General features: G+C 37.8%; 1 protein-coding gene across 1 annotated transcript in view; it reads right to left on the bottom strand.

Annotated features, from left to right (window-relative positions):
* Positions 1-178, bottom strand: part of LOC127935207 (uncharacterized) — a 12,611-nt gene extending 12,433 nt beyond the window's left edge. Inside the window, exon 1 of the mRNA XM_052532887.1 lies at positions 1-178. This exon is cut by the window's left edge and continues 112 nt beyond it. The gene's annotated coding sequence lies outside the window, so the exon portion shown is untranslated.
* Positions 179-72,089: the final 71,911 nt, after the last annotated feature.

The raw sequence follows: 72,089 nt of genomic DNA, 5'->3' as shown, positions 1-72,089 counted from the left end.
TGGTTCGAAGCATACTCGCCCTCACCCTCCTCCTCTGTACAAGCACATCTGCTGAGCTTAACTGAGCCCTCACAGATTCAGGTCCAATTAGATCATTTTGACCGACAGCATCAATGACCATGCTGTCAAGCTCCTGATCCGTAATCTGTGCATAGCGTCTTGAACGGTTGAGATGAAAGATTCTGTTTAAAGGGAGGATTTGGACAAAGCAGTTACTTAATATTGTTAACCATTTAATTTTGTTCCATTATTTTATTTAACAAATATCTTACAAAGTCTTACCCCAAATTCGGATATTTCTTTAGTTATCTAGGGGATTTACTTTATTTTTTTGCAGTTACAAAAGTGTTTGCCAATAATAGCCGTGGGGATTTACTTCCAAGTCTACAATCCTCTAGGCCAATTCAAACAGAGCGTTCTGATGAGGGGGGTTAAAAACTGGACAGAAAATAGTAAATTACTTCTAAATTATGGTGTTTTTGATGCAAAATTCTTGATAACATTATTAGACCGCAGATAACAGTACAAAATAATAAAAAGGCTATTCATGACTCCTTTAGGCTCCAAAAATATCCATGTGTCCACTCTATAGTTTCCTGACAGCCACTTGTTGTGATGAAAACATGTGACAACTTGACTTTAATTTAAGAAATTTGGAAGCCATGACTTCTGTTTTAACCCCTGTGCTAACATGAACATTTACAGTAATTTTATGCCATGCACAAATGTGTATTAAACATTTGAGATTCGCTAAACCTTGCCTTAGTCGCCGTCTCACAGTGGATTGTGACACACCAAGGATTTCAGCAATTTGCCTTGAAGTAAATCCAGACCCCACCAGAAGTTCTAGTTGTGCCCTGGTTATATCATAGGATGGGGGACCTTTGCCATCATGAATAAATGGTACTTGATACCCACTTACACGTTCTGGAAGTATAGAAAAAACAGATAGCATTTTCTATAAAGTGTTCATAGGAACTCGCACGCATGCTACATGGTCATACCATAAATGGACTGGCAAATAATTTCTGCCCATTAACAATCTGACAGGCTAACTGGAGAAGCTTTTTGATTTCAGGTTCAAAAAATATATATTTCCACATGATGGGCTCTTTTAATAGGGTACAAATTTCACCCATCCCAAGTACATTGCTTTATTTAAACTGAGGTGTGCAAGAAATGTGGTTTTATTACCAAAGTTCGGGAGGAGCACGATTAGATAATCATCCAATTTGGCACAGGTGCATCTTGTTTAGCTAATCATCTTAACTAGCACACAAGCCTGTATATATATCCAGTCTTCCTACCTCCTGTCCCACAACAGTTTTTCGGCATCCCTCCTCCACCCCAACTCCTCACTTCTAATCTATTTATCCCAAATTAGGGATAGAGGGAGTTATTTGGGTTCGGGCTATGCTCCGGGCCCGGACCCCTCCCCCAGGACAGCATGCCAAAATACGCCTACTATTCGCCTTCAGATTAGATGTAAGGGTGAACTCGTGAATGGTAAATATAAATATTATCAATGACATCAAACAACCTTGATTACTGGCCTGGTCTCGCAGGACCTGAATGAATGCTGAGAGAAGGCCGATGAGTTCTTGCAAAGAAGTAGTCCCAAATGGTATCCCGCGTAAACTGAGCAACACCGTTTCCAATCTACAAGCACATAACAAAAGAATGAAAAAATGTTCAAGAGACAAAAATATAGATTAAGTTCACACCTGGTCTGGTCTGGATGGCCGTTGGTCAGGAAAATGCATACAGTATGGGAACGTTAAAACAAACTTTAAATAACTAACATTATATAATGCGGTTCATTAGTTAATATATATATATATATATATATATATATATATATATATATATATATATATATATATATATCTCAAAAGATCATTAATGTAAATTGAAATGCTTACAAATGTCATTAAACTTTCGTACAATTCATAGAAACATGTAATCATGCTTTTTTTAATCTTCAAATAATTTTGACAGATAGTTTACAATGATTAAAAACTTTATTAATAAATCATTAACAAACATATAATGCTTAACGGATCATTAGTTAATGTTTACAAATGTTATTAAATGTTCAATGCATTTTAAAAGTCTACAAATGATTTTAACAAAAAATTATGTTTGTTTGTAATATTGTTGTGTAGACACTATTTGTACATCTTAAATCATTTATTAATTATTTGTTAATGTCTTTGCAGTACCTTATCTAAAGTGGAAACTATTCATCAGTTGTAAAGGTTTATAAACATTTACTCATCATTAGTAGCTACCTTTATGAGCAGCCATTTTGATGGCAAAACCTTCCCAAAATGACTGGAATTCACCCTATTTTCACATATTTACGAAACATGTATTAATCATTTGTTCATGTTTTTGCAGTACCCAATCTTAAATTGAGACTATTCATCATACTAGTTTTTTAGTACCATTTTTGGCACTGGACTTTTAGATACTGTAACTATGTTTGTGTAAGGGTGATTAGTTAAGTTTGGCTAAATGCTTGGCAAAGGCATAACAAATTGTAATTTGGGTGCAAAACATGTTTCAACCCTTATATTAGTATGTTAGTTTGTATTATTAAACAGGATAGTCCTTGAATCATAGCTACATCAAACAGGAGGTAAAAAAATATTTTCAAGAAAATAAATTTATGATTTATTAAAGCAATAAAATATAAACATATTTAATTGTGTTCCCTTATCAAATTGACCTGTACACTGCTGACCCCTTAGCCAACCTTAAACCACCAAACTTGTCCCTAACCTTACCGTATCACTTTTAAACCGCAGAAAAAGTGTTGCACACTAACAAAAGCTTTTAAACATTGAATTAACATCTGTTAAAATCCTTTTTAGATTTTCAACATGTGCATGATCATATGAATTAGAAGTTTAATATCATTTGTAAGCATTTTAAATTACATGAAATGTTAATTATTAGGTAACGTTTAATACAGTTATTAGTAAACATTAACAAGCACATTATCTCATATTTATTGATATATATATATATATATATATATATATATATATATATATATATATATATTACCTAATGATCTGTTAAACATTATATAATGTTTGTTAATGATTTATTAAAGTTATTATAAAGTGTTACCCTGGTGGTGAATGAAAATCAGTGATTAACCTACCTTATAATTGTGGCTTCCATAATATCGAGGTCCGGGTTTAACATTGAAAAAATTTGACGACAGCTGTCGTTAAAAGTTATCCTGCACTGTACAAGAATTCTACGAGCCATTTTGGTCATCTAGGTGCTACATGGTGCTACAGAGGTAGATAGCAGCTAAAATCAACAACATTCATGTAAACTGTACCACAGCACTGATCTATAATAAAGAGTGAATCAGACCCATTTCTTCAATAAAGCTTAACAACATACAATTAAAATGTGTCCCTTAAACGACATAACATCAGTCTATACGACCGAGTGGAAAAAAAGAAAAACATATGTTTGCGGAAGCCATGCCTTACCGTAATAGCCCATATATAGCGGACAAAGCATTACAGACTCCTGCCCTGTGAAGTGAGCACACGTTTTAGACGTGCCATTTTGAAAACACTGTGAGAGCGCACGTTCCTTTCGCCTGTTTGGATACTTCAAAAGACGTTTGCACCGCCAGTTTGGTTGACCTGTTTACACGTTCAAAACGTGCGTTTTGTCCGACTCAAAACGCACGTCTTGGACGCCGATTTATATTATGATAAACGCACGTCAAAAACGCGCGTCTTTGGTGACTCCAAAGCGCACGCAAAGAACGCGCGTTTTTACATCCGATCACACGTCGAGGACGCGCGTTTTGATACCCCCAAACGCGCGTTACTGACGCGCGTTTTCTGCAAACCCAAAGCGCACGCTTAGAACGCGCGTTATCATGGCAAATTGCACGTCGAGGACGCGCGTTTTACTGTAAAATCGCACGCTTTTGACGTGTCTGTGTGCAATCAGACGCTCGAGCAGGCGTTTATGACCACTTTGGCTTTCCATAGACACACACACACACACACACACACACACACACACACGGTGTCCAAACAACATCAAGGTCTTTATAAACTGTTTCAGCACTTACTCAGATTGACAAGATTGCAGTTTGAAGTTTAGGAATTAGTTTTATTAATTTTTTTAAATATTTATGTCAGTTTTAATAATTTTAGCATTTCAACTTTTTTGAAAAAAAAAAAAAGCTTTAATTCAATTACAGAAAACTGTTTTTAGAAGTTTCAGTCTTAGTTAACAACAATGACACATAGTTGGTTGCTTTGGGAATGAATTATTAGTTAGGAATAAAAGTTTAACTGTGTGTGCTTATTTTACATATTTATTTTTTTAAATAAAATGTAAAAATTATATATGTTTTGTACGAGTTTCTGTCTTCTGCTGAATGCTAAAAAGATGATGCTTTAAACACCAAACGGTTGATGGTACCCATTCACTTCCATAGTATTTCTTCCTGTAGCACAGAAGTCAATGGGTGCCGTCAACGGTTCGCTCTCAAAAAATCATCTTCTTTAGTGTTCAACAGAAAAAAAAAACACTTGTTCAGGCTGAGGAAGAGTAAACGATCGCAGGATTTGATTGTTTGATTCCTCTCACACAAACAATACAGTTATATGAGTGTTAATCTAAACTGTGTTTGAATATGAAGCACTTTGTGTGTGAAGACATTTGTCAATCAACCAATCAGCTGTCACTCGATTTCAGAGCCGCTAACTAGAATAAGATCACAGCTACTTTTAATTTCAGTATAAATATGGAGTTGAACACAAGGCTTGATGAACTAATACTTTGATAAAGATAAAGCATATTTATAATCATCAAGGCTCCTGCAGACGTATGTTTTAGGAAGATTGTTCAGGGTTTATTTTTTTACTTTTCTTTTACCTGCCACCTTTCGACTCGGACACAAACACAAGATATTTTAATTTGATGAAGGTCATGGTGTTCTTCTTCAAAATATATTCTCTTAATAGTTCATTCTATTCCTCGCCCCTTTGGCAGATATCTTTGCTTGTGTTAAGAGAATGAATGTTATTCTGCAGTGTCTGGCTCACTCCACTCTCGGATAGTTCTGCCGTCTTTGCTGATCTCCATCCGAACACAGCGTTGACCTTCTTCACCAGCTCCTGACCGCCATCTCTGATCCTGCGTGCGATCTCAGAGATGTGTGTGTGTGTGTGTGTGTGTGCAGACCTGCGGAGACCCGGCTCTGACACACACATCCATCTGCAGATCTATATACGCTCCAGACAGCACCACGTCTCCGCTCTCCTTCACCTAGAGCCAGAACAGATCAGCGCTAAACACACACTGAAGGACTAAACACACACACCGAACGCTTCGTCACCTTGCACTGGATGTGAATCCTGTTCCCTTCCTTCCACATCTCCGTCTGCAGAGATTGTCCCGGATACACCGGCTTCACGAAACGCACATGAAGCACAGATCAGGGTTATTAACAGAAATTCATTAATTAGATGATGTGCAATCAATTTGGACGGAGAATAAACATCACTATTATTGTGATAAATGAGAAAAGCATTGAATAGACATTACAGAAAGAATTTTTACAAATAAATTTTTATATTAACCTTTGCATAAATAATACAAATTATAATATTGAAATGATACTTTAAATATGAAACTGCGCCAGTAGGTGGCCGCGAGTGAGTCATTAAATCACTCAGAAATTATTCCGTAATGAAGGAGTCACTGAATCACTGACTGATTCGTTCAAAGCTGTAGATTAATTCAGTAATGAATCACCGCTGTGTGGTTCTCAGCTGTGAAACAGTGCTGCTGGTGTGAAATTGCTAAACTAAACCATACTTTGGGAGTTCGTAGCGGGTTCGCGAATCATTTGAGTCAGTTCGGGAGTTCAAAGCGGGATCTCGAATCATTTGAGTCAGTTCGTGAGTTCGTAGCGGGATCGCGAATCATTTGAGTCATTTCGAGAGTTCGTAGCGCGTTCGCGAATCATTTTAGTCATTTCGAGAGTTCGTAGGGGGATCGCGAATCATTTGAGTCATTTCGAGAGTTCGTAGCGGGATCGCGAATCATTTGAGTCATTTCGAGAGTTCGTAGCGGGATCGCGAATCATTTGAGTCATTTCGAGAGTTCGTAGCGGGATCGCGAATCATTTGAGTCATTTCGAGAGTTCGTAGCGGGATCGCGAATCATTTGAGTCATTTCGAGAGTTCGTAGCGGTTAGGGAACATCCAGGTGGACACACACACACACACACACACACACACACACACACACACGGTGTCCAAACAACATCAAGGTCTTTATAAACTGTTACAGCACTTATTCAGATTGACAAGATTGCAGTTTGAAGTTTAGGAATTAGTTTTATTAATTTTTTTTAATATTTATGTCAGTTTTAATAATTTTAGCATTTCAACTTTTTTGAAAAAAAAAAGAAGCTTTAATTCAATTACAGAAAACTGTTTTTAGTAGTTTCAGTCTTAGTTAACAACAATGACACATAGTTGGTTGCTTTGGGAATGAATTATTAGTTAGGAATAAAAGTTTAACTGTGTGTGCTTATTTTACATATTTATTTTTTTAAATAAAATGTAAAAATTATATATGTTTTGTACGAGTTTCTGTCTTCTGCTGAATGCTAAAAAGATGATGCTTTAAACACCAAACGGTTGATGGTACCCATTCACTTCCATAGTATTTCTTCCTGTAGCACAGAAGTCAATGGGTGCCGTCAACGGTTCGCTCTCAAAAAAACATCTTCTTTAGTGTTCAACAGAAAAAAAAAAACACTTGTTCAGGCTGAGGAAGAGTAAACGATCGCATGATTGATTGTTTGATTCCTCTCACACAAACAATACAGTTATATGAGTGTTAATCTAAACTGTGTTTGAATATGAAGCACTTTGTGTGTGAAGACATTTGTCAATCAACCAATCAGCTGTCACTCGATTTCAGAGCCGCTAACTAGAATAAGATCACAGCTACTTTTAATTTCAGTATAAATATGGAGTTGAACACAAGGCTTGATGAACTAATACTTTGATAAAGATAAAGCATATTTATAATCATCAAGGCTCCTGCAGACGTATGTTTTAGGAAGATTGTTCAGGGTTTATTTTTTTACTTTTCTTTTACCTGCCACCTTTCGACTCGGACACAAACACAAGATATTTTAATTTGATGAAGGTCATGGTGTTCTTCTTCAAAATATATTCTCTTAATAGTTCATTCTATTCCTCGCCCCTTTGGCAGATATCTTTGCTTGTGTTAAGAGAATGAATGTTATTCTGCAGTGTCTGGCTCACTCCACTCTCGGATAGTTCTGCCGTCTTTGCTGATCTCCATCCGAACACAGCGTTGACCTTCTTCACCAGCTCCTGACCGCCATCTCTGATCCTGCGTGCGATCTCAGAGATGTGTGTGTGTGTGTGTGTGTGTGTGTGCAGACCTGCGGAGACCCAGCTCTGACACACACATCCATCTGCAGATCTATATACGCTCCAGACAGCACCACGTCTCCGCTCTCCTTCACCTAGAGCCAGAACAGATCAGCGCTAAACACACACTGAAGGACTAAACACACACACCGAACGCTTCGTCACCTTGCACTGGATGTGAATCCTGTTCCCTTCCTTCCACATCTCCGTCTGCAGAGATTGTCCCGGATACACCAGCTTCACGAAACGCACATGAAGCACAGATCAGGGTTATTAACAGAAATTCATTAATTAGATGATGTGCAATCAATTTGGACGGAGAATAAACATCACTATTATTGTGATAAATGAGAAAAGCATTGAATAGACATTACAGAAAGAATTTTTACAAATACATTTTTATATTAACCTTTGCATAAATAATACAAATTATAAATAATATTGAAATGATACTTTAAATATGAAACTGCGCCAGTAGGTGGCCGCGAGTGAGTCATTAAATCACTCAGAAATTATTCTGTAATGAAGGAGTCACTGAATCACTGACTGATTCGTTCAAAGCTGTAGATTCATTCAGTAATGAATCACAGCTGTGTGTTTCTCAGCTGTGAAACAGTGCTGCTGGTGTGAAATTGCTAAACTAAACCATACTTTGGGAGTTCGTAGCGGGTTCGCAAATCATTTGAGTCAGTTCGGGAGTTCAAAGCGGGATCGCGAATCATTTGAGTCAGTTCGAGAGTTCGTAGCGGGATCGCGAATCATTTGAGTCATTTCGAGAGTTCGTAGCGGGATCGCGAATCATTTGAGTCATTTCGAGAGTTCGTAGCGGGAGCGCGAATCATTTGAGTCATTTCGAGAGTTCGTAGCGGGATCGCGAATCATTTGAGTCATTTCGAGAGTTCGTAGCGGGATCGCGAATCATTTGAGTCATTTCGAGAGTTCGTAGCGGGATCGCGAATCATTTGAGTCATTTCGAGAGTTCGTAGCGGGATCGCGAATCATTTGAGTCATTTCGAGAGTTCATAGCGGTTAGGGAACATCCAGGTGGACACACACACACACACACACACACACACACGGTGTCCAAACAACATCAAGGTCTTTATAAACTGTTACAGCACTTACTCAGATTGACAAGATTGCAGTTTGAAGTTTAGGAATTAGTTTTATTAATTTTTTTAAATGTTTATGTCAGTTTTAATAATTTTAGCATTTCAACTTTTTTGAAAAAAAAAAGAAGCTTTAATTCAATTACAGAAAACTGTTATTAGTAGTTTCAGTCTTAGTTAACAACAATGACACATAGTTGGTTGCTTTGGGAATGAATTACTAGTTAGGAATAAAAGTTTAACTGTGTGTGCTTATTTTACATATTTATTTTTTTAAATAAAATGTAAAAATTAGATATGTTTTGTACGAGTTTCTGTCTTCTGCTGAATGCTAAAAAGATGATGCTTTAAACACCAAACGGTTGATGGTACCCATTCACTTCCATAGTATTTCTTCCTGTAGCACAGAAGTCAATGGGTGCCGTCAACGGTTCGCTGTCAAAAAAACATCTTCTTTAGTGTTCAACAGAAAAAAAAAACACTTGTTCAGGCTGAGGAAGAGTAAACGATCGCATGATTTAATTGTTTGATTCCTCTCACACAAACAATACAGTTATATGAGTGTTAATCTAAACTGTGTTTGAATATGAAGCACTTTGTGTGTGAAGACATTTGTCAATCAACCAATCAGCTGTCACTCGATTTCAGAGCCGCTAACTAGAATAAGATCACAGCTACTTTTAATTTCAGTATAAATATGGAGTTGAACACAAGGCTTGATGAACTAATACTTTGATAAAGATAAAGCATATTTATAATCATCAAGGCTCCTGCAGACGTATGTTTTAGGAAGATTGTCCAGGGTTTATTTTTTACTCTTTTCTTTTACCTGCCACCGTTCGACTCGGACACAAACACAAGATATTTTAATTTGATGAAGGTCATGCTGTTCTTCTTCAAAATATATTCTCTTAATAGTTCATTCTATTCCTCGCCCCTTTGGCAGATATCTTTGCTTGTGTTAAGAGAATGAATGTTATTCTGCAGTGTCTGGCTCACTCCACTCTCGGATAGTTCTGCCGTCTTTGCTGATCTCCATCCGAACACAGCGTTGACCTTCTTCACCAGCTCCTGACCGCCATCTCTGATCCTGCGTGCGATCTCAGAGATGTGTGTGTGTGTGTGTGTGTGTGTGTGCAGACCTGCGGAGACTCGGCTCTGACACACACATCCATCTGCAGATCTATATACGCTCCAGACAGCACCACGTCTCCGCTCTCCTTCACCTAGAGCCAGAACAGATCAGCGCTAAACACACACTGAAGGACTAAACACACACACCGAACGCTTCGTCACCTTGCACTGGATGTGAATCCTGTTCCCTTCCTTCCACATCTCCGTCTGCAGAGACTGTCCCGGATACACCGGCTTCACGAAACGCACCTGAAGCACAGATCAGGGTTATTAACAGAAATTAATTAATTAGATGATGTGCAATCAATTTGGACGGAGAATAAACATCACTATTATTTTGATAAATGAGAAAAGCATTGAATAGACATTACAGAAAGAATTTTTACAAATACATTTTTATATTAACCTTTGCATAAATAATACAAATTATAAATAATATTGAAATGATACTTTAAATATGAAACTGCGCCAGTAGGTGGCCGCGAGTGAGTCATTAAATCACTCAGAAATTATTCCGTAATGAAGGAGTCACTGAATCACTGACTGATTCGTTCAAAGCTGTAGATTAATTCAGTAATGAATCACCGCTGTGTGTTTCTCAGCTGTGAAACAGTGCTGCTGGTGTGAAATTGCTAAACTAAACCATACTTTGGGAGTTCGTAGCGGGTTCGCAAATCATTTGAGTCAGTTCGGGAGTTCAAAGCGGGATGGCGAATCATTTGAGTCATTTCGAGAGTTCGTAGCGGGATCGCGAATCATTTGAGTCAGTTCGAGAGTTCGTAGCGGGATCGCGAATCATTTGAGTCATTTCGAGAGTTCGTAGCGGGATCGCGAATCATTTGAGTCATTTCGAGAGTTCGTAGCGGGAGCGCGAATCATTTGAGTCATTTCGAGAGTTCGTAGCGGGATCGCGAATCATTTGAGTCATTTCGAGAGTTCGTAGCGGGATCGCGAATCATTTGAGTCATTTCGAGATTTCTTAGCGGGAGCGCGAATCATTTGAGTCATTTCGAGAGTTCGTAGCGGGAGCGCGAATCATTTGAGTCATTTCGAGAGTTCGTAGCGGGATCGCGAATCATTTGAGTCATTTCGAGAGTTCATAGCGGTTAGGGAACATCCAGGTGGACACACACACACACACACACACACACACACACACACGGTGTCCAAACAACATCAAGGTCTTTATAAACTGTTACAGCACTTACTCAGATTGACAAGATTGCGGTTTGAAGTTAAGGAATTAGTTTTATTAATTAAGTTGGCTTGAGAAAGCCAACTTACTGATATTCTATTTAAACTTATTATGTTGGCTTGGCAACAAGCCAACATACTGTTATGCTATTTAAACTTCTTCTTTTTCTTATTATTATTTTTCTGACAGAAATTCTGTACGCTACTCCTCCTAGGGCTTTAAAGCCACAAGCCCCAAACTCGGCAGAAACCTGCGGGATAGAGCGGTGGTGTGTGCTATATCTTTTCAGAGTGATCAGACTTAAAGTTTTTTTTTTATTAATTTTTAAATGTCAAAATTCATTACCCATAGACTTACATTGTCTGAGAAAAATTGCGCCCCTACAGTTGCAATGACATTTAGGGGCGGAGTCGGGTTTCGTTTCACTTTTAAACTGGTTAAAAATACTGCTGCTCAGCCCAGGCTGTCTACACGGAGCCGAGAACTAGCGAATTCATTCTTATTTAAGACCTTTTAAAAACGCGATTACACTCAATCCACACGTTAGAACACACCAAGAGCTAAATTCAGATGTTTCTGAACTGTTTAAAGTAATAACATTATATATTCGCGGCAGCCAACTGCTCGCGAGCTGGCGATGTATTTCTCTGAACACTTGAAGTCCACAGAGAATTTACAGCCTTTCGCATTAAAACACTGCAGCGAAACGGCACAAAACAATTAGAATAATATATTATATGGTTTTAAAGTAGTTTTGGCCACTGTCACGCTGGTCTTAGCTGGTTTCTAACTGAATCATCATGCTGAACGTCACAGATGAGCTCGCGATGTATTTGTCTGAACACTTGAAGTACACATTTACAGCCTTTCACATTAAAACACTGCAGCGAAACGGCACAAAACAATTAGAAGAATATATTACACATATGAAAATGAGTGTTTATATGTGCTTGTGAGATTTCTCTGTCAGGCTTAACGTCGCAGCAATTGCTCAGCGTTGCATAACATGGTAAAGCAGGGAGCTACACTGAGACCAAAAGGGTCGCATGCATCACTGATTATTTTTGTACCTACTTATGTGTTATGCTATGATTTAATATGACCATTTATTAAAACAGAAATGTGTATTTTAAGAATACGTTTTATAACGTGCTCCGAGCATTCAACACATCAAGTTGGCTTCAGCCCCGCGCTGCGGGAAAGCTGAACTGAGCAGCTGATGGCGCGTGTGCACGAGAGAGAGCCGCGCGTATCGCGGACAGGGACAGCAACACTGAACAGAGCTGTCGTTCAGGACGTTCACTTCCTCCTGGACCTGAACGAACAAATTCAAATCGCAGTTTAAATAAACAGAAAAAAGAGCGAAAAGCAAAAGAGCTCAATTCAGCAGCGCGGTGTTGTTCAGGGAGCAAGCAGAGACGCGTCTCAAAGTCTTCTTGCTTTTGTACCGACAACAAATACATACAAAATATGTCGAAATACCCGTGTTGGAAAGTGTGTTCGAATAAGTATGTGGTTATGTCTTAAGTGAAAGTAAAGATTTGCACAAAAAAAATCGGATGTGTATCATCATAATGGATGCGTTTGTCTCTTAAAGGGACCGCGCCTAATTTACTAGCTCTGCTGTCAGAGTCTTTAATGTATGAAAATGAAAGTAAATCACTCACTGCTCTTGACTGAATTACCTTGTAGTACAAGAATTTATCCAAAGTCAATCCAAAAATAAGATAGAATTGTTTTACTAGTGGGTGCAGGCCACTAGTTCATTTATGTAAGTGAGTATGGCAAAATAGTGATCTGTGAAATATTATACCCACTAATTCTTCATACAGTAGGCTACCAGTGAAATTGATTTAAAAAAATAATAATTAAGGACCTGCCCATGTTTTGCTTAAGTGTTTCTTTCTTTAATTGTTAATGCAACCTTTTCACACCACAGACTGAACCAAATTAAGCATTTCTTGCTTGGTAACTGTTCAACAAAGTATTGATAGTTGTGTAAATATTGTCATACTGACAGTCTGAAGTTTTGGTTGATTCCATTACATATCTTTTTATCAAAGTTATCCGAAATTATCAAGATGAATTTGTTCTGAGTTATTGTCATATATTATTACCAGTTTCTAAACTACAGCAAATAAACTGTGATTATGTGAGAAATGTTGAAGGTGTCTGAATACATTTTGGTTTGATTGTGTATTTTATCTTACAGTGAAGACTATGCAGTGCTATTTTACATTAACAAAAACAAACTTAAAAAAAGTAAACATTATGTAAATAGCACAAATAAATAAATAGAATGAACATACAGTACAAATTAAACAATTTTAAACAGTGTGTAACTGCATCATCTATACAAACCATTGTGCTTGGACCCCTTATGATCTCCTTGATTTAAAATGCATTGTTTCAGTAATCTTGTGTGTCGTTGCCCACAACGCAACGGTGGCAGGACTGTGAAATACATACACGAGAAAAATAGGCATGACTTATTTCACATCCAGCTAGACAACCCTGTCATAGCTGTTATCATAGCCCAGGCTTTTTATTAAAAAAAGAAAACAGCAAGGGAGCATGGAAAAAGACTGTTGCAGGTGTATTTTTTTATGGCATTATTATGTGTATTAATTTTGCAGCGGGGCAACTCAATGTTGGGCACACAAGTACTTTGGCTCTTTTGCTCCATGGCCAAGATGGCCAAGCCAACATCAAAGTTAGTTCACTAACTTTTAATTCTAGTTAAGTTGGCTTGAGAGAGCCAACTTACTGATATTCTATTTAAACTTATTATGTTGGCTTGGCAACAAGCCAACATACTGTTATGCTATTTAAACTTATTTTTATTTTTATTATTATTATTCTTCTGAGAAAAAAATTCTGAACGCTACTCCTCCTAGGGCTTTAAAGCCACAAGCCCCAAACTCGGCAGACACCTGCGGGATAGAGGGGTGGTGTGTGCTATATCTTTTCAGAGTGATCAGACTTAAAGTTTTTTTTTTATTAATTTTTAAATGTAAAAAAAAAATAAAAAAATTGCGCCCCTACAGTTGCAATGACATTTAGGGGCGGAGTCGGGTTTCGTTTCACTTTTAAACTGGTTAAAAATACTGCTGCTCAGCCCAGGCTGTCTACACAGAGCCGAGAACTAGCGAATTCATTCTTATTTAAGACCTTTTAAAAACGCGATTACACGCAATCCACACGTTAGAACACACCAAGAGCTAAATTCAGATGTTTCTGAACTGTTTAAAGTAATAACATTATATATTCGCGGCAGCCAACTGCTCGCGAGCTGGCAATGTATTTCTCTGAACACTTGAAGTCCACAGAGAATTTACAGCCTTTCACATTAAAACACTGCAGCGAAACGGCACAAAACAATTAGAATAATATATTAAATGGTTGTTTTAAAGTAGTTTTGGCCACTGTCACGCTGGTCTTAGCTGGTTTCTAACTGAATCATCAGGCTGAACATCACAGCGAGCTCGCCATGTATTTCTCTGAACACTTGAAGTACACATTTACAGCCTTTCACATTAAAACACTGCAGCGAAACGGCACAAAACAATTTGAATAATATATTAAATGGTTTTAAAGTAGTTTTGGCCACTGTCACGCTGGTCTTAGCTGGTTTCTAACTGAATCATCAGGCGGAACGTCACAGTGAGCTCGCGCTTCAGCCCCGCGCTGCGGGAAACAACTGAGCAGCTGATGGCGCGTGTGCACGAGAGAGAGCCGCGCGTATCGCGGACAGGGACAGCAACACTGAACAGAGCTGCCGTTCAGGACGTTCACTTCCTCCTGGACCTGAACGAACAAATTCAAATCGCAGTTTAAATAAACAGAAAAAAGAGCGAAAAGCAAAAGAGCTCAATTCAGCAGCGCGGTGTTCTGGTGTTCAGGGAGCAAGCAGAGACGCGTCTCAAAGTCTTCTTGCTTTTGTACCGACAACAAATACATACAAAATATGTCGAAATACCCGTGTTGGAAAGTGTGTTCGAATAAATATGTGGTTATGTCTTAAGTGAAAGTAAAGATTTGCAAAAAAAAAAATCGGATGTGTATCATCATAATGGATGCGTTTGTCTCTTAAAGGGACCGCGCCTAATTTACTAGCTCTGCTGTCAGAGTCTTTAATGTATGAAAATGAAAGTAAATCACTCACTGCTCTTGACTGAATTACCTTGTAGTACAAGAATTTATCCAAAGTCAATCCAAAAATCAGATAGAATTGTTTTACTAGTGGGTGCAGGCCACTAGTTCATTTATGTAAGTGAGTATGGCAAAATAGTGATCTGTGAAATATTATACCCACTAATTCTTCATACAGTAGGCTACCAGTGAAATTTATTTAAAAAAATAATAATTAAGGACCTGCCCATGTTTTGCTTAAGTGTTTCTTTCTTTAATTGTTAATGCAACCTTTTCACACCACAGACTGAACCAAATGAAGCATTTCTTGCTTGGTAACTGTTCAACAAAGTATTGATAGTTGTGTAAATATTGTCATACTGACAGTCTGAAGTTTTGGTTGATTCCATTACATATCTTTTTATCAAAGTTATCCGAAATTATCAAGATGAATTTGTTCTGAGTTATTGTCATATATTATTACCACTTTCTAAACTACAGCAAATAAACTGTGATTATGTGAGAAATGTTGAAGGTGTCTGAATACATTTTGGTTTGATTGTGTATTTTATCTTACAGTGAAGACTATGCAGTGCTATTTTACATTAACAAAAACAAACTTAAAAAAAGTAAACATTATGTAAATAGCACAAATAAATAAATAGAATGAACACACAGTACAAATTAAACAATTTTAAACAGTGTGTAACTGCATCATCTATACAAACCATTGTGCTTGGACCCCTTATGATCTCCTTGATTTAAAATGCATTGTTTCAGTAATCTTGTGTGTCGTTGCCCACAACGCGACGGTGGCAGGACTGTGAAATACATACACGAGAAAAATAGGCATGACTTATTTCACATCCAGCTAGACAACCCTGTCATAGCTGTTATCATAGCCCAGGCTTTTTATTAAAAAAAGAAAACAGCAAGGGAGCATGGAAAAAGACTGTTGCAGGTGTATTTTTTTATGGCATTATTATGTGTATTAATTTTGCAGCGGGGCAACTCAATTTTGGGCACACAAGTACTTTGGCTCTTTTGCTCCATGGCCAAGATGGCCAAGCCAACATCAAAGTTAGTTCACTAACTTTTAATTCTAGTTATTATTATTATTCTTCTGAGACTAAATTTTCTGACTCTAACTCCTCCTAGAGCTTTAACTCTACAGACTCCAAACTCGGACCAGCTCTTCAGACTAATCTCGCCGGGTGTGCTATATCTTTTCTAACTGATCGGACTTATACTTTTCATAAAACTGAAGATTAAAAATCATAAAAATCCCATAGACTTGCATTGAAAAGCCTCTGCTCATCTGAACATTCCGTGAACTCCAACTGTCAAAAATTCAAATCTAAACACACTGAAGCCCATTAGACTCAATCAGACTAACCTATGTACTATTACTAACCCATTCAAACTCATTCAAACTCATCTATCTATCTATATTCAAACTCTATCTATCTATCTATCTATCTATCTATCTATCAAACTCATCTATCTATATTAAAACTAATCTATCTATCTATCTATCTATCTATCTATCTATCTATCTATCTATCTATCTATCTATCTATCATTTATAAACTCATTCAAACTCATCTATCTATCTATCTATCTTTCTATCTATATTCAAACTCATCTATCTATCTATCTATATTCAAACTCATCTATCTATCTATCTATCTATCTATTCAAACTTATCTATCTATCTATCCTAACAACATGCTAGTCATGCTAAAAATCATGCTAGCAACATGCTAATCATGCTAAAATCATGCTAGCAACATGCTAATCATGCTAAAATCATGCTAGCAACATGCTAGTCGCATGCTAATCATGCTAAAATCATGCTAGCAACATGCTAATCATGCTAAAATCATGCTAGCAACATGCTAATCATGCTAAAATCATGCTAGCAACATGCTAGCAACATGCTAATCATGCTAAAATCATGCTAGCAACATGCTAATCATGCTAAAATCATGCTAGCAACATGCTAATCATGCTAAAATCATGCTAGCAAAATGCTAGTCGCCTGCTAATCATGCTAAAATCATGCTAGCAACATGCTAATCATGCTAAAATCATGCTAGCAACATGATAATCATGCTAAAATCATGCTAGGAACATGCTAGTCGCATGCTAATCATGCTAAAATCATGCTAGCAACATGCTAATCATGCTAAAATCATGCTAGCAACTTGCTAGTCGCATGCTAATCATGCTAGAGACATGCTAGCGACATGCTAATCATGCTAAAAATCATGCTAACAACATGCTAGTCGCATGCTAATCATGCTAAAATCATGCTAGCAACATGCTAATCATGCTAAAATAATGCTAGCAACATGCTAGTCGCATGCTAATCATGTTAAAATCATGTTAGCAACATGCTAGTCGCATGCTAGAAACATGCTAATCATGTTAACATCATGCTAGCGACATGCTAGTAACTTGCTAATCATGCTAGTGACATGCTAGTAACTTGCTAATCATGCTAACGACATGGCTAGTCACTTGCTAATTATGCTAGCGACATGCTAGATACCTTGCTAATCATGCTAAGTACATGCTTGTCACATGATAGTCACTTGCTTGTAATGCTAACAATATGTTAATCACTGTCATTTTTATACTTCTTAAACTTAAATCTTTTTAAACTTTTTAAACTTTTCACATTTTCAAACTATCTATCTATCTATATATCTATCTAACTATCTATCTATCTTCTGACTGTCTATCTATCTATCTATCTATCTATCTATCTATCTATCTCTCTATCTATCTATATATCTATCTAGCTATCTATCTATCTATCTTCTGACTGTGTCTATCTATCTATCTATCTATCTATCTGTCTATCTGTCTATCTATCTATCTATCTCAGACTGAAAACCATCAAACTTAAAACTTTTTAAACTTAAACTTTTCAATCTTTTCAAACTTTTCAAACTTTTTCAGACTTTCTGGTCAGGCTTTCTCAAGCCAACTTAAAGTTTGTCTTGACGAACTTTTTTATCTAGTTATTATTATTCTTCTGAGACAAAATTATCAACTCTAACTCCTCCTAGAGCTTTAACTCTACAGACTCCAAACTCGGACCAGCTCTTCAGACTGATCTCGCCGGGTGTGCTATATCTTTTCTAACTGATCGGACTTACGGTTTTCATAAAAATAACGATTAAATATCATAAAAATCCCATAGACTTACATTGAAAAGCCTCTGCTCAACTGAACATTCCGTCAAACTCCAACTGTCAAAAATTCAAATCTAAACACACTGAAGCCCATTAGACTCAATCAGACTAACCTATGTACTATTACTAACCCATTCAAACTCATCTATCTATCTATCTATCTATCTATCTATCTATCTATCTATCTATCTATCTATCTATATTCAAACTCATCTATCTATCTATCTATCTATCTATCTATCTATCTATCTATAATCATCTAACTCTATCTTTCTTCTGACTCTATCTATCTATCTATCTATCTATCTATCTATCTATCTATCTATCTATCTATCTATCTATCTATCTATCTATCTATCTATCTATAATCAAACTCATCTATCCATAATCAAGCTCATCTATCTATCTATCTATCTATCTATAATCAAACTCATCTATCTATCTATCTATAATCAAACTCATCTATCTATCTATATATCTTTCTATCTATCTATCTATAATCAAACTCATCTATCTATCTATCTATCTATCTATCTATCTATAATCAAACTCATCTATCTATCTATCTATAATCAAACTCATCTATCTATCTATCTATCTATAATCAAACTCATCTATCTATCTATCTATCTATCTATCTATCTATCTATCTATCTATCTATCTATCTATCTATCTATAATCAAACTCATCTATCTATCTATCTATAATCAAACTCATCTATCTATCTATCTATCTATCTATCTATCTATCTATCTATCTATCTATCTATCTATAATCAAACTCATCTATCTATCTATCTATAATCAAACTCATCTATCTATCTATATATCTTTCTATCTATCTATCTTCAAACTCTATCTATCTATCTATCTATCTATCTATCTATCTATCTATCTATCTATCTATCTATCCTAACAACATGCTAATCATGCTAAAATCATGCTAGCAACATGGTAATCATGCTAAAATCATGCTAGCAACATGCTAGTCGCATGCTAGTCATGCTAGAGACATGCTAGCAACATGCTAATCATGCTAAAATCATGCTAGCAACATGCTAGTCACATGCTAATCATGCTAAAATCATGCTAGCAACATGCTAATCATGCTAAAATCATGCTAGCAACATGCTAGTCGCATGCTAATCATGCTAGCAACATGCTAATCATGCTAAAATCATGCTAGCAACATGCTAGTCGCATGCTAATAATGCTAAAATCATGCTAGCAACATGCTAATCATGCTAAAATCATGCTAGCAACATGCTAGTCGCATGCTAATCATGCTAAAATCATGCAAGCAACATGCTAATCATGCTAAAATCATGCTAGCAACATGCTAGTCGCATGCTAGTCATGCTAGAGACATGCTAGTCATGCTAGAGACATGCTAGCAACATGCTAATCATGCTAAAATCATGTTAGCAACATGCTAGTCGCATGCTAATCATGTTAGAATCATGCTAGCAACATGCTAATCATGCTAATCATGCTAAAATCATGCTAGCAACATGCTAGTCGCATGCTAATCATGCTAAAATCATGCTAGCAACATGCTAGTCGCATGCTAATCATGCTAAAATCATGCTAGCAACATGCTAATCATGCTAAAATCATGCTAGCAACATGCTAGTCGCATGCTAATCATGCTAAAATCATGCTAGCAACATGCTAATCATGCTAAAATTATGCTAGCAACATGTTAGTCGTATGCTAATCATGCTAAAATCATGCTAGCAACATGTTAGTCGCATGCTAATCATGCTAAAATCATGCTAGCAACATGCTAGTCGCATGCTAATCATGCTAAAATCATGCTAGCAACATGCTAATCATGCTAAAATCATGCTAGCAACATGCTAGCAACATGCTAGCAACATGCTAATCATGCTAAAATCATGCTAGCAACATGCTAATCATGCTAAAATCATGCTAGCAACATGCTAATCATGCTAAAATCATGCTAGCAACATGCTAGTCGCATGCTAATCATGCTAAAATCATGCTAGCAACATGTTAGTCGCATGCTAATCATGCTAAAATCATGCTAGCAACATGCTAGTCGCTAGTCGCATGCTAATCATGCTAAAATCATGCTAGCAACATGCTAGTCGCTAGTCGCATGCTAATCATGCTAAAATCATGCTAGCAACATGGTAATGTTAGATGTTTATCTCTCTATCCATCTATATTAAAACTAATCTATCTATCTATCTATCTATCTATCTATCTATCTATCTATCTATCTATCTATTTTCAAACACTATCTTCACACTCTATCTATCTACCTATCTATCTTCAAACTTTATCTATCTATGTATCTATATTCAAACTCTATCTATCTATCTATCTATCTATCTTCAAACTCTATCTATCTATCTATCTCAGACTGAAAACCGTCAAACTTAAAACTTTTTAAACTTCTTAAACTTTTCAAACTTTTCAAACTTTTCAGACTTTCTGGTCAGGCTTTCTCAAGCCAACTTAAAGTTTGTCTTGACGAACTTTTTTATCTAGTTTTTTTTAATGTTTATGTCAGTTTTAATAATTTTAGCATTTCAACTTTTTTGAAAAAAAAAAAAAAAGCTTTAATTCAATTACAGAAAACTGTTTTTAGTAGTTTCAGTCTTAGTTAACAACAATGACACATAGTTGGTTGCTTTGGGAATGAATTACTAGTTAGGAATAAAAGTTTAACTGTGTGTGCTTATTTTACATATTTATTTTTTTAAATAAAATGTAAAAATTATATATGTTTTGTACGAGTTTCTGTCTTCTGCTGAATGCTAAAAAGATGATGCTTTAAACACCAAACAGTTGATGGTACCCATTCACTTCCATAGTATTTCTTCCTGTAGCACAGAAGTCAATGGGTGCCGTTCACGAAACGCACATGAAGCACAGATCAGGGTTATTAGCAGAAATTCATTAATTAGATGATGTGCAATCAATTTGGACGGAGAATAAACATCACTATTATTGTGATAAATGAGAAAAGGATTGAATAGACATTACAGAAAGAATTTTTACAAATAAATTTTTATATTAACCTTTGCATAAATAATACAAATGATAAATAATATTGAAATGATACTTTAAATATTAAAGTACGCCAGTAGGTGGCCGCGAGTGAGTCATTAAATCACTCAGAAATTATTCCGTAATGAAGGATTCACTGAATCACTGATTGATTCGTTCAAAGCTGTAGATTCATTCAGTAATGAATCACCGCTGTGTGGTTCTCAGCTGTGAAACAGTGCTGCTGGTGTGAAATTGCTAAACTAAACCATACTTTGGGAGTTCGTAGCGGGTTCGCGAATCATTTGAGTCAGTTCGGGAGTTCAAAGCGGGATCTCGAATCATTTGAGTCAGTTCGTGAGTTCGTAGCGGGATCGCGAATCATTTGAGTCATTTCGAGAGTTCGTAGCGGGTTCGCGAATCATTTGAGTCATTTCGAGAGTTCGTAGCGGGATCGCGAATCATTTGAGACATTTCGAGAGTTCGTAGCGGGATCGCGAATCATTTGAGTCATTTCGAGAGTTCGTAGCGGTTAGGGAACATCCAGGTGGACACACACACACACACACACACACACACGGTGTCCAAACAACATCAAGGTCTTTATAAACTGTTACAGCACTTACTCAGATTGACAAGATTGCAGTTTGAAGTTTAGGAATTAGTTTTATTAATTTTTTTTAATGTTTATGTCAGTTTTAATAATTTTAGCATTTCAACTTTTTTGAAAAAAAAAGAAGCTTTAATTCAATAACAGAAAACTGTTTTTAGTAGTTTCAGTCTTAGTTAACAACAATGACACATAGTTGGTTGCTTTGGGAATGAATTATTAGTTAGGAATAAAAGTTTAACTGTGTGTGCTTATTTTACATATTTATTTTTTTTAAATAAAATGTAAAAATTATATATGTTTTGTACGAGTTTCTGTCTTCTGCTGAACGCTAAAAAGATGATGCTTTAAACACCAAACGGTTGATGGTACCCATTCACTTCCATAGTATTTCTTCCTGTAGCACAGAAGTCAATGGGTGCCGTTCACGAAACGCACCTGAAGCACAGATCAGGGTTATTAACAGAAATTCATTAATTAGATGATGTGCAATCAATTTGGACGGAGAATAAACATCACTATTATTGTGATAAATGAGAAAAGCATTGAATAGATATTACAGAAAGAATTTTTACAAATAAATTTTTATATTAACCTTTGCATAAATAATACAAATTATAATATTGAAATGATACTTTAAATATGAAACTGCGCCAGTAGGTGGCCGCGAGTGAGTCATTAAATCACTCAGAAATTATTCCGTAATGAAGGAGTCACTGAATCACTGACTGATTCGTTCAAAGCTGTAGATTAATTCAGTAATGAATCACCGCTGTGTGGTTCTCAGCTGTGAAACAGTGCTGCTGGTGTGAAATTGCTAAACTAAACCATACTTTGGGAGTTCGTAGCGGGTTCGCGAATCATTTGAGTCAGTTCGGGAGTTCAAAGCGGGATCTCGAATCATTTGAGTTAGTTCGTGAGTTCGTAGCGGGATCGCGAATCATTTGAGTCATTTCGAGAGTTCGTAGCGCGTTCGCAAATCATTTTAGTCATTTCGAGAGTTCGTAGCGGGATCGCGAATCATTTGAGTCATTTCGAGAGTTCGTAGCGGGATCGCGAATCATTTGAGTCATTTCGAGAGTTCGTAGCGGTTAGGGAACATCCAGGTGGACACACACACACACACACACACACACACACACACACACACACACACACGGTGTCCAAACAACATCAAGGTCTTTATAAACTGTTACAGCACTTATTCAGATTGACAAGATTGCAGTTTGAAGTTTAGGAATTAGTTTTATTAATTTTTTTTAATATTTATGTCAGTTTTAATAATTTTAGCATTTCAACTTTTTTGAAAAAAAAAAGAAGCTTTAATTCAATTACAGAAAACTGTTTTTAGTAGTTTCAGTCTTAGTTAACAACAATGACACATAGTTGGTTGCTTTGGGAATGCATTACTAGTTAGGAATAAAAGTTTAACTGTGTGTGCTTATTTTACATATTTATTTTTTTAAATAAAATGTAAAAATTATATATGTTTTGTACGAGTTTCTGTCTTCTGCTGAATGCTAAAAAGATGATGCTTTAAACACCAAACGGTTGATGGTACCCATTCACTTCCATAGTATTTCTTCCTGTAGCACAGAAGTCAATGGGTGCCGTCAACGGTTCGCTCTCAAAAAAACATCTTCTTTAGTGTTCAACAGAAAAAAAAAAACACTTGTTCAGGCTGAGGAAGAGTAAACGATCGCATGATTGATTGTTTGATTCCTCTCACACAAACAATACAGTTATATGAGTGTTAATCTAAACTGTGTTTGAATATGAAGCACTTTGTGTGTGAAGACATTTGTCAATCAACCAATCAGCTGTCACTCGATTTCAGAGCCGCTAACTAGAATAAGATCACAGCTACTTTTAATTTCAGTATAAATATGGAGTTGAACACAAGGCTTGATGAACTAATACTTTGATAAAGATAAAGCATATTTATAATCATCAAGGCTCCTGCAGACGTATGTTTTAGGAAGATTGTTCAGGGTTTATTTTTTTACTTTTCTTTTACCTGCCACCTTTCGACTCGGACACAAACACAAGATATTTTAATTTGATGAAGGTCATGGTGTTCTTCTTCAAAATATATTCTCTTAATAGTTCATTCTATTCCTCGCCCCTTTGGCAGATATCTTTGCTTGTGTTAAGAGAATGAATGTTATTCTGCAGTGTCTGGCTCACTCCACTCTCGGATAGTTCTGCCGTCTTTGCTGATCTCCATCCGAACACAGCGTTGACCTTCTTCACCAGCTCCTGACCGCCATCTCTGATCCTGCGTGCGATCTCAGAGATGTGTGTGTGTGTGTGTGTGTGTGTGTGTGCAGACCTGCGGAGACCCGGCTCTGACACACACATCCATCTGCAGATCTATATACGCTCCAGACAGCACCACGTCTCCGCTCTCCTTCACCTAGAGCCAGAACAGATCAGCGCTAAACACACACTGAAGGACTAAACACACACACCGAACGCTTCGTCACCTTGCACTGGATGTGAATCCTGTTCCCTTCCTTCCACATCTCCGTCTGCAGAGATTGTCCCGGATACACCGGCTTCACGAAACGCACATGAAGCACAGATCAGGGTTATTAACAGAAATTCATTAATTAGATGATGTGCAATCAATTTGGACGGAGAATAAACATCACTATTATTGTGATAAATGAGAAAAGCATTGAATAGACATTACAGAAAGAATTTTTACAAATACATTTTTATATTAACCTTTGCATAAATAATACAAATTATAAATAATATTGAAATGATACTTTAAATATGAAACTGCGCCAGTAGGTGGCCGCGAGTGAGTCATTAAATCACTCAGAAATTATTCCGTAATGAAGGAGTCACTGAATCACTGACTGATTCGTTCAAAGCTGTAGATTCATTCAGTAATGAATCACAGCTGTGTGTTTCTCAGCTGTGAAACAGTGCTGCTGGTGTGAAATTGCTAAACTAAACCATACTTTGGGAGTTCGTAGCGGGTTCGCAAATCATTTGAGTCAGTTCGGGAGTTCAAAGCGGGATCGCGAATCATTTGAGTCAGTTCGAGAGTTCGTAGCGGGTTCGCGAATCATTTGAGTCATTTCGAGAGTTCGTAGCGGGATCGCGAATCATTTGAGTCATTTCGAGAGTTCGTAGCGGGAGCGCGAATCATTTGAGTCATTTCGAGAGTTCGTAGCGGGATCGCGAATCATTTGAGTCATTTCGAGAGTTCGTAGCGGGATCGCGAATCATTTGAGTCATTTCGAGAGTTCGTAGCGGGATCGCGAATCATTTGAGTCATTTCGAGAGTTCGTAGCGGGATCGCGAATCATTTGAGTCATTTCGAGATTTCTTAGCGGGAGCGCGAATCATTTGAGTCATTTCGAGAGTTCGTAGCGGGAGCGCGAATCATTTGAGTCATTTCGAGAGTTCGTAGCGGGATCGCGAATCATTTGAGTCATTTCGAGAGTTCATAGCGGTTAGGGAACATCCAGGTGGACACACACACACACACACACACACACACACACACACACACACACACACACGGTGTCCAAACAACATCAAGGTCTTTATAAACTGTTACAGCACTTACTCAGATTGACAAGATTGCGGTTTGAAGTTAAGGAATTAGTTTTATTAATTTTTTTTAATGTTTATGTCAGTTTTAATAATTTTAGCATTTCAACTTTTTTGAAAAAAAAAAAAAAAGCTTTAATTCAATTACAGAAAACTGTTTTTAGTAGTTTCAGTCTTAGTTAACAACAATGACACATAGTTGGTTGCTTTGGGAATGAATTACTAGTTAGGAATAAAAGTTTAACTGTGTGTGCTTATTTTACATATTTATTTTTTTAAATAAAATGTAAAAATTATATATGTTTTGTACGAGTTTCTGTCTTCTGCTGAATGCTAAAAAGATGATGCTTTAAACACCAAACAGTTGATGGTACCCATTCACTTCCATAGTATTTCTTCCTGTAGCACAGAAGTCAATGGGTGCCGTTCACGAAACGCACATGAAGCACAGATCAGGGTTATTAGCAGAAATTCATTAATTAGATGATGTGCAATCAATTTGGACGGAGAATAAACATCACTATTATTGTGATAAATGAGAAAAGGATTGAATAGACATTACAGAAAGAATTTTTACAAATAAATTTTTATATTAACCTTTGCATAAATAATACAAATTATAAATAATATTGAAATGATACTTTAAATATTAAAGTAAGCCAGTAGGTGGCCGCGAGTGAGTCATTAAATCACTCAGAAATTATTCCGTAATGAAGGAGTCACTGAATCACTGATTGATTCGTTCAAAGCTGTAGATTCATTCAGTAATGAATCACCGCTGTGTGGTTCTCAGCTGTGAAACAGTGCTGCTGGTGTGAAATTGCTAAACTAAACCATACTTTGGGAGTTCGTAGCGGGTTCGCGAATCATTTGAGTCAGTTCGGGAGTTCAAAGCGGGATCTCGAATCATTTGAGTCAGTTCGTGAGTTCGTAGCGGGATCGCGAATCATTTGAGTCATTTCGAGAGTTCGTAGCGGGTTCGCGAATCATTTGAGTCATTTCGAGAGTTCGTAGCGGGATCGCGAATCATTTGAGACATTTCGAGAGTTCGTAGCGGGATCGCGAATCATTTGAGTCATTTCGAGAGTTCGTAGCGGTTAGGGAACATCCAGGTGGACACACACACACACACACACACACACACACGGTGTCCAAACAACATCAAGGTCTTTATAAACTGTTACAGCACTTACTCAGATTGACAAGATTGCAGTTTGAAGTTTAGGAATTAGTTTTATTAATTTTTTTTAATGTTTATGTCAGTTTTAATAATTTTAGCATTTCAACTTTTTTGAAAAAAAAAGAAGCTTTAATTCAATAACAGAAAACTGTTTTTAGTAGTTTCAGTCTTAGTTAACAACAATGACACATAGTTGGTTGCTTTGGGAATGAATTATTAGTTAGGAATAAAAGTTTAACTGTGTGTGCTTATTTTACATATTTATTTTTTTTAAATAAAATGTAAAAATTATATATGTTTTGTACGAGTTTCTGTCTTCTGCTGAACGCTAAAAAGATGATGCTTTAAACACCAAACGGTTGATGGTACCCATTCACTTCCATAGTATTTCTTCCTGTAGCACAGAAGTCAATGGGTGCCGTTCACGAAACGCACCTGAAGCACAGATCAGGGTTATTAACAGAAATTCATTAATTAGATGATGTGCAATCAATTTGGACGGAGAATAAACATCACTATTATTGTGATAAATGAGAAAAGCATTGAATAGATATTACAGAAAGAATTTTTACAAATAAATTTTTATATTAACCTTTGCATAAATAATACAAATTATAATATTGAAATGATACTTTAAATATGAAACTGCGCCAGTAGGTGGCCGCGAGTGAGTCATTAAATCACTCAGAAATTATTCCGTAATGAAGGAGTCACTGAATCACTGACTGATTCGTTCAAAGCTGTAGATTAATTCAGTAATGAATCACCGCTGTGTGGTTCTCAGCTGTGAAACAGTGCTGCTGGTGTGAAATTGCTAAACTAAACCATACTTTGGGAGTTCGTAGCGGGTTCGCGAATCATTTGAGTCAGTTCGGGAGTTCAAAGCGGGATCTCGAATCATTTGAGTCAGTTCGTGAGTTCGTAGCGGGATCGCGAATCATTTGAGTCATTTCAAGAGTTCGTAGCGGGATCGCGAATCATTTGAGTCAGTTCGAGAGTTCGTAGCGGGATCGCGAATCATTTGAGTCATTTCGAGAGTTCGTAGCGGGATCGCGAATCATTTGAGTCATTTCGAGAGTTCGTAGCGGGAGCGCGAATCATTTGAGTCATTTCGAGAGTTCGTAGCGGGATCGCGAATCATTTGAGTCATTTCGAGAGTTCGTAGCGGGATCGCGAATCATTTGAGTCATTTCGAGAGTTCGTAGCGGGATCGCGAATCATTTGAGTCATTTCGAGAGTTCGTAGCGGGATCGCGAATCATTTGAGTCATTTCGAGAGTTCATAGCGGGATCGCGAATCATTTGAGTCATTTCGAGAGTTCATAGCGGTTAGGGAACATCCAGGTGGACACACACACACACACACACACACGGTGTCCAAACAACATCAAGGTCTTTATAAACTGTTACAGCACTTACTCAGATTGACAAGATTGCAGTTTGAAGTTTAGGAATTAGTTTTATTAATTTTTTTAAATGTTTATGTCAGTTTTAATAATTTTAGCATTTCAACTTTTTGAAAAAAAAAAGAAGCTTTAATTCAATTACAGAAAACTGTTATTAGTAGTTTCAGTCTTAGTTAACAACAATGACACATAGTTGGTTGCTTTGGGAATGAATTACTAGTTAGGAATAAAAGTTTAACTGTGTGTGCTTATTTTACATATTTATTTTTTTAAATAAAATGTAAAAATTATATATGTTTTGTACGAGTTTCTGTCTTCTGCTGAATGCTAAAAAGATGATGCTTTAAACACCAAACGGTTGATGGTACCCATTCACTTCCATAGTATTTCTTCCTGTAGCACAGAAGTCAATGGGTGCCGTCAACGGTTCGCTCTCAAAAAAACATCTTCTTTAGTGTTCAACAGAAAAAAAAAACACTTGTTCAGGCTGAGGAAGAGTAAACGATCGCATGATTTGATTGTTTGATTCCTCTCACACAAACAATACAGTTATATGAGTGTTAATCTAAACTGTGTTTGAATATGAAGCACTTTGTGTGTGAAGACATTTGTCAATCAACCAATCAGCTGTCACTCGATTTCAGAGCCGCTAACTAGAATAAGATCACAGCTACTTTTAATTTCAGTATAAATATGGAGTTGAACACAAGGCTTGATGAACTAATACTTTGATAAAGATAAAGCATATTTATAATCATCAAGGCTCCTGCAGACGTATGTTTTAGGAAGATTGTCCAGGGTTTATTTTTTACTCTTTTCTTTTACCTGCCACCGTTCGACTCGGACACAAACACAAGATATTTTAATTTGATGAAGGTCATGCTGTTCTTCTACAAAATATATTCTCTTAATAGTTCATTCTATTCCTCGCCCCTTTGGCAGATATCTTTGCTTGTGTTAAGAGAATGAATGTTATTCTGCAGTGTCTGGCTCACTCCACTCTCGGATAGTTCTGCCGTCTTTGCTGATCTCCATCCGAACACAGCGTTGACCTTCTTCACCAGCTCCTGACCGCCATCTCTGATCCTGCGTGCGATCTCAGAGATGTGTGTGTGTGTGTGTGTGTGTGTGTGTGTGCAGACCTGCGGAGACCCGGCTCTGACACACACATCCATCTGCAGATCTATATACGCTCCAGACAGCACCACGTCTCCGCTCTCCTTCACCTAGAGCCAGAACAGATCAGCGCTAAACACACACTGAAGGACTAAACACACACACCGAACGCTTCGTCACCTTGCACTGGATGTGAATCCTGTTCCCTTCCTTCCACATCTCCGTCTGCAGAGACTGTCCCGGATACACCGGCTTCACGAAACGCACATGAAGCACAGATCAGGGTTATTAACAGAAATTCATTAATTAGATGATGTGCAATCAATTTGGACGGAGAATAAACATCACTATTATTGTGATAAATGAGAAAAGCATTGAATAGACATAACAGAAAGAATTTTTACAAATACATTTTTATATTAACCTTTGCATAAATAATACAAATTATAAATAATATTGAAATGATACTTTAAATATGAAACTGCGCCAGTAGGTGGCCGCGAGTGAGTCATTAAATCACTCAGAAATTATTCCGTAATGAAGGAGTCACTGAATCACTGACTGATTCGTTCAAACCTGTAGATTAATTCAGTAATGAATCACCGCTGTGTGTTTCTCAGCTGTGAAACAGTGCTGCTGGTGTGAAATTGCTAAACTAAACCATACTTTGGGAGTTCGTAGCGGGTTCGCAAATCATTTGAGTCAGTTCGGGAGTTCAAAGCGGGATGGCGAATCATTTGAGTCATTTCGAGAGTTCGTAGCGGGATCGCGAATCATTTGAGTCAGTTCGAGAGTTCGTAGCGGGATCGCGAATCATTTGAGTCATTTCGAGAGTTCATAGCGGTTAGGGAACATCCAGGTGGACACACACACACACACACACACACACACACACACACGGTGTCCAAACAACATCAAGGTCTTTATAAACTGTTACAGCACTTACTCAGATTGACAAGATTGCGGTTTGAAGTTAAGGAATTAGTTTTATTAATTTTTTTTAATGTTTATGTCAGTTTTAATAATTTTAGCATTTCAACTTTTTTGAAAAAAAAAAAAAAGCTTTAATTCAATTACAGAAAACTGTTTTTAGTAGTTTCAGTCTTAGTTAACAACAATGACACATAGTTGGTTGCTTTGGGAATGAATTACTAGTTAGGAATAAAAGTTTAACTGTGTGTGCTTATTTTACATATTTATTTTTTTAAATAAAATGTAAAAATTATATATGTTTTGTACGAGTTTCTGTCTTCTGCTGAATGCTAAAAAGATGATGCTTTAAACACCAAACAGTTGATGGTACCCATTCACTTCCATAGTATTTCTTCCTGTAGCACAGAAGTCAATGGGTGCCGTTCACGAAACGCACCTGAAGCACAGATCAGGGTTATTAGCAGAAATTCATTAATTAGATGATGTGCAATCAATTTGGACGGAGAATAAACATCACTATTATTGTGATAAATGAGAAAAGGATTGAATAGACATTACAGAAAGAATTTTTACAAATAAATTTTTATATTAACCTTTGCATAAATAATACAAATTATAAATAATAATGAAATTATACTTTAAATATTAAAGTACGCCAGTAGGTGGCCGCGAGTGAGTCATTAAATCACTCAGAAATTATTCCGTAATGAAGGAGTCACTGAATCACTGATTGATTCGTTCAAAGCTGTAGATTCATTCAGTAATGAATCACCGCTGTGTGTTTCTCAGCTGTGAAACAGTGCTGCTGGTGTGAAATTGCTAAACTAAACCATACTTTGGGAGTTCGTAGCGGGTTCGCGAATCATTTGAGTCAGTTCGGGAGTTCAAAGCGGGATCTCGAATCATTTGAGTCAGTTCGTGAGTTCGTAGCGGGATCGCGAATCATTTGAGTCATTTCGAGAGTTCGTAGCGGGTTCGCGAATCATTTGAGTCATTTCGAGAGTTCGTAGCGGGATCGCGAATCATTTGAGACATTTCGAGAGTTCGTAGCGGGATCGCGAATCATTTGAGTCATTTCGAGAGTTCGTAGCGGTTAGGGAACATCCAGGTGGACACACACACACACACACACACACACACACACACACACGGTGTCCAAACAACATCAAGGTCTTTATAAACTGTTACAGCACTTACTCAGATTGACAAGATTGCAGTTTGAAGTTTAGGAATTAGTTTTATTAATTTTTTTTAATGTTTATGTCAGTTTTAATAATTTTAGCATTTCAACTTTTTTGAAAAAAAAAAGAAGCTTTAATTCAATTACAGAAAACTGTTTTTAGTAGTTTCAGTCTTAGTTAACAACAATGACACATAGTTGGTTGCTTTGGGAATGAATTATTAGTTAGGAATAAAAGTTTAACTGTGTGTGCTTATTTTACATATTTATTTTTTTTAAATAAAATGTAAAAATTATATATGTTTTGTACGAGTTTCTGTCTTCTGCTGAACGCTAAAAAGATGATGCTTTAAACACCAAACGGTTGATGGTACCCATTCACTTCCATAGTATTTCTTCCTGTAGTACAGAAGTCAATGGGTGCCGTTCACGAAACGCACCTGAAGCACAGATCAGGGTTATTAACAGAAATTCATTAATTAGATGATGTGCAATCAATTTGGACGGAGAACAAACATCACTATTATTGTGATAAATGAGAAAAGCATTGAATAGATATTACAGAAAGAATTTTTACAAATAAATTTTTATATTAACCTTTGCATAAATAATACAAATTATAATATTGAAATGATACTTTAAATATGAAACTGCGCCAGTAGGTGGCCGCGAGTGAGTCATTAAATCACTCAGAAATTATTCCGTAATGAAGGAGTCACTGAATCACTGACTGATTCGTTCAAAGCTGTAGATTAATTCAGTAATGAATCACCGCTGTGTGGTTCTCAGCTGTGAAACAGTGCTGCTGGTGTGAAATTGCTAAACTAAACCATACTTTGGGAGTTCGTAGCGGGTTCGCGAATCATTTGAGTCAGTTCGGGAGTTCAAAGCGGGATCTCGAATCATTTGAGTCAGTTCGTGAGTTCGTAGCGGGATCGCGAATCATTTGAGTCATTTCGAGAGTTCGTAGCGCGTTCGCGAATCATTTTAGTCATTTCGAGAGTTCGTAGCGGGAGCGCGAATCATTTGAGTCATTTCGAGAGTTCGTAGCGGGATCGCGAATCATTTGAGTCATTTCGAGAGTTCGTAGCGGGATCGCGAATCATTTGAGTCATTTCGAGAGTTCGTAGCGGGATCGCGAATCATTTGAGTCATTTCGAGAGTTCGTAGCGGGATCGCGAATCATTTGAGTCATTTCGAGAGTTCGTAGCGGGATCGCGAATCATTTGAGTCATTTCGAGAGTTCATAGCGGTTAGGGAACATCCAGGTGGACACACACACACACACACACACACACACACACACACACACACACGGTGTCCAAACAACATCAAGGTCTTTATAAACTGTTACAGCACTTACTCAGATTGACAAGATTGCAGTTTGAAGTTTAGGAATTAGTTTTATTAATTTTTTTAAATGTTTATGTCAGTTTTAATAATTTTAGCATTTCAACTTTTTTGAAAAAAAAAAGAAGCTTTAATTCAATTACAGAAAACTGTTTTTAGTAGTTTCAGTCTTAGTTAACAACAATGACACATAGTTGGTTGCTTTGGGAATGAATTACTAGTTAGGAATAAAAGTTTAACTGTGTGTGCTTATTTTACATATTTATTTTTTTAAATAAAATGTAAAAATTAGATATGTTTTGTACGAGTTTCTGTCTTCTGTTGAATGCTAAAAAGATGATGCTTTAAACACCAAACGGTTGATGGTACCCATTCACTTCCATAGTATTTCTTCCTGTAGCACAGAAGTCAATGGGTGCCGTCAACGGTTCGCTCTCAAAAAAACATCTTCTTTAGTGTTCAACAGAAAAAAAAAACACTTGTTCAGGCTGAGGAAGAGTAAACGATCGCATGATTTGATTGTTTGATTCCTCTCACACAAACAATACAGTTATATGAGTGTTAATCTAAACTGTGTTTGAATATGAAGCACTTTGTGTGTGAAGACATTTGTCAATCAACCAATCAGCTGTCACTCGATTTCAGAGCCGCTAACTAGAATAAGATCACAGCTACTTTTAATTTCAGTATAAATATGGAGTTGAACACAAGGCTTGATGAACTAATACTTTGATAAAGATAAAGCATATTTATAATCATCAAGGCTCCTGCAGACGTATGTTTTAGGAAGATTGTCCAGGGTTTATTTTTTACTCTTTTCTTTTACCTGCCACCGTTCGACTCGGACACAAACACAAGATATTTTAATTTGATGAAGGTCATGGTGTTCTTCTTCAAAATATATTCTCTTAATAGTTCATTCTATTCCTCGCCCCTTTGGCAGATATCTTTGCTTGTGTTAAGAGAATGAATGTTATTCTGCAGTGTCTGGCTCACTCCACTCTCGGATAGTTCTGCCGTCTTTGCTGATCTCCATCCGAACACAGCGTTGACCTTCTTCACCAGCTCCTGACCGCCATCTCTGATCCTGCGTGCGATCTCAGAGATGTGTGTGTGTGTGTGTGTGTGTGTGTGTGTGTGTGCAGACCTGCGGAGACCCGGCTCTGACACACACATCCATCTGCAGATCTATATACGCTCCAGACAGCACCACGTCTCCGCTCTCCTTCACCTAGAGCCAGAACAGATCAGCGCTAAACACACACTGAAGGACTAAACACACACACCGAACGCTTCGTCACCTTGCACTGGATGTGAATCCTGTTCCCTTCCTTCCACATCTCCGTCTGCAGAGACTGTCCCGGATACACCGGCTTCACGAAACGCACCTGAAGCACAGATCAGGGTTATTAACAGAAATTAATTAATTAGATGATGTGCAATCAATTTGGACGGAGAATAAACATCACTATTATTGTGATAAATGAGAAAAGCATTGAATAGACATTACAGAAAGAATTTTTACAAATACATTTTTATATTAACCTTTGCATAAATAATAATACAAATTATAAATAATATTGAAATGATACTTTAAATATGAAACTGCGCCAGTAGGTGGCCGCGAGTGAGTCATTAAATCACTCAGAAATTATTCCGTAATGAAGGAGTCACTGAATCACTGACTGATTCGTTCAAACCTGTAGATTAATTCAGTAATGAATCACCGCTGTGTGTTTCTCAGCTGTGAAACAGTGCTGCTGGTGTGAAATTGCTAAACTAAACCATACTTTGGGAGTTCGTAGCGGGTTCGCAAATCATTTGAGTCAGTTCGGGAGTTCAAAGCGGGATGGCGAATCATTTGAGTCATTTCGAGAGTTCGTAGCGGGATCGCGAATCATTTGAGTCAGTTCGAGAGTTCGTAGCGGGATCGCGAATCATTTGAGTCATTTCGAGAGTTCGTAGCGGGATCGCGAATCATTTGAGTCATTTCGAGAGTTCGTAGCGGGAGCGCGAATCATTTGAGTCATTTCGAGAGTTCGTAGCGGGATCGCGAATCATTTGAGTCATTTCGAGAGTTCGTAGCGGGATCGCGAATCATTTGAGTCATTTCGAGAGTTCGTAGCGGGAGCGCGAATCATTTGAGTCATTTCGAGAGTTCGTAGCGGGAGCGCGAATCATTTGAGTCATTTCGAGAGTTCGTAGCGGGATCGCGAATCATTTGAGTCATTTCGAGAGTTCATAGCGGTTAGGGAACATCCAGGTGGACACACACACACACACACACACACACACACACACACACGGTGTCCAAACAACATCAAGGTCTTTATAAACTGTTACAGCACTTACTCAGATTGACAAGATTGCGGTTTGAAGTTAAGGAATTAGTTTTATTAATTTTTTTTAATGTTTATGTCAGTTTTAATAATTTTAGCATTTCAACTTTTTTGAAAAAAAAAAAAAAAGCTTTAATTCAATTACAGAAAACTGTTTTTAGTAGTTTCAGTCTTAGTTAACAACAATGACACATAGTTGGTTGCTTTGGGAATGAATTACTAGTTAGGAATAAAAGTTTAACTGTGTGTGCTTATTTTACATATTTATTTTTTTAAATAAAATGTAAAAATTATATATGTTTTGTACGAGTTTCTGTCTTCTGCTGAATGCTAAAAAGATGATGCTTTAAACACCAAACAGTTGATGGTACCCATTCACTTCCATAGTATTTCTTCCTGTAGCACAGAAGTCAATGGGTGCCGTTCACGAAACGCACCTGAAGCACAGATCAGGGTTATTAACAGAAATTCATTAATTAGATGATGTGCAATCAATTTGGACGGAGAATAAACATCACTATTATTGTGATAAATGAGAAAAGCATTGAATAGATATTACAGAAAGAATTTTTACAAATAAATTTTTATATTAACCTTTGCATAAATAATACAAATTATAATATTGAAATGATACTTTAAATATGAAACTGCGCCAGTAGGTGGCCGCGAGTGAGTCATTAAATCACTCAGAAATTATTCCGTAATGAAGGAGTCACTGAATCACTGACTGATTCGTTCAAAGCTGTAGATTAATTCAGTAATGAATCACCGCTGTGTGTTTCTCAGCTGTGAAACAGTGCTGCTGGTGTGAAATTGCTAAACTAAACCATACTTTGGGAGTTCGTAGCGGGTTCGCGAATCATTTGAGTCAGTTCGGGAGTTCAAAGCGGGATCTCGAATCATTTGAGTCAGTTCGTGAGTTCGTAGCGGGATCGCGAATCATTTGAGTCATTTCGAGAGTTCGTAGCGCGTTCGCGAATCATTTTAGTCATTTCGAGAGTTCGTAGCGGGATCGCGAATCATTTGAGTCATTTCGAGAGTTCGTAGCGGGATCGCGAATCATTTGAGTCATTTCGAGAGTTCGTAGCGGGATCGCGAATCATTTGAGTTATTTCGAGAGTTCGTAGCGGGATCGCGAATCATTTGAGTCATTTCGAGAGTTCGTAGCGGGATCGCGAATCATTTGAGTCATTTCGAGAGTTCGTAGCGGGATCGCGAATCATTTGAGTCATTTCGAGAGTTCATAGCGGTTAGGGAACATCCAGGTGGACACACACACACACACACACACACACACACACACACACGGTGCCCAAACAACATCAAGGTCTTTATAAACTGTTACAGCACTTACTCAGATTGACAAGATTGCAGTTTGAAGTTTAGGAATTAGTTTTATTAATTTTTTTAAATGTTTATGTCAGTTTTAATAATTTTAGCATTTCAACTTTTTTGAAAAAAAAAAGAAGCTTTAATTCAATTACAGAAAACTGTTATTAGTAGTTTCAGTCTTAGTTAACAACAATGACACATAGTTGGTTGCTTTGGGAATGAATTACTAGTTAGGAATAAAAGTTTAACTGTGTGTGCTTATTTTACATATTTATTTTTTTAAATAAAATGTAAAAATTAGATATGTTTTGTACGAGTTTCTGTCTTCTGCTGAATGCTAAAAAGATGATGCTTTAAACACCAAACGGTTGATGGTACCCATTCACTTCCATAGTATTTCTTCCTGTAGCACAGAAGTCAATGGGTGCCGTCAACGGTTCGCTCTCAAAAAAACATCTTCTTTAGTGTTCAACAGAAAAAAAAAACACTTGTTCAGGCTGAGGAAGAGTAAACGATCGCATGATTTGATTGTTTGATTCCTCTCACACAAACAATACAGTTATATGAGTGTTAATCTAAACTGTGTTTGAATATGAAGCACTTTGTGTGTGAAGACATTTGTCAATCAACCAATCAGCTGTCACTCGATTTCAGAGCCGCTAACTAGAATAAGATCACAGCTACTTTTAATTTCAGTATAAATATGGAGTTGAACACAAGGCTTGATGAACTAATACTTTGATAAAGATAAAGCATATTTATAATCATCAAGGCTCCTGCAGACGTATGTTTTAGGAAGATTGTCCAGGGTTTATTTTTTACTCTTTTCTTTTACCTGCCACCGTTCGACTCGGACACAAACACAAGATATTTTAATTTGATGAAGGTCATGGTGTTCTTCTTCAAAATATATTCTCTTAATAGTTCATTCTATTCCTCGCCCCTTTGGCAGATATCTTTGCTTGTGTTAAGAGAATGAATGTTATTCTGCAGTGTCTGGCTCACTCCACTCTCGGATAGTTCTGCCGTCTTTGCTGATCTCCATCCGAACACAGCGTTGACCTTCTTCACCAGCTCCTGACCGCCATCTCTGATCCTGCGTGCGATCTCAGAGATGTGTGTGTGTGTGTGTGTGTGTGTGTGTGTGTGTGTGCAGACCTGCGGAGACCCGGCTCTGACACACACATCCATCTGCAGATCTATATACGCTCCAGACAGCACCACGTCTCCGCTCTCCTTCACCTAGAGCCAGAACAGATCAGCGCTAAACACACACTGAAGGACTAAACACACACACCGAACGCTTCGTCACCTTGCACTGGATGTGAACCCTGTTCCCTTCCTTCCACATCTCCGTCTGCAGAGACTGTCCCGGATACACCGGCTTCATGAAACGCACCTGAAGCACAGATCAGGGTTATTAACAGAAATTAATTAATTAGATGATGTGCAATCAATTTGGACGGAGAATAAACATCACTATTATTGTGATAAATGAGAAAAGCATTGAATAGACATTACAGAAAGAATTTTTACAAATACATTTTTATATTAACCTTTGCATAAATAATACAAATTATAAATAATATTGAAATGATACTTTAAATATGAAACTGCGCCAGTAGGTGGCCGCGAGTGAGTCATTAAATCACTCAGAAATTATTCCGTAATGAAGGAGTCACTGAATCACTGACTGATTCGTTCAAAGCTGTAGATTCATTCAGTAATGAATCACAGCTGTGTGGTTCTCAGCTGTGAAACAGTGCTGCTGGTGTGAAATTGCTAAACTAAACCATACTTTGGGAGTTCGTAGCGGGTTCGCAAATCATTTGAGTCAGTTCGGGAGTTCAAAGCGGGATGGCAAATCATTTGAGTCATTTCGAGAGTTCGTAGCGGGATCGCGAATCATTTGAGTCAGTTCGAGAGTTCGTAGCGGGATCGCGAATCATTTGAGTCATTTCGAGAGTTCGTAGCGGGATCGCGAATCATTTGAGTCATTTCGAGAGTTCGTAGCGGGAGTGCGAATCATTTGAGTCATTTCGAGAGTTCGTAGCGGGATCGCGAATCATTTGAGTCATTTCGAGAGTTCGTAGCGGGATCGCGAATCATTTGAGTCATTTCGAGAGTTCGTAGCGGGAGCGCGAATCATTTGAGTCATTTCGAGAGTTCGTAGCTGGAGCGCGAATCATTTGAGTCATTTCGAGAGTTCGTAGCGGGAGCGCGAATCATTTGAGTCATTTCGAGAGTTCGTAGCGGGATCGCGAATCATTTGAGTCATTTCGAGAGTTCATAGCGGTTAGGGAACATCCAGGTGGACACACACACACACACACACACACACACACACACACACACACACGGTGTCCAAACAACATCAAGGTCTTTATAAACTGTTACAGCACTTACTCAGATTGACAAGATTGCGGTTTGAAGTTAAGGAATTAGTTTTATTAATTTTTTTTAATGTTTATGTCAGTTTTAATAATTTTAGCATTTCAACTTTTTTGAAAAAAAAAAAAAAGCTTTAATTCAATTACAGAAAACTATTTTTAGTAGTTTCAGTCTTAGTTAACAACAATGACACATAGTTGGTTGCTTTGGGAATGAATTACTAGTTAGGAATAAAAGTTTAACTGTGTGTGCTTATTTTACATATTTATTTTTTTAAATAAAATGTAAAAATTATATATGTTTTGTACGAGTTTCTGTCTTCTGCTGAATGCTAAAAAGATGATGCTTTAAACACCAAACAGTTGATGGTACCCATTCACTTCCATAGTATTTCTTCCTGTAGCACAGAAGTCAATGGGTGCCGTTCACGAAACGCACCTGAAGCACAGATCAGGGTTATTAGCAGAAATTCATTAATTAGATGATGTGCAATCAATTTGGACGGAGAATAAACATCACTATTATTGTGATAAATGAGAAAAGGATTGAATAGACATTACAGAAAGAATTTTTACAAATAAATTTTTATATTAACCTTTGCATAAATAATACAAATTATAAATAATATTGAAATGATACTTTAAATATTAAAGTACGCCAGTAGGTGGCCGCGAGTGAGTCATTAAATCACTCAGAAATTATTCCGTAATGAAGGAGTCACTGAATCACTGATTGATTCGTTCAAAGCTGTAGATTCATTCAGTAATGAATCACCGCTGTGTGGTTCTCAGCTGTGAAACAGTGCTGCTGGTGTGAAATTGCTAAACTAAACCATACTTTGGGAGTTCGTAGCGGGTTCGCGAATCATTTGAGTCAGTTCGGGAGTTCAAAGCGGGATCTCGAATCATTTGAGTCAGTTCGTGAGTTCGTAGCGGGATCGCGAATCATTTGAGTCATTTCGAGAGTTCGTAGCGGGTTCGCGAATCATTTGAGTCATTTCGAGAGTTCGTAGCGGGATCGCGAATCATTTGAGACATTTCGAGAGTTCGTAGAGGTTAGGGAACATCCAGGTGGACACACACACACACACACACACACACACACACACACACACACACGGTGTCCAAACAACATCAAGGTCTTTATAAACTGTTACAGCACTTACTCAGATTGACAAGATTGCAGTTTGAAGTTTAGGAATTAGTTTTATTAATTTTTTTTAATGTTTATGTCAGTTTTAATAATTTTAGCATTTCAACTTTTTTGAAAAAAAAAGAAGCTTTAATTCAATTACAGAAAACTGTTTTTAGTAGTTTCAGTCTTAGTTAACAACAATGACACATAGTTGGTTGCTTTGGGAATGAATTATTAGTTAGGAATAAAAGTTTAACTGTGTGTGCTTATTTTACATATTTATTTTTTTTAAATAAAATGTAAAAATTATATATGTTTTGTACGAGTTTCTGTCTTCTGCTGAACGCTAAAAAGATGATGCTTTAAACACCAAACGGTTGATGGTACCCATTCACTTCCATAGTATTTCTTCCTGTAGTACAGAAGTCAATGGGTGCCGTTCACGAAACGCACCTGAAGCACAGATCAGGGTTATTAACAGAAATTCATTAATTAGATGATGTGCAATCAATTTGGACGGAGAATAAACATCACTATTATTGTGATAAATGAGAAAAGCATTGAATAGATATTACAGAAAGAATTTTTACAAATAAATTTTTATATTAACCTTTGCATAAATAATACAAATTATAATATTGAAATGATACTTTAAATATGAAACTGCGCCAGTAGGTGGCCGCGAGTGAGTCATTAAATCACTCAGAAATTATTCCGTAATGAAGGAGTCACTGAATCACTGACTGATTCGTTCAAAGCTGTAGATTAATTCAGTAATGAATCACCGCTGTGTGGTTCTCAGCTGTGAAACAGTGCTGCTGGTGTGAAATTGCTAAACTAAACCATACTTTGGGAGTTCGTAGCGGGTTCGCGAATCATTTGAGTCAGTTCGGGAGTTCAAAGCGGGATCTCGAATCATTTGAGTCAGTTCGTGAGTTCGTAGCGGGATCGCGAATCATTTGAGTCATTTCGAGAGTTCGTAGCGCGTTCGCGAATCATTTTAGTCATTTCGAGAGTTCGTAGCGGGATCGCGAATCATTTGAGTCATTTCGAGAGTTCGTAGCGGGATCGCGAATCATTTGAGTCATTTCGAGAGTTCGTAGCGGGATCGCGAATCATTTGAGTCATTTCGAGAGTTCGTAGCGGGATCGCGAATCATTTGAGTCATTTCGAGAGTTCATAGCGGTTAGGGAACATCCAGGTGGACACACACACACACACACACACACACACGGTGTCCAAACAACATCAAGGTCTTTATAAACTGTTACAGCACTTACTCAGATTGACAAGATTGCAGTTTGAAGTTTAGGAATTAGTTTTATTAATTTTTTTAAATGTTTATGTCAGTTTTAATAATTTTAGCATTTCAACTTTTTTGAAAAAAAAAAGAAGCTTTAATTCAATTACAGAAAACTGTTATTAGTAGTTTCAGTCTTAGTTAACAACAATGACACATAGTTGGTTGCTTTGGGAATGAATTACTAGTTAGGAATAAAAGTTTAACTGTGTGTGCTTATTTTACATATTTATTTTTTTAAATAAAATGTAAAAATTAGATATGTTTTGTACGAGTTTCTGTCTTCTGTTGAATGCTAAAAAGATGATGCTTTAAACACCAAACGGTTGATGGTACCCATTCACTTCCATAGTATTTCTTCCTGTAGCACAGAAGTCAATGGGTGCCGTCAACGGTTCGCTCTCAAAAAAACATCTTCTTTAGTGTTCAACAGAAAAAAAAAACACTTGTTCAGGCTGAGGAAGAGTAAACGATCGCATGATTTGATTGTTTGATTCCTCTCACACAAACAATACAGTTATATGAGTGTTAATCTAAACTGTGTTTGAATATGAAGCACTTTGTGTGTGAAGACATTTGTCAATCAACCAATCAGCTGTCACTCGATTTCAGAGCCGCTAACTAGAATAAGATCACAGCTACTTTTAATTTCAGTATAAATATGGAGTTGAACACAAGGCTTGATGAACTAATACTTTGATAAAGATAAAGCATATTTATAATCATCAAGGCTCCTGCAGACGTATGTTTTAGGAAGATTGTCCAGGGTTTATTTTTTACTCTTTTCTTTTACCTGCCACCGTTCGACTCGGACACAAACACAAGATATTTTAATTTGATGAAGGTCATGGTGTTCTTCTTCAAAATATATTCTCTTAATAGTTCATTCTATTCCTCGCCCCTTTGGCAGATATCTTTGCTTGTGTTAAGAGAATGCATGTTATTCTGCAGTGTCTGGCTCACTCCACTCTCGGATAGTTCTGCCGTCTTTGCTGATCTCCATCCGAACACAGCGTTGACCTTCTTCACCAGCTCCTGACCGCCATCTCTGATCCTGCGTGCGATCTCAGAGATGTGTGTGTGTGTGTGTGTGTGTGTGTGTGTGTGTGCAGACCTGCGGAGACCCGGCTCTGACACACACATCCATCTGCAGATCTATATACGCTCCAGACAGCACCACGTCTCCGCTCTCCTTCACCTAGAGCCAAAACAGATCAGCGCTAAACACACACTGAAGGACTAAACACACACACCGAACGCTTCGTCACCTTGCACTGGATGTGAATCCTGTTCCCTTCCTTCCACATCTCCGTCTGCAGAGACTGTCCCGGATACACCGGCTTCACGAAACGCACCTGAAGCACAGATCAGGGTTATTAACAGAAATTAATTAATTAGATGATGTGCAATCAATTTGGACGGAGAATAAACATCACTATTATTGTGATAAATGAGAAAAGCATTGAATAGACATTACAGAAAGAATTTTTACAAATACATTTTTATATTAACCTTTGCATAAATAATAATACAAATTATAAATAATATTGAAATGATACTTTAAATATGAAACTGCGCCAGTAGGTGGCCGCGAGTGAGTCATTAAATCACTCAGAAATTATTCCGTAATGAAGGAGTCACTGAATCACTGACTGATTCGTTCAAACCTGTAGATTAATTCAGTAATGAATCACCGCTGTGTGTTTCTCAGCTGTGAAACAGTGCTGCTGGTGTGAAATTGCTAAACTAAACCATACTTTGGGAGTTCGTAGCGGGTTCGCAAATCATTTGAGTCAGTTCGGGAGTTCAAAGCGGGATGGCGAATCATTTGAGTCATTTCGAGAGTTCGTAGCGGGATCGCGAATCATTTGAGTCAGTTCGAGAGTTCGTAGCGGGATCGCGAATCATTTGAGTCATTTCGAGAGTTCGTAGCGGGATCGCGAATCATTTGAGTCATTTCGAGAGTTCGTAGCGGGAGCGCGAATCATTTGAGTCATTTCGAGAGTTCGTAGCGGGATCGCGAATCATTTGAGTCATTTCGAGAGTTCGTAGCGGGATCGCGAATCATTTGAGTCATTTCGAGAGTTCGTAGCGGGAGCGCGAATCATTTGAGTCATTTCGAGAGTTCGTAGCGGGAGCGCGAATCATTTGAGTCATTTCGAGAGTTCGTAGCGGGAGCGCGAATCATTTGAGTCATTTCGAGAGTTCGTAGCGGGATCGCGAATCATTTGAGTCATTTCGAGAGTTCATAGCGGTTAGGGAACATCCAGGTGGACACACACACACACACACACACACACACACACGGTGTCCAAACAACATCAAGGTCTTTATAAACTGTTACAGCACTTACTCAGATTGACAAGATTGCGGTTTGAAGTTAAGGAATTAGTTTTATTAATTTTTTTTAATGTTTATGTCAGTTTTAATAATTTTAGCATTTCAACTTTTTTGAAAAAAAAAAAAAAGCTTTAATTCAATTACAGAAAACTGTTTTTAGTAGTTTCAGTCTTAGTTAACAACAATGACACATAGTTGGTTGCTTTGGGAATGAATTACTAGTTAGGAATAAAAGTTTAACTGTGTGTGCTTATTTTACATATTTATTTTTTTAAATAAAATGTAAAAATTATATATGTTTTGTACGAGTTTCTGTCTTCTGCTGAATGCTAAAAAGATGATGCTTTAAACACCAAACAGTTGATGGTACCCATTCACTTCCATAGTATTTCTTCCTGTAGCACAGAAGTCAATGGGTGCCGATTCACGAAACGCACCTGAAGCACAGATCAGGGTTATTAGCAGAAATTCATTAATTAGATGATGTGCAATCAATTTGGACGGAGAATAAACATCACTATTATTGTGATAAATGAGAAAAGGATTGAATAGACATTACAGAAAGAATTTTTACAAATAAATTTTTATATTAACCTTTGCATAAATAATACAAATTATAAATAATATTGAAATTATACTTTAAATATTAAAGTACGCCAGTAGGTGGCCGCGAGTGAGTCATTAAATCACTCAGAAATTATTCCGTAATGAAGGAGTCACTGAATCACTGATTGATTCGTTCAAAGCTGTAGATTCATTCAGTAATGAATCACCGCTGTGTGGTTCTCAGCTGTGAAACAGTGCTGCTGGTGTGAAATTGCTAAACTAAACCATACTTTGGGAGTTCGTAGCGGGTTCGCGAATCATTTGAGTCAGTTCGGGAGTTCAAAGCGGGATCTCGAATCATTTGAGTCAGTTCGTGAGTTCGTAGCGGGATCGCGAATCATTTGAGTCATTTCGAGAGTTCGTAGCGGGTTCGCGAATCATTTGAGTCAATTCGAGAGTTCGTAGCGGGATCGCGAATCATTTGAGACATTTCGAGAGTTCGTAGCGGGATCGCGAATCATTTGAGTCATTTCGAGAGTTCGTAGCGGTTAGGGAACATCCAGGTGGACACACACACACACACACACACACACACACACACACACACACACACGGTGTCCAAACAACATCAAGGTCTTTATAAACTGTTACAGCACTTACTCAGATTGACAAGATTGCAGTTTGAAGTTTAGGAATTAGTTTTATTAATTTTTTTTAATGTTTATGTCAGTTTTAATAATTTTAGCATTTCAACTTTTTTGAAAAAAAAAGAAGCTTTAATTCAATTACAGAAAACTGTTTTTAGTAGTTTCAGTCTTAGTTAACAACAATGACACATAGTTGGTTGCTTTGGGAATGAATTTTTAGTTAGGAATAAAAGTTTAACTGTGTGTGCTTATTTTACATATTTATTTTTTTTAAATAAAATGTAAAAATTATATATGTTTTGTACGAGTTTCTGTCTTCTGCTGAACGCTAAAAAGATGATGCTTTAAACACCAAACGGTTGATGGTACCCATTCACTTCCATAGTATTTCTTCCTGTAGTACAGAAGTCAATGGGTGCCGTTCACGAAACGCACCTGAAGCACAGATCAGGGTTATTAACAGAAATTCATTAATTAGATGATGTGCAATCAATTTGGACGGAGAATAAACATCACTATTATTGTGATAAATGAGAAAAGCATTGAATAGATATTACAGAAAGAATTTTTACAAATAAATTTTTATATTAACCTTTGCATAAATAATACAAATTATAATATTGAAATGATACTTTAAATATGAAACTGCGCCAGTAGGTGGCCGCGAGTGAGTCATTAAATCACTCAGAAATTATTCCGTAATGAAGGAGTCACTGAATCACTGACTGATTCGTTCAAAGCTGTAGATTAATTCAGTAATGAATCACCGCTGTGTGTTTCTCAGCTGTGAAACAGTGCTGCTGGTGTGAAATTGCTAAACTAAACCATACTTTGGGAGTTCGTAGCGGGTTCGCGAATCATTTGAGTCAGTTCGGGAGTTCAAAGCGGGATCTCGAATCATTTGAGTCAGTTCGTGAGTTCGTAGCGGGATCGCGAATCATTTGAGTCATTTCGAGAGTTCGTAGCGCGTTCGCGAATCATTTTAGTCATTTCGAGAGTTCGTAGTGGGATCGCGAATCATTTGAGTCATTTCGAGAGTTCGTAGCGGGATCGCGAATCATTTGAGTCATTTCGAGAGTTCGTAGCGGGATCGCGAATCATTTGAGTTATTTCGAGAGTTCGTAGCGGGATCGCGAATCATTTGAGTCATTTCGAGAGTTCGTAGCGGGATCGCGAATCATTTGAGTCATTTCGAGAGTTCGTAGCGGGATCGCGAATCATTTGAGTCATTTCGAGAGTTCATAGCGGTTAGGGAACATCCAGGTGGACACACACACACACACACACACACACACACACACACACGGTGCCCAAACAACATCAAGGTCTTTATAAACTGTTACAGCACTTACTCAGATTGACAAGATTGCAGTTTGAAGTTTAGGAATTAGTTTTATTAATTTTTTTAAATGTTTATGTCAGTTTTAATAATTTTAGCATTTCAACTTTTTTGAAAAAAAAAAGAAGCTTTAATTCAATTACAGAAAACTGTTATTAGTAGTTTCAGTCTTAGTTAACAACAATGACACATAGTTGGTTGCTTTGGGAATGAATTACTAGTTAGGAATAAAAGTTTAACTGTGTGTGCTTATTTTACATATTTATTTTTTTAAATAAAATGTAAAAATTAGATATGTTTTGTACGAGTTTCTGTCTTCTGCTGAATGCTAAAAAGATGATGCTTTAAACACCAAACGGTTGATGGTACCCATTCACTTCCATAGTATTTCTTCCTGTAGCACAGAAGTCAATGGGTGCCGTCAACGGTTCGCTCTCAAAAAAACATCTTCTTTAGTGTTCAACAGAAAAAAAAAACACTTGTTCAGGCTGAGGAAGAGTAAACGATCGCATGATTTGATTGTTTGATTCCTCTCACACAAACAATACAGTTATATGAGTGTTAATCTAAACTGTGTTTGAATATGAAGCACTTTGTGTGTGAAGACATTTGTCAATCAACCAATCAGCTGTCACTCGATTTCAGAGCCGCTAACTAGAATAAGATCACAGCTACTTTTAATTTCAGTATAAATATGGAGTTGAACACAAGGCTTGATGAACTAATACTTTGATAAAGATAAAGCATATTTATAATCATCAAGGCTCCTGCAGACGTATGTTTTAGGAAGATTGTCCAGGGTTTATTTTTTACTCTTTTCTTTTACCTGCCACCGTTCGACTCGGACACAAACACAAGATATTTTAATTTGATGAAGGTCATGGTGTTCTTCTTCAAAATATATTCTCTTAATAGTTCATTCTATTCCTCGCCCCTTTGGCAGATATCTTTGCTTGTGTTAAGAGAATGCATGTTATTCTGCAGTGTCTGGCTCACTCCACTCTCGGATAGTTCTGCCGTCTTTGCTGATCTCCATCCGAACACAGCGTTGACCTTCTTCACCAGCTCCTGACCGCCATCTCTGATCCTGCGTGCGATCTCAGAGATGTGTGTGTGTGTGTGTGTGTGTGTGTGTGTGTGTGCAGACCTGCGGAGACCCGGCTCTGACACACACATCCATCTGCAGATCTATATACGCTCCAGACAGCACCACGTCTCCGCTCTCCTTCACCTAGAGCCAAAACAGATCAGCGCTAAACACACACTGAAGGACTAAACACACACACCGAACGCTTCGTCACCTTGCACTGGATGTGAATCCTGTTCCCTTCCTTCCACATCTCCGTCTGCAGAGACTGTCCCGGATACACCGGCTTCACGAAACGCACCTGAAGCACAGATCAGGGTTATTAATTAGATGATGTGCAATCAATTTGGACGGAGAATAAACATCACTATTATTGTGATAAATGAGAAAAGCATTGAATAGATATTACAGAAAGAATTTTTACAAATAAATTTTTATATTAACCTTTGCATAAATAATACAAATTATAATATTGAAATGATACTTTAAATATGAAACTGCGCCAGTAGGTGGCCGCGAGTGAGTCATTAAATCACTCAGAAATTATTCCGTAATGAAGGAGTCACTGAATCACTGACTGATTCGTTCAAAGCTGTAGATTAATTCAGTAATGAATCACCGCTGTGTGTTTCTCAGCTGTGAAACAGTGCTGCTGGAGTGAAATTGCTAAACTAAACCATACTTTGGGAGTTCGTAGCGGGTTCGCGAATCATTTGAGTCAGTTCGGGAGTTCAAAGCGGGATCTCGAATCATTTGAGTCAGTTCGTGAGTTCGTAGCGGGATCGCGAATCATTTGAGTCATTTCGAGAGTTCGTAGCGCGTTCGCGAATCATTTTAGTCATTTCGAGAGTTCGTAGCGGGATCGCGAATCATTTGAGTCATTTCGAGAGTTCGTAGCGGGATCGCGAATCATTTGAGTCATTTCGAGAGTTCGTAGCGGGATCGCGAATCATTTGAGTTATTTCGAGAGTTCGTAGCGGGATCGCGAATCATTTGAGTCATTTCGAGAGTTCGTAGCGGGATCGCGAATCATTTGAGTCATTTCGAGAGTTCGTAGCGGGATCGCGAATCATTTGAGTCATTTCGAGAGTTCATAGCGGTTAGGGAACATCCAGGTGGACACACACACACACACACACACACACACACACACACACACACGGTGCCCAAACAACATCAAGGTCTTTATAAACTGTTACAGCACTTACTCAGATTGACAAGATTGCAGTTTGAAGTTTAGGAATTAGTTTTATTAATTTTTTTAAATGTTTATGTCAGTTTTAATAATTTTAGCATTTCAACTTTTTTGAAAAAAAAAAGAAGCTTTAATTCAATTACAGAAAACTGTTATTAGTAGTTTCAGTCTTAGTTAACAACAATGACACATAGTTGGTTGCTTTGGGAATGAATTACTAGTTAGGAATAAAAGTTTAACTGTGTGTGCTTATTTTACATATTTATTTTTTTAAATAAAATGTAAAAATTAGATATGTTTTGTACGAGTTTCTGTCTTCTGCTGAATGCTAAAAAGATGATGCTTTAAACACCAAACGGTTGATGGTACCCATTCACTTCCATAGTATTTCTTCCTGTAGCACAGAAGTCAATGGGTGCCGTCAACGGTTCGCTCTCAAAAAAACATCTTCTTTAGTGTTCAACAGAAAAAAAAAACACTTGTTCAGGCTGAGGAAGAGTAAACGATCGCATGATTTGATTGTTTGATTCCTCTCACACAAACAATACAGTTATATGAGTGTTAATCTAAACTGTGTTTGAATATGAAGCACTTTGTGTGTGAAGACATTTGTCAATCAACCAATCAGCTGTCACTCGATTTCAGAGCCGCTAACTAGAATAAGATCACAGCTACTTTTAATTTCAGTATAAATATGGAGTTGAACACAAGGCTTGATGAACTAATACTTTGATAAAGATAAAGCATATTTATAATCATCAAGGCTCCTGCAGACGTATGTTTTAGGAAGATTGTCCAGGGTTTATTTTTTACTCTTTTCTTTTACCTGCCACCGTTCGACTCGGACACAAACACAAGATATTTTAATTTGATGAAGGTCATGGTGTTCTTCTTCAAAATATATTCTCTTAATAGTTCATTCTATTCCTCGCCCCTTTGGCAGATATCTTTGCTTGTGTTAAGAGAATGAATGTTATTCTGCAGTGTCTGGCTCACTCCACTCTCGGATAGTTCTGCCGTCTTTGCTGATCTCCATCCGAACACAGCGTTGACCTTCTTCACCAGCTCCTGACCGCCATCTCTGATCCTGCGTGCAATCTCAGAGATGTGTGTGTGTGTGTGTGTGTGTGTGTGTGTGTGTGTGCAGACCTGCGGAGACCCGGCTCTGACACACACATCCATCTGCAGATCTATATACGCTCCAGACAGCACCACGTCTCCGCTCTCCTTCACCTAGAGCCAGAACAGATCAGCGCTAAACACACACTGAAGGACTAAACACACACACCGAACGCTTCGTCACCTTGCACTGGATGTGAACCCTGTTCCCTTCCTTCCACATCTCCGTCTGCAGAGACTGTCCCGGATACACCGGCTTCATGAAACGCACCTGAAGCACAGATCAGGGTTATTAACAGAAATTAATTAATTAGATGATGTGCAATCAATTTGGACGGAGAATAAACATCACTATTATTGTGATAAATGAGAAAAGCATTGAATAGACATTACAGAAAGAATTTTTACAAATACATTTTTATATTAACCTTTGCATAAATAATACAAATTATAAATAATATTGAAATGATACTTTAAATATGAAACTGCGCCAGTAGGTGGCCGCGAGTGAGTCATTAAATCACTCAGAAATTATTCCGTAAAGAAGGAGTCACTGAATCACTGACTGATTCGTTCAAAGCTGTAGATTAATTCAGTAATGAATCACCGCTGTGTGTTTCTCAGCTGTGAAACAGTGCTGCTGGTGTGAAATTGCTAAACTAAACCATACTTTGGGAGTTCGTAGCGGGTTCGCAAATCATTTGAGTCAGTTCGGGAGTTCAAAGCGGGATGGCAAATCATTTGAGTCATTTCGAGAGTTCGTAGCGGGATCGCGAATCATTTGAGTCAGTTCGAGAGTTCGTAGCGGGATCGCGAATCATTTGAGTCATTTCGAGAGTTCTTAGCGGGATCGCGAATCATTTGAGTCATTTCGAGAGTTCGTAGCGGGATCGCGAATCATTTGAGTCATTTCGAGAGTTCGTAGCGGGAGCGCGAATCATTTGAGTCATTTCGAGAGTTCGTAGCGGGAGCGCGAATCATTTGAGTCATTTCGAGAGTTCGTAGCGGGAGCGCGAATCATTTGAGTCATTTCGAGAGTTCGTAGCGGGATCGCGAATCATTTGAGTCATTTCGAGAGTTCATAGCGGTTAGGGAACATCCAGGTGGACACACACACACACACACACACACACACACACACACACACACACACGGTGTCCAAACAACATCAAGGTCTTTATAAACTGTTACAGCACTTACTCAGATTGACAAGATTGCGGTTTGAAGTTAAGGAATTAGTTTTATTAATTTTTTTTAATGTTTATGTCAGTTTTAATAATTTTAGCATTTCAACTTTTTTGAAAAAAAAAAAAAAAGCTTTAATTCAATTACAGAAAACTATTTTTAGTAGTTTCAGTCTTAGTTAACAACAATGACACATAGTTGGTTGCTTTGGGAATGAATTACTAGTTAGGAATAAAAGTTTAACTGTGTGTGCTTATTTTACATATTTATTTTTTTAAATAAAATGTAAAAATTATATATGTTTTGTACGAGTTTCTGTCTTCTGCTGAATGCTAAAAAGATGATGCTTTAAACACCAAACAGTTGATGGTACCCATTCACTTCCATAGTATTTCTTCCTGTAGCACAGAAGTCAATGGGTGCCGTTCACGAAACGCACCTGAAGCACAGATCAGGGTTATTAGCAGAAATTCATTAATTAGATGATGTGCAATCAATTTGGACGGAGAATAAACATCACTATTATTGTGATAAATGAGAAAAGGATTGAATAGACATTACAGAAAGAATTTTTACAAATAAATTTTTATATTAACCTTTGCATAAATAATACAAATTATAAATAATATTGAAATGATACTTTAAATATTAAAGTACGCCAGTAGGTGGCCGCGAGTGAGTCATTAAATCACTCAGAAATTATTCCGTAATGAAGGAGTCACTGAATCACTGATTGATTCGTTCAAAGCTGTAGATTCATTCAGTAATGAATCACCGCTGTGTGGTTCTCAGCTGTGAAACAGTGCTGCTGGTGTGAAATTGCTAAACTAAACCATACTTTGGGAGTTCGTAGCGGGTTCGCGAATCATTTGAGTCAGTTCGGGAGTTCAAAGCGGGATCTCGAATCATTTGAGTCAGTTCGTGAGTTCGTAGCGGGATCGCGAATCATTTGAGTCATTTCGAGAGTTCGTAGCGGGTTCGCGAATCATTTGAGTCATTTCGAGAGTTCGTAGCGGGATCGCGAATCATTTGAGACATTTCGAGAGTTCGTAGCGGGATCGCGAATCATTTGAGTCATTTCGAGAGTTCGTAGCGGTTAGGGAACATCCAGGTGGACACACACACACACACACACACACACACACACACGGTGTCCAAACAACATCAAGGTCTTTATAAACTGTTACAGCACTTACTCAGATTGACAAGATTGCAGTTTGAAGTTTAGGAATTAGTTTTATTAATTTTTTTTAATGTTTATGTCAGTTTTAATAATTTTAGCATTTCAACTTTTTTGAAAAAAAAAGAAGCTTTAATTCAATTACAGAAAACTGTTTTTAGTAGTTTCAGTCTTAGTTAACAACAATGACACATAGTTGGTTGCTTTGGGAATGAATTATTAGTTAGGAATAAAAGTTTAACTGTGTGTGCTTATTTTACATATTTATTTTTTTTAAATAAAATGTAAAAATTATATATGTTTTGTACGAGTTTCTGTCTTCTGCTGAACGCTAAAAAGATGATGCTTTAAACACCAAACGGTTGATGGTACCCATTCACTTCCATAGTATTTCTTCCTGTAGCACAGAAGTCAATGGGTGCCGTTCACGAAACGCACCTGAAGCACAGATCAGGGTTATTAACAGAAATTCATTAATTAGATGATGTGCAATCAATTTGGACGGAGAATAAACATCACTATTATTGTGATAAATGAGAAAAGCATTGAATAGATATTACAGAAAGAATTTTTACAAATAAATTTTTATATTAACCTTTGCATAAATAATACAAATTATAATATTGAAATGATACTTTAAATATGAAACTGCGCCAGTAGGTGGCCACGAGTGAGTCATTAAATCACTCAGAAATTATTCCGTAATGAAGGAGTCACTGAATCACTGACTGATTCGTTCAAAGCTGTAGATTAATTCAGTAATGAATCACCGCTGTGTGGTTCTCAGCTGTGAAACAGTGCTGCTGGTGTGAAATTGCTAAACTAAACCATACTTTGGGAGTTCGTAGCGGGTTCGCGAATCATTTGAGTCAGTTCGGGAGTTCAAAGCGGGATCTCGAATCATTTGAGTCAGTTCGTGAGTTCGTAGCGGGATCGCGAATCATTTGAGTCATTTCGAGAGTTCGTAGCGCGTTCGCGAATCATTTTAGTCATTTCGAGAGTTCGTAGCGGGATCGCGAATCATTTGAGTCATTTCGAGAGTTCGTAGCGGGATCGCGAATCATTTGAGTCATTTCGAGAGTTCGTAGCGGGATCGCGAATCATTTGAGTCATTTCGAGAGTTCGTAGCGGGATCGCGAATCATTTGAGTCATTTCGAGAGTTCGTAGCGGGATCGCGAATCATTTGAGTCATTTCGAGAGTTCGTAGCGGTTAGGGAACATCCAGGTGGACACACACACACACACACACACACACACACACACACACACACACACACGGTGTCCAAACAACATCAAGGTCTTTATAAACTGTTACAGCACTTATTCAGATTGACAAGATTGCAGTTTGAAGTTTAGGAATTAGTTTTATTAATTTTTTTTAATATTTATGTCAGTTTTAATAATTTTAGCATTTCAACTTTTTTGAAAAAAAAAAGAAGCTTTAATTCAATTACAGAAAACTGTTTTTAGTAGTTTCAGTCTTAGTTAACAACAATGACACATAGTTGGTTGCTTTGGGAATGAATTATTAGTTAGGAATAAAAGTTTAACTGTGTGTGCTTATTTTACATATTTATTTTTTTAAATAAAATGTAAAAATTATATATGTTTTGTACGAGTTTCTGTCTTCTGCTGAATGCTAAAAAGATGATGCTTTAAACACCAAACGGTTGATGGTACCCATTCACTTCCATAGTATTTCTTCCTGTAGCACAGAAGTCAATGGGTGCCGTCAACGGTTCGCTCTCAAAAAAACATCTTCTTTAGTGTTCAACAGAAAAAAAAAACACTTGTTCAGGCTGAGGAAGAGTAAACGATCGCATGATTTGATTGTTTGATTCCTCTCACACAAACAATACAGTTATATGAGTGTTAATCTAAACTGTGTTTGAATATGAAGCACTTTGTGTGTGAAGACATTTGTCAATCAACCAATCAGCTGTCACTCGATTTCAGAGCCGCTAACTAGAATAAGATCACAGCTACTTTTAATTTCAGTATAAATATGGAGTTGAACACAAGGCTTGATGAACTAATACTTTGATAAAGATAAAGCATATTTATAATCATCAAGGCTCCTGCAGACGTATGTTTTAGGAAGATTGTTCAGGGTTTATTTTTTTACTTTTCTTTTACCTGCCACCGTTCGACTCGGACACAAACACAAGATATTTTAATTTGATGAAGGTCATGGTGTTCTTCTTCAAAATATATTCTCTTAATAGTTCATTCTATTCCTCGCCCCTTTGGCAGATATCTTTGCTTGTGTTAAGAGAATGAATGTTATTCTGCAGTGTCTGGCTCACTCCAATCTCGGATAGTTCTGCCGTCTTTGCTGATCTCCATCCGAACACAGCGTTGACCTTCTTCACCAGCTCCTGACCGCCATCTCTGATCCTGCGTGCGATCTCAGAGATGTGTGTGTGTGTGTGTGTGTGTGTGTGTGCAGACCTGCGGAGACCCGGCTCTGACACACACATCCATCTGCAGATCTATATACGCTCCAGACAGCACCACGTCTCCGCTCTCCTTCACCTAGAGCCAGAACAGATCAGCGCTAAACACACACTGAAGGACTAAACACACACACCGAACGCTTCGTCACCTTGCACTGGATGTGAATCCTGTTCCCTTCCTTCCACATCTCCGTCTGCAGAGATTGTCCCGGATACACCGGCTTCACGAAACGCACATGAAGCACAGATCAGGGTTATTAACAGAAATTCATTAATTAGATGATGTGCAATCAATTTGGACGGAGAATAAACATCACTATTATTGTGATAAATGAGAAAAGCATTGAATAGACATTACAGAAAGAATTTTTACAAATACATTTTTATATTAACCTTTGCATAAATAATACAAATTATAAATAATATTGAAATGATACTTTAAATATGAAACTGCGCCAGTAGGTGGCCGCGAGTGAGTCATTAAATCACTCAGAAATTATTCCGTAATGAAGGAGTCACTGAATCACTGACTGATTCGTTCAAAGCTGTAGATTCATTCAGTAATGAATCACCGCTGTGTGTTTCTCAGCTGTGAAACAGTGCTGCTGGAGTGAAATTGCTAAACTAAACCATACTTTGGGAGTTCGTAGCGGGTTCGCAAATCATTTGAGTCAGTTCGGGAGTTCAAAGCGGGATCGCAAATCATTTGAGTCATTTCGAGAGTTCGTAGCGGGATCGCGAATCATTTGAGTCAGTTCGAGAGTTCGTAGCGGGATCGCGAATCATTTGAGTCATTTCGAGAGTTCGTAGCGGGATCGCGAATCATTTGAGTCATTTCGAGAGTTCGTAGCGGGAGCGCGAATCATTTGAGTCATTTCGAGAGTTCGTAGCGGGAGCGCGAATCATTTGAGTCATTTCGAGAGTTCGTAGCGGGATCGCGAATCATTTGAGTCATTTCGAGAGTTCGTAGCGGGAGCGCGAATCATTTGAGTCATTTCGAGAGTTCGTAGAGTGAGCGCGAATCATTTGAGTCATTTCGAGAGTTCGTAGCGGGAGCGCGAATCATTTGAGTCATTTCGAGAGTTCGTAGCGGGAGCGCGAATCATTTGAGTCATTTCGAGAGTTCGTAGCGGGAGCGCGATTCATTTGAGTCATTTCGAGAGTTCGTAGCAGGATCGCGAATCATTTGAGTCATTTCGAGAGTTCATAGCGGTTAGGGAACATCCAGGTGGACACACACACACACACACACACAGTGTCCAAACAACATCAAGGTCTTTATAAACTGTTACAGCACTTACTCAAATTGACAAGATTGCAGTTTGAAGTTTAGGAATTAGTTTTATTAATTTTTTTAAATGTTTATGTCAGTTTTAATAATTTTAGCATTTCAACTTTTTTGAAAAAAAAAAGAAGCTTTAATTCAATTACAGAAAACTGTTATTAGTAGTTTCAGTCTTAGTTAACAACAATGACACATAGTTGGTTGCTTTGGGAATGAATTACTAGTTAGGAATAAAAGTTTAACTGTGTGTGCTTATTTTACATATTTATTTTTTTAAATAAAATGTAAAAATTAGATATGTTTTGTACGAGTTTCTGTCTTCTGCTGAATGCTAAAAAGATGATGCTTTAAACACCAAACGGTTGATGGTACCCATTCACTTCCATAGTATTTCTTCCTGTAGCACAGAAGTCAATGGGTGCCGTCAACGGTTCGCTCTCAAAAAAACATCTTCTTTAGTGTTCAACAGAAAAAAAAAACACTTGTTCAGGCTGAGGAAGAGTAAACGATCGCATGATTTGATTGTTTGATTCCTCTCACACAAACAATACAGTTATATGAGTGTTAATCTAAACTGTGTTTGAATATGAAGCACTTTGTGTGTGAAGACATTTGTCAATCAACCAATCAGCTGTCACTCGATTTCAGAGCCGCTAACTAGAATAAGATCACAGCTACTTTTAATTTCAGTATAAATATGGAGTTGAACACAAGGCTTGATGAACTAATACTTTGATAAAGATAAAGCATATTTATAATCATCAAGGCTCCTGCAGACGTATGTTTTAGGAAGATTGTCCAGGGTTTATTTTTTACTCTTTTCTTTTACCTGCCACCGTTCGACTCGGACACAAACACAAGATATTTTAATTTGATGAAGGTCATGGTGTTCTTCTTCAAAATATATTCTCTTAATAGTTCATTCTATTCCTCGCCCCTTTGGCAGATATCTTTGCTTGTGTTAAGAGAATGAATGTTATTCTGCAGTGTCTGGCTCACTCCAATCTCGGATAGTTCTGCCGTCTTTGCTGATCTCCATCCGAACACAGCGTTGACCTTCTTCACCAGCTCCTGACCGCCATCTCTGATCCTGCGTGCAATCTCAGAGATGTGTGTGTGTGTGTGTGTGTGTGTGTGTGTGTGCAGACCTGCGGAGACCCGGCTCTGACACACACATCCATCTGCAGATCTATATACGCTCCAGACAGCACCACGTCTCCGCTCTCCTTCACCTAGAGCCAGAACAGATCAGCGCTAAACACACACTGAAGGACTAAACACACACACCGAACGCTTCGTCACCTTGCACTGGATGTGAACCCTGTTCCCTTCCTTCCACATCTCCGTCTGCAGAGACTGTCCCGGATACACCGGCTTCATGAAACGCACCTGAAGCACAGATCAGGGTTATTAACAGAAATTAATTAATTAGATGATGTGCAATCAATTTGGACGGAGAATAAACATCACTATTATTGTGATAAATGAGAAAAGCATTGAATAGACATTACAGAAAGAATTTTTACAAATACATTTTTATATTAACCTTTGCATAAATAATACAAATTATAAATAATATTGAAATGATACTTTAAATATGAAACTGCGCCAGTAGGTGGCCGCGAGTGAGTCATTAAATCACTCAGAAATTATTCCGTAAAGAAGGAGTCACTGAATCACTGACTGATTCGTTCAAAGCTGTAGATTAATTCAGTAATGAATCACCGCTGTGTGTTTCTCAGCTGTGAAACAGTGCTGCTGGTGTGAAATTGCTAAACTAAACCATACTTTGGGAGTTCGTAGCGGGTTCGCAAATCATTTGAGTCAGTTCGGGAGTTCAAAGCGGGATGGCAAATCATTTGAGTCATTTCGAGAGTTCGTAGCGGGATCGCGAATCATTTGAGTCAGTTCGAGAGTTCGTAGCGGGATCGCGAATCATTTGAGTCATTTCGAGAGTTCTTAGCGGGATCGCGAATCATTTGAGTCATTTCGAGAGTTCGTAGCGGGATCGCGAATCATTTGAGTCATTTCGAGAGTTCGTAGCGGGAGCGCGAATCATTTGAGTCATTTCGAGAGTTCGTAGCGGGAGCGCGAATCATTTGAGTCATTTCGAGAGTTCGTAGCGGGAGCGCGAATCATTTGAGTCATTTCGAGAGTTCGTAGCGGGATCGCGAATCATTTGAGTCATTTCGAGAGTTCATAGCGGTTAGGGAACATCCAGGTGGACACACACACACACACACACACACACACACACACACACGGTGTCCAAACAACATCAAGGTCTTTATAAACTGTTACAGCACTTACTCAGATTGACAAGATTGCGGTTTGAAGTTAAGGAATTAGTTTTATTAATTTTTTTTAATGTTTATGTCAGTTTTAATAATTTTAGCATTTCAACTTTTTTGAAAAAAAAAAAAAAAGCTTTAATTCAATTACAGAAAACTATTTTTAGTAGTTTCAGTCTTAGTTAACAACAATGACACATAGTTGGTTGCTTTGGGAATGAATTACTAGTTAGGAATAAAAGTTTAACTGTGTGTGCTTATTTTACATATTTATTTTTTTAAATAAAATGTAAAAATTATATATGTTTTGTACGAGTTTCTGTCTTCTGCTGAATGCTAAAAAGATGATGCTTTAAACACCAAACAGTTGATGGTACCCATTCACTTCCATAGTATTTCTTCCTGTAGCACAGAAGTCAATGGGTGCCGTTCACGAAACGCACCTGAAGCACAGATCAGGGTTATTAGCAGAAATTCATTAATTAGATGATGTGCAATCAATTTGGACGGAGAATAAACATCACTATTATTGTGATAAATGAGAAAAGGATTGAATAGACATTACAGAAAGAATTTTTACAAATAAATTTTTATATTAACCTTTGCATAAATAATACAAATTATAAATAATATTGAAATGATACTTTAAATATTAAAGTACGCCAGTAGGTGGCCGCGAGTGAGTCATTAAATCACTCAGAAATTATTCCGTAATGAAGGAGTCACTGAATCACTGATTGATTCGTTCAAAGCTGTAGATTCATTCAGTAATGAATCACCGCTGTGTGGTTCTCAGCTGTGAAACAGTGCTGCTGGTGTGAAATTGCTAAACTAAACCATACTTTGGGAGTTCGTAGCGGGTTCGCGAATCATTTGAGTCAGTTCGGGAGTTCAAAGCGGGATCTCGAATCATTTGAGTCAGTTCGTGAGTTCGTAGCGGGATCGCGAATCATTTGAGTCATTTCGAGAGTTCGTAGCGGGTTCGCGAATCATTTGAGTCATTTCGAGAGTTCGTAGCGGGATCGCGAATCATTTGAGACATTTCGAGAGTTCGTAGCGGGATCGCGAATCATTTGAGTCATTTCGAGAGTTCGTAGCGGTTAGGGAACATCCAGGTGGACACACACACACACACACACACACACACGGTGTCCAAACAACATCAAGGTCTTTATAAACTGTTACAGCACTTACTCAGATTGACAAGATTGCAGTTTGAAGTTTAGGAATTAGTTTTATTAATTTTTTTTAATGTTTATGTCAGTTTTAATAATTTTAGCATTTCAACTTTTTTGAAAAAAAAAGAAGCTTTAATTCAATTACAGAAAACTGTTTTTAGTAGTTTCAGTCTTAGTTAACAACAATGACACATAGTTGGTTGCTTTGGGAATGAATTATTAGTTAGGAATAAAAGTTTAACTGTGTGTGCTTATTTTACATATTTATTTTTTTTAAATAAAATGTAAAAATTATATATGTTTTGTACGAGTTTCTGTCTTCTGCTGAACGCTAAAAAGATGATGCTTTAAACACCAAACGGTTGATGGTACCCATTCACTTCCATAGTATTTCTTCCTGTAGCACAGAAGTCAATGGGTGCCGTTCACGAAACGCACCTGAAGCACAGATCAGGGTTATTAACAGAAATTCATTAATTAGATGATGTGCAATCAATTTGGACGGAGAATAAACATCACTATTATTGTGATAAATGAGAAAAGCATTGAATAGATATTACAGAAAGAATTTTTACAAATAAATTTTTATATTAACCTTTGCATAAATAATACAAATTATAATATTGAAATGATACTTTAAATATGAAACTGCGCCAGTAGGTGGCCGCGAGTGAGTCATTAAATCACTCAGAAATTATTCCGTAATGAAGGAGTCACTGAATCACTGACTGATTCGTTCAAAGCTGTAGATTAATTCAGTAATGAATCACCGCTGTGTGGTTCTCAGCTGTGAAACAGTGCTGCTGGTGTGAAATTGCTAAACTAAACCATACTTTGGGAGTTCGTAGCGGGTTCGCGAATCATTTGAGTCAGTTCGGGAGTTCAAAGCGGGATCTCGAATCATTTGAGTCAGTTCGTGAGTTCGTAGCGGGATCGCGAATCATTTGAGTCATTTCGAGAGTTCGTAGCGCGTTCGCGAATCATTTTAGTCATTTCGAGAGTTCGTAGCGGGATCGCGAATCATTTGAGTCATTTCGAGAGTTCGTAGCGGGATCGCGAATCATTTGAGTCATTTCGAGAGTTCGTAGCGGGATCGCGAATCATTTGAGTCATTTCGAGAGTTCGTAGCGGGATCGCGAATCATTTGAGTCATTTCGAGAGTTCGTAGCGGTTAGGGAACATCCAGGTGGACACACACACACACACACACACACACACACACACACACGGTGTCCAAACAACATCAAGGTCTTTATAAACTGTTACAGCACTTATTCAGATTGACAAGATTGCAGTTTGAAGTTTAGGAATTAGTTTTATTAATTTTTTTTAATATTTATGTCAGTTTTAATAATTTTAGCATTTCAACTTTTTTGAAAAAAAAAAGAAGCTTTAATTCAATTACAGAAAACTGTTTTTAGTAGTTTCAGTCTTAGTTAACAACAATGACACATAGTTGGTTGCTTTGGGAATGAATTATTAGTTAGGAATAAAAGTTTAACTGTGTGTGCTTATTTTACATATTTATTTTTTTAAATAAAATGTAAAAATTATATATGTTTTGTACGAGTTTCTGTCTTCTGCTGAATGCTAAAAAGATGATGCTTTAAACACCAAACGGTTGATGGTACCCATTCACTTCCATAGTATTTCTTCCTGTAGCACAGAAGTCAATGGGTGCCGTCAACGGTTCGCTCTCAAAAAAACATCTTCTTTAGTGTTCAACAGAAAAAAAAAAACACTTGTTCAGGCTGAGGAAGAGTAAACGATCGCATGATTTGATTGTTTGATTCCTCTCACACAAACAATACAGTTATATGAGTGTTAATCTAAACTGTGTTTGAATATGAAGCACTTTGTGTGTGAAGACATTTGTCAATCAACCAATCAGCTGTCACTCGATTTCAGAGCCGCTAACTAGAATAAGATCACAGCTACTTTTAATTTCAGTATAAATATGGAGTTGAACACAAGGCTTGATGAACTAATACTTTGATAAAGATAAAGCATATTTATAATCATCAAGGCTCCTGCAGACGTATGTTTTAGGAAGATTGTTCAGGGTTTATTTTTTTACTTTTCTTTTACCTGCCACCTTTCGACTCGGACACAAACACAAGATATTTTAATTTGATGAAGGTCATGGTGTTCTTCTTCAAAATATATTCTCTTAATAGTTCATTCTATTCCTCGCCCCTTTGGCAGATATCTTTGCTTGTGTTAAGAGAATGAATGTTATTCTGCAGTGTCTGGCTCACTCCAATCTCGGATAGTTCTGCCGTCTTTGCTGATCTCCATCCGAACACAGCGTTGACCTTCTTCACCAGCTCCTGACCGCCATCTCTGATCCTGCGTGCGATCTCAGAGATGTGTGTGTGTGTGTGTGTGTGTGTGTGTGCAGACCTGCGGAGACCCGGCTCTGACACACACATCCATCTGCAGATCTATATACGCTCCAGACAGCACCACGTCTCCGCTCTCCTTCACCTAGAGCCAGAACAGATCAGCGCTAAACACACACTGAAGGACTAAACACACACACCGAACGCTTCGTCACCTTGCACTGGATGTGAATCCTGTTCCCTTCCTTCCACATCTCCGTCTGCAGAGATTGTCCCGGATACACCGGCTTCACGAAACGCACATGAAGCACAGATCAGGGTTATTAACAGAAATTCATTAATTAGATGATGTGCAATCAATTTGGACGGAGAATAAACATCACTATTATTGTGATAAATGAGAAAAGCATTGAATAGACATTACAGAAAGAATTTTTACAAATACATTTTTATATTAACCTTTGCATAAATAATACAAATTATAAATAATATTGAAATGATACTTTAAATATGAAACTGCGCCAGTAGGTGGCCGCGAGTGAGTCATTAAATCACTCAGAAATTATTCCGTAATGAAGGAGTCACTGAATCACTGACTGATTCGTTCAAAGCTGTAGATTCATTCAGTAATGAATCACCGCTGTGTGTTTCTCAGCTGTGAAACAGTGCTGCTGGAGTGAAATTGCTAAACTAAACCATACTTTGGGAGTTCGTAGCGGGTTCGCAAATCATTTGAGTCAGTTCGGGAGTTCAAAGCGGGATCGCAAATCATTTGAGTCATTTCGAGAGTTCGTAGCGGGATCGCGAATCATTTGAGTCAGTTCGAGAGTTCGTAGCGGGATCGCGAATCATTTGAGTCATTTCGAGAGTTCGTAGCGGGATCGCGAATCATTTGAGTCATTTCGAGAGTTCGTAGCGGGAGCGCGAATCATTTGAGTCATTTCGAGAGTTCGTAGCGGGAGCGCGAATCATTTGAGTCATTTCGAGAGTTCGTAGCGGGATCGCGAATCATTTGAGTCATTTCGAGAGTTCGTAGCGGGAGCGCGAATCATTTGAGTCATTTCGAGAGTTCGTAGAGTGAGCGCGAATCATTTGAGTCATTTCGAGAGTTCGTAGCGGGAGCGCGAATCATTTGAGTCATTTCGAGAGTTCGTAGCGGGAGCGCGAATCATTTGAGTCATTTCGAGAGTTCGTAGCGGGAGCGCGATTCATTTGAGTCATTTCGAGAGTTCGTAGCAGGATCGCGAATCATTTGAGTCATTTCGAGAGTTCATAGCGGTTAGGGAACATCCAGGTGGACACACACACACACACACACACACAGTGTCCAAACAACATCAAGGTCTTTATAAACTGTTACAGCACTTACTCAAATTGACAAGATTGCAGTTTGAAGTTTAGGAATTAGTTTTATTAATTTTTTTAAATGTTTATGTCAGTTTTAATAATTTTAGCATTTCAACTTTTTTGAAAAAAAAAAGAAGCTTTAATTCAATTACAGAAAACTGTTATTAGTAGTTTCAGTCTTAGTTAACAACAATGACACATAGTTGGTTGCTTTGGGAATGAATTACTAGTTAGGAATAAAAGTTTAACTGTGTGTGCTTATTTTACATATTTATTTTTTTAAATAAAATGTAAAAATTAGATATGTTTTGTACGAGTTTCTGTCTTCTGCTGAATGCTAAAAAGATGATGCTTTAAACACCAAACGGTTGATGGTACCCATTCACTTCCATAGTATTTCTTCCTGTAGCACAGAAGTCAATGGGTGCCGTCAACGGTTCGCTCTCAAAAAAACATCTTCTTTAGTGTTCAACAGAAAAAAAAAACACTTGTTCAGGCTGAGGAAGAGTAAACGATCGCATGATTTGATTGTTTGATTCCTCTCACACAAACAATACAGTTATATGAGTGTTAATCTAAACTGTGTTTGAATATGAAGCACTTTGTGTGTGAAGACATTTGTCAATCAACCAATCAGCTGTCACTCGATTTCAGAGCCGCTAACTAGAATAAGATCACAGCTACTTTTAATTTCAGTATAAATATGGAGTTGAACACAAGGCTTGATGAACTAATACTTTGATAAAGATAAAGCATATTTATAATCATCAAGGCTCCTGCAGACGTATGTTTTAGGAAGTTTGTTCAGGGTTTATTTTTTTACTTTTCTTTTACCTGCCACCTTTCGACTCGGACACAAACACAAGATATTTTAATTTGATGAAGGTCATGGTGTTCTTCTTCAAAATATATTCTCTTAATAGTTCATTCTATTCCTCGCCCCTTTGGCAGATATCTTTGCTTGTGTTAAGAGAATGAATGTTATTCTGCAGTGTCTGGCTCACTCCAATCTCGGATAGTTCTGCCGTCTTTGCTGATCTCCATCCGAACACAGCGTTGACCTTCTTCACCAGCTCCTGACCGCCATCTCTGATCCTGCGTGCGATCTCAGAGATGTGTGTGTGTGTGTGTGTGTGTGTGCAGACCTGCGGAGACCCGGCTCTGACACACACATCCATCTGCAGATCTATATACGCTCCAGACAGCACCACGTCTCCGCTCTCCTTCACCTAGAGCCAGAACAGATCAGCGCTAAACACACACTGAAGGACTAAACACACACACCGAACGCTTCGTCACCTTGCACTGGATGTGAATCCTGTTCCCTTCCTTCCACATCTCCGTCTGCAGAGATTGTCCCGGATACACCGGCTTCACGAAACGCACATGAAGCACAGATCAGGGTTATTAACAGAAATTCATTAATTAGATGATGTGCAATCAATTTGGACGGAGAATAAACATCACTATTATTGTGATAAATGAGAAAAGCATTGAATAGACATTACAGAAAGAATTTTTACAAATACATTTTTATATTAACCTTTGCATAAATAATACAAATTATAAATAATATTGAAATGATACTTTAAATATGAAACTGCGCCAGTAGGTGGCCGCGAGTGAGTCATTAAATCACTCAGAAATTATTCCGTAATGAAGGAGTCACTGAATCACTGACTGATTCGTTCAAAGCTGTAGATTCATTCAGTAATGAATCTCCGCTGTGTGTTTCTCAGCTGTGAAACAGTGCTGCTGGTGTGAAATTGCTAAACTAAACCATACTTTGGGAGTTCGTAGCGGGTTCGCAAATCATTTGAGTCAGTTCGGGAGTTCAAAGCGGGATCGCGAATCATTTGAGTCATTTCAAGAGTTCGTAGCGGGATCGCGAATCATTTGAGTCAGTTCGAGAGTTCGTAGCGGGATCGCGAATCATTTGAGTCATTTCGAGAGTTCGTAGCGGGATCGCGAATCATTTGAGTCATTTCGAGAGTTCGTAGCGGGAGCGCGAATCATTTGAGTCATTTCGAGAGTTCTTGGGGATCGCGAATCATTTGAGTCATTTCGAGAGTTCGTAGCGGGATCGCGAATCATTTGAGTCATTTCGAGAGTTCGTAGCGGGATCGCGAATCATTTGAGTCATTTCGAGAGTTCGTAGCGGGATCGCGAATCATTTGAGTCATTTCGAGAGTTCATAGCGGTTAGGGAACATCCAGGTGGACACACACACACACACACACACACACACACACGGTGTCCAAACAACATCAAGGTCTTTATAAACTGTTACAGCACTTACTCAGATTGACAAGATTGCAGTTTGAAGTTTAGGAATTAGTTTTATTAATTTTTTTAAATGTTTATGTCAGTTTTAATAATTTTAGCATTTCAACTTTTTGAAAAAAAAAAGAAGCTTTAATTCAATTACAGAAAACTGTTTTTAGTAGTTTCAGTCTTAGTTAACAACAATGACACATAGTTGGTTGCTTTGGGAATGAATTACTAGTTAGGAATAAAAGTTTAACTGTGTGTGCTTATTTTACATATTTATTTTTTTAAATAAAATGTAAAAATTATATATGTTTTGTACGAGTTTCTGTCTTCTGCTGAATGCTAAAAAGATGATGCTTTAAACACCAAACGGTTGATGGTACCCATTCACTTCCATAGTATTTCTTCCTGTAGCACAGAAGTCAATGGGTGCCGTCAACGGTTCGCTCTCAAAAAAACATCTTCTTTAGTGTTCAACAGAAAAAAAAAAACACTTGTTCAGGCTGAGGAAGAGTAAACGATCGCATGATTTGATTGTTTGATTCCTCTCACACAAACAATACAGTTATATGAGTGTTAATCTAAACTGTGTTTGAATATGAAGCACTTTGTGTGTGAAGACATTTGTCAATCAACCAATCAGCTGTCACTCGATTTCAGAGCCGCTAACTAGAATAAGATCACAGCTACTTTTAATTTCAGTATAAATATGGAGTTGAACACAAGGCTTGATGAACTAATACTTTGATAAAGATAAAGCATATTTATAATCATCAAGGCTCCTGCAGACGTATGTTTTAGGAAGATTGTCCAGGGTTTATTTTTTACTCTTTTCTTTTACCTGCCACCGTTCGACTCGGACACAAACACAAGATATTTTAATTTGATGAAGGTCATGCTGTTCTTCTTCAAAATATATTCTCTTAATAGTTCATTCTATTCCTCGCCCCTTTGGCAGATATCTTTGCTTGTGTTAAGAGAATGAATGTTATTCTGCAGTGTCTGGCTCACTCCACTCTCGGATAGTTCTGCCGTCTTTGCTGATCTCCATCCGAACACAGCGTTGACCTTCTTCACCAGCTCCTGACCGCCATCTCTGATCCTGCGTGCGATCTCAGAGATGTGTGTGTGTGTGTGTGTGTGTGTGTGTGTGTGTGCAGACCTGCGGAGACCCGGCTCTGACACACACATCCATCTGCAGATCTATATACGCTCCAGACAGCACCACGTCTCCGCTCTCCTTCACCTAGAGCCAGAACAGATCAGCGCTAAACACACACTGAAGGACTAAACACACACACCGAACGCTTCGTCACCTTGCACTGGATGTGAATCCTGTTCCCTTCCTTCCACATCTCCGTCTGCAGAGATTGTCCCGGATACACCGGCTTCACGAAACGCACATGAAGCACAGATCAGGGTTATTAACAGAAATTCATTAATTAGATGATGTGCAATCAATTTGGACGGAGAATAAACATCACTATTATTGTGATAAATGAGAAAAGCATTGAATAGACATTACAGAAAGAATTTTTACAAATACATTTTTATATTAACCTTTGCATAAATAATACAAATTATAAATAATATTGAAATGATACTTTAAATATGAAACTGCGCCAGTAGGTGGCCGCGAGTGAGTCATTAAATCACTCAGAAATTATTCCGTAATGAAGGAGTCACTGAATCACTGACTGATTCGTTCAAAGCTGTAGATTCATTCAGTAATGAATCACCGCTGTGTGTTTCTCAGCTGTGAAACAGTGCTGCTGGTGTGAAATTGCTAAACTAAACCATACTTTGGGAGTTCGTAGCGGGTTCGCAAATCATTTGAGTCAGTTCGGGAGTTCAAAGCGGGATCGCGAATCATTTGAGTCATTTCAAGAGTTCGTAGCGGGATCGCGAATCATTTGAGTCAGTTCGAGAGTTCGTAGCGGGATCGCGAATCATTTGAGTCATTTCGAGAGTTCGTAGCGGGATCGCGAATCATTTGAGTCATTTCGAGAGTTCGTAGCGGGAGCGCGAATCATTTGAGTCATTTCGAGAGTTCGTAGCGGGATCGCGAATCATTTGAGTCATTTCGAGAGTTCGTAGCGGGATCGCGAATCATTTGAGTCATTTCGAGAGTTCGTAGCGGGATCGCGAATCATTTGAGTCATTTCGAGAGTTCGTAGCGGGATCGCGAATCATTTGAGTCATTTCGAGAGTTCGTAGCGGGATCGCGAATCATTTGAGTCATTTCGAGAGTTCATAGCGGTTAGGGAACATCCAGGTGGACACACACACACACACACACACACACACGGTGTCCAAACAACATCAAGGTCTTTATAAACTGTTACAGCACTTACTCAGATTGACAAGATTGCAGTTTGAAGTTTAGGAATTAGTTTTATTAATTTTTTTAAATGTTTATGTCAGTTTTAATAATTTTAGCATTTCAACTTTTTGAAAAAAAAAAGAAGCTTTAATTCAATTACAGAAAACTGTTATTAGTAGTTTCAGTCTTAGTTAACAACAATGACACATAGTTGGTTGCTTTGGGAATGAATTACTAGTTAGGAATAAAAGTTTAACTGTGTGTGCTTATTTTACATATTTATTTTTTTAAATAAAATGTAAAAATTATATATGTTTTGTGCGAGTTTCTGTCTTCTGCTGAATGCTAAAAAGATGATGCTTTAAACACCAAACGGTTGATGGTACCCATTCACTTCCATAGTATTTCTTCCTGTAGCACAGAAGTCAATGGGTGCCGTCAACGGTTCGCTCTCAAAAAAACATCTTCTTTAGTGTTCAACAGAAAAAAAAAAACACTTGTTCAGGCTGAGGAAGAGTAAACGATCGCATGATTTGATTGTTTGATTCCTCTCACACAAACAATACAGTTATATGAGTGTTAATCTAAACTGTGTTTGAATATGAAGTACTTTGTGTGTGAAGACATTTGTCAATCAACCAATCAGCTGTCACTCGATTTCAGAGCCGCTAACTAGAATAAGATCACAGCTACTTTTAATTTCAGTATAAATATGGAGTTGAACACAAGGCTTGATGAACTAATACTTTGATAAAGATAAAGCATATTTATACTCATCAAGGCTCCTGCAGACGTATGTTTTAGGAAGATTGTCCAGGGTTTATTTTTTACTCTTTTCTTTTACCTGCCACCGTTCGACTCGGACACAAACACAAGATATTTTAATTTGATGAAGGTCATGCTGTTCTTCTTCAAAATATATTCTCTTAATAGTTCATTCTATTCCTCGCCCCTTTGGCAGATATCTTTGCTTGTGTTAAGAGAATGAATGTTATTCTGCAGTGTCTGGCTCACTCCACTCTCGGATAGTTCTGCCGTCTTTGCTGATCTCCATCCGAACACAGCGTTGACCTTCTTCACCAGCTCCTGACCGCCATCTCTGATCCTGCGTGCGATCTCAGAGATGTGTGTGTGTGTGTGTGTGTGTGTGTGTGTGCAGACCTGCGGAGACCCGGCTCTGACACACACATCCATCTGCAGATCTATATACGCTCCAGACAGCACCACGTCTCCGCTCTCCTTCACCTAGAGCCAGAACAGATCAGCGCTAAACACACACTGAAGGACTAAACACACACACCGAACGCTTCGTCACCTTGCACTGGATGTGAATCCTGTTCCCTTCCTTCCACATCTCCGTCTGCAGAGACTGTCCCGGATACACCGGCTTCATGAAACGCACCTGAAGCACAGATCAGGGTTATTAACAGAAATTAATTAATTAGATGATGTGCAATCAATTTGGACGGAGAATAAACATCACTATTATTGTGATAAATGAGAAAAGCATTGAATAGACATAACAGAAAGAATTTTTACAAATACATTTTTATATTAACCTTTGCATAAATAATACAAATTATAAATAATATTGAAATGATACTTTAAATATGAAACTGCGCCAGTAGGTGGCCGCGAGTGAGTCATTAAATCACTCAGAAATTATTCCGTAATGAAGGAGTCACTGAATCACTGACTGATTCGTTCAAACCTGTAGATTAATTCAGTAATGAATCACCGCTGTGTGTTTCTCAGCTGTGAAACAGTGCTGCTGGTGTGAAATTGCTAAACTAAACCATACTTTGGGAGTTCGTAGCGGGTTCGCAAATCATTTGAGTCAGTTCGGGAGTTCAAAGCGGGATGGCGAATCATTTGAGTCATTTCGAGAGTTCGTAGCGGGATCGCGAATCATTTGAGTCAGTTCGAGAGTTCGTAGCGGGATCGCGAATCATTTGAGTCATTTCGAGAGTTCGTAGCGGGAGCGCGAATCATTTGAGTCATTTCGAGAGTTCGTAGCGGGATCGCGAATCATTTGAGTCATTTCGAGAGTTCGTAGCGGGATCGCAAATCATTTGAGTCATTTCGAGAGTTCGTAGCGGGAGCGCGAATCATTTGAGTCATTTCGAGAGTTCGTAGCGGGAGCGCGAATCATTTGAGTCATTTCGAGAGTTCGTAGCGGGAGCGCGAATCATTTGAGTCATTTCGAGAGTTCGTAGCGGGATCGCGAATCATTTGAGTCATTTCGAGAGTTCATAGCGGTTAGGGAACATCCAGGTGGACACACACACACACACACACACACACACACGGTGTCCAAACAACATCAAGGTCTTTATAAACTGTTACAGCACTTACTCAGATTGACAAGATTGCGGTTTGAAGTTAAGGAATTAGTTTTATTATTTTTTTTTAATGTTTATGTCAGTTTTAATAATTTTAGCATTTCAACTTTTTTGAAAAAAAAAAAAAAGCTTTAATTCAATTACAGAAAACTGTTTTTAGTAGTTTCAGTCTTAGTTAACAACAATGACACATAGTTGGTTGCTTTGGGAATGAATTACTAGTTAGGAATAAAAGTTTAACTGTGTGTGCTTATTTTACATATTTATTTTTTTAAATAAAATGTAAAAATTATATATGTTTTGTACGAGTTTCTGTCTTCTGCTGAATGCTAAAAAGATGATGCTTTAAACACCAAACAGTTGATGGTACCCATTCACTTCCATAGTATTTCTTCCTGTAGCACAGAAGTCAATGGGTGCCGTTCACGAAACGCACCTGAAGCACAGATCAGGGTTATTAGCAGAAATTCATTAATTAGATGATGTGCAATCAATTTGGACGGAGAATAAACATCACTATTATTGTGATAAATGAGAAAAGGATTGAATAGACATTACAGAAAGAATTTTTACAAATAAATTTTTATATTAACCTTTGCATAAATAATACAAATTATAAATAATATTGAAATTATACTTTAAATATTAAAGTACGCCAGTAGGTGGCCGCGAGTGAGTCATTAAATCACTCAGAAATTATTCCGTAATGAAGGAGTCACTGAATCACTGATTGATTCGTTCAAAGCTGTAGATTCATTCAGTAATGAATCACCGCTGTGTGGTTCTCAGCTGTGAAACAGTGCTGCTGGTGTGAAATTGCTAAACTAAACCATACTTTGGGAGTTCGTAGCGGGTTCGCGAATCATTTGAGTCAGTTCGGGAGTTCAAAGCGGGATCTCGAATCATTTGAGTCAGTTCGTGAGTTCGTAGCGGGATCGCGAATCATTTGAGTCATTTCGAGAGTTCGTAGCGGGTTCGCGAATCATTTGAGTCATTTCGAGAGTTCGTAGCGGGATCGCGAATCATTTGAGACATTTCGAGAGTTCGTAGCGGGATCGCGAATCATTTGAGTCATTTCGAGAGTTCGTAGCGGTTAGGGAACATCCAGGTGGACACACACACACACACACACACACACACGGTGTCCAAACAACATCAAGGTCTTTATAAACTGTTACAGCACTTACTCAGATTGACAAGATTGCAGTTTGAAGTTTAGGAATTAGTTTTATTAATTTTTTTTAATGTTTATGTCAGTTTTAATAATTTTAGCATTTCAACTTTTTTGAAAAAAAAAGAAGCTTTAATTCAATTACAGAAAACTGTTTTTAGTAGTTTCAGTCTTAGTTAACAACAATGACACATAGTTGGTTGCTTTGGGAATGAATTATTAGTTAGGAATAAAAGTTTAACTGTGTGTGCTTATTTTACATATTTATTTTTTTTAAATAAAATGTAAAAATTATATATGTTTTGTACGAGTTTCTGTCTTCTGCTGAACGCTAAAAAGATGATGCTTTAAACACCAAACGGTTGATGGTACCCATTCACTTCCATAGTATTTCTTCCTGTAGTACAGAAGTCAATGGGTGCCGTTCACGAAACGCACCTGAAGCACAGATCAGGGTTATTAACAGAAATTCATTAATTAGATGATGTGCAATCAATTTGGACGGAGAATAAACATCACTATTATTGTGATAAATGAGAAAAGCATTGAATAGATATTACAGAAAGAATTTTTACAAATAAATTTTTATATTAACCTTTGCATAAATAATACAAATTATAATATTGAAATGATACTTTAAATATGAAACTGCGCCAGTAGGTGGCCGCGAGTGAGTCATTAAATCACTCAGAAATTATTCCGTAATGAAGGAGTCACTGAATCACTGACTGATTCGCTCAAAGCTGTAGATTAATTCAGTAATGAATCACCGCTGTGTGGTTCTCAGCTGTGAAACAGTGCTGCTGGTGTGAAATTGCTAAACTAAACCATACTTTGGGAGTTCGTAGCGGGTTCGCGAATCATTTGAGTCAGTTCGGGAGTTCAAAGCGGGATCTCGAATCATTTGAGTCAGTTCGTGAGTTCGTAGCGGGATCGCGAATCATTTGAGTCATTTCGAGAGTTCGTAGCGCGTTCGCGAATCATTTTAGTCATTTCGAGAGTTCGTAGCGGGAGCGCGAATCATTTGAGTCATTTCGAGAGTTCGTAGCGGGATCGCGAATCATTTGAGTCATTTCGAGAGTTCGTAGCGGGATCGCGAATCATTTGAGTCATTTCGAGAGTTCGTAGCGGGATCGCGAATCATTTGAGTCATTTCGAGAGTTCGTAGCGGGATCGCGAATCATTTGAGTCATTTCGAGAGTTCATAGCGGTTAGGGAACATCCAGGTGGACACACACACACACACACACACACACACACGGTGTCCAAACAACATCAAGGTCTTTATAAACTGTTACAGCACTTACTCAGATTGACAAGATTGCAGTTTGAAGTTTAGGAATTA

This window comes from Carassius gibelio, chromosome A19 (genome assembly GCF_023724105.1).
Source record: "Carassius gibelio isolate Cgi1373 ecotype wild population from Czech Republic chromosome A19, carGib1.2-hapl.c, whole genome shotgun sequence".
NCBI lineage: Eukaryota > Metazoa > Chordata > Actinopteri > Cypriniformes > Cyprinidae > Carassius > Carassius gibelio.
This window is presented reverse-complemented; position numbering and strand designations above follow the sequence as displayed.